The sequence below is a fragment of the Lissotriton helveticus genome, chromosome 10 (assembly GCF_964261635.1).
Source record: "Lissotriton helveticus chromosome 10, aLisHel1.1, whole genome shotgun sequence".
Classification (NCBI taxonomy): Eukaryota; Metazoa; Chordata; class Amphibia; order Caudata; family Salamandridae; genus Lissotriton; species Lissotriton helveticus.
The window spans coordinates 343,123,058-343,195,146 of record NC_136071.1 but is presented as its reverse complement, the minus strand read 5'-3'; positions in this window follow the sequence as shown (position 1 = coordinate 343,195,146).

Sequence of the window (72,089 nt, the reverse complement as noted above, 5' to 3'; positions counted from 1 at the left end):
TATGCACTCTCCACTCCCTCTGCACTCTCCACTCTCCACTCCCTCTGCACTCTCCACTCTCCACTCTCCACTCTCCACTCCCTCTGCACTCTCCACTCTCCACTCCCTCTGCACTCTCCACTCCCTCTGCACTCTCCACTCTCCACTCTCCACTCCCTCTGCACTCTCCACTCTCCACTCTCCACTCCCTCTGCACTCTCCACTCTCCACTCTCCACTCCCTCTGCACTCTCCACTCCCTCTGCACTCTCCACTCCCTCTGCACTCTCCACTCCCTCTGCACTCTCCACTCCCTCTGCACTCTCCACTCCCTCTGCACTCTCCACTCCCTCTGCACTCTCCACTCTCCACTCCCTCTGCACTCTCCACTCTCCACTCTCCACTCCCTCTGCACTCTCCACTCTCCACTCTCCACTCCCTCTGCACTCTCCACTCTCCACTCCCTCTGCACTCTCCACTCTCCACTCTCCACTCCCTCTGCACTCTCCACTCTCCACTCCCTCTGCACTCTCCACTCTCCACTCCCTCTGCACTCTCCACTCTCCACTCTCCACTCCCTCTGCACTCTCCACTCTCCACTCTCCACTCCCTCTGCACTCTCCACTCTCCACTCCCTCTGCACTCTCCACTCTCCACTCTCCACTCCCTCTGCACTCTCCACTCCCTCTGCACTCTCCACTCCCTCTGCACTCTCCACTCCCTCTGCACTCTCCACTCCCTCTGCACTCTCCACTCCCTCTGCACTCTCCACTCCCTCTGCACTCTCCACTCCCTCTGCACTCTCCACTCTCCACTCCCTCTGCACTCTCCACTCTCCACTCCCTCTGCACTCTCCACTCTCCACTCCCTCTGCACTCTCCACTCTCCACTCCCTCTGCACTCTCCACTCTCCACTCCCTCTGCACTCTCCACTCTCCACTCCCTCTGCACTCTCCACTCTCCACTCCCTCTGCACTCTCCACTCTCCACTCTCCACTCCCTCTGCACTCTCCACTCTCCACTCCCTCTGCACTCTCCACTCTCCACTCCCTCTGCACTCTCCACTCTCCACTCCCTCTGCACTCTCCACTCTCTCTGCACTCTCCACTCTCCACTCCCTATGCACTTTCCACTCTCCACTCCCTATGCACTTTCCACTCTGCACTCCCTATGCACTCTCCACTCCCTCTGCACTCTCCACTCTCCACTCCCTCTGCACTCTCCACTCTCCACTCCCTCTGCACTCTCCACTCTCCACTCCCTCTGCACTCTCCACTCCCTCTGCACTCTCCACTCTCCACTCCCTCTGCACTCTCCACTCTCCACTCTCCACTCTCCACTCCCTCTGCACTCTCCACTCTCCACTCTCCACTCCCTCTGCACTCTCCACTCTCCACTCTCCACTCCCTCTGCACTCTCCACTCTCTCTGCACTCTCCACTCTCCACTCCCTATGCACTCTCCACTCCCTCTGCACTCTCCACTCCCTCTGCACTCTCCACTCTCCACTCACTCTCCACTCCCTCTGCACTCTCCACTCCCTATGCACTCTCCACTCTCCACTCACTCTCCACTCCCTATGCACTCTCCACTCCCTATGCACTCTCCACTCCCTCTGCACTCTCCACTCTCCACTCCCTCTGCACTCTCCACTCTCCACTCCCTATGCACTCTCCACTCCCTATGCACTCTCCACTCCCTATGCACTCTCCACTCCCTCTGCACTCTCCACTCTCCACTCCCTCTGCACTCTCCACTCTCCACTCCCTATGCACTCTCCACTCCCTCTGCACTCTCCACTCTCCACTCCCTCTGCACTCTCCACTCTGCACTCCCTATGCACTCTCCACTCCCTCTGCACTCTCCACTCTGCACTCCCTATGCACTCTCCACTCCCTCTGCACTCTCCACTCTCCACTCCCTATGCACTCTCCACTCCCTCTGCACTCTCCACTCTCCACTCCCTCTGCACTCTCCACTCTCCACTCTCCACTCTCCACTCCCTCTGCACTCTCCACTCTCTCTGCACTTTCCACTCTCCACTCCCTATGCACTCTCCACTCCCTCTGCACTCTCCACTCCCTCTGCACTCTCCACTCCCTCTGCACTCTCCACTCCCTCTGCACTCTCCACTCCCTCTGCACTCTCCACTCCCTCTGCACTCTCCACTCCCTCTGCACTCTCCACTCTCCACTCCCTCTGCACTCTCCACTCTCCACTCCCTCTGCACTCTCCACTCTCCACTCCCTCTGCACTCTCCACTCTCCACTCCCTCTGCACTCTCCACTCTCCACTCCCTCTGCACTCTCCACTCTCCACTCCCTCTGCACTCTCCACTCTCCACTCCCTCTGCACTCTCCACTCTCCACTCCCTCTGCACTCTCCACTCTCCACTCTCCACTCCCTCTGCACTCTCCACTCTCCACTCCCTCTGCACTCTCCACTCTCCACTCTCCACTCCCTCTGCACTCTCCACTCTCCACTCTCCACTCCCTCTCCACTCTCCACTCTCCACTCCCTCTGCACTCTCCACTCTCCACTCCCTCTGCACTCTCCACTCTCCACTCTCCACTCCCTATGCACTTTCCACTCTCCACTCCCTATGCACTCTCCACTCCCTCTGCACTCTCCACTCTCCACTCTCCACTCCCTCTGCACTCTCCACTCTCCACTCTCCACTCCCTCTGCACTCTCCACTCTCCACTCTCCACTCCCTCTGCACTCTCCACTCTCCACTCTCCACTCCCTCTGCACTCTCCACTCTCCACTCTCCACTCTCCACTCCCTCTGCACTCTCCACTCTCCACTCTCCACTCTCCACTCCCTCTGCACTCTCCACTCTCTCTGCACTCTCCACTCTCCACTCTGCACTCCCTATGCACTCTGCACTCCCTATGCACTCTGCACTCCCTATGCACTCTGCACTCCCTATGCACTCTGCACTCCCTATGCACTCTGCACTCTCCACTCCCTATGCACTCTGCACTCTCCACTCCCTATGCACTCTGCACTCTCCACTCCCTATGCACTCTCCACTCCCTATGCACTCTGCACTCCCTATGCACTCTGCACTCCCTATGCACTCTGCACTCCCTATGCACTCTGCACTCCCTATGCACTCTGCACTCCCTATGCACTCTGCACTCCCTATGCACTCTGCACTCCCTATGCACTCTGCACTCCCTATGCACTCTGCACTCCCTATGCACTCTGCACTCTCCACTCCCTATGCACTCTCCACTCCCTATGCACTCTCCACTCCCTATGCACTCTCCACTCTCCACTCCCTATGCACTCTCCACTCCCTATGCACTCTCCACTCTGCACTCTCTATGCACTCTCCACTCTCTATGCACTCTCCACTCCCTATGCACTCTCCACTCCCTATGCACTCTCCACTCCCTATGCACTCTCCACTCCCTATGCACTCTCCACTCCCTATGCACTCTCCACTCCCTATGCACTCTCCACTCTCCACTCCCTCTGCACTCTCCACTCTCCACTCCCTCTGCACTCTCCACCCTCTGCACTCTCCACTCTCCACTCCCTCTGCACTCTCCACTCTCCACTCCCTCTGCACTCTCCACTCCCTATGCACTCTCCACTCCCTATGCACTCTCCACTCCCTATGCACTCTCCACTCCCTATGCACTCTCCACTCCCTATGCACTCTCCACTCCCTATGCACTCTCCACTCCCTATGCACTCTCCACTCCCTATGCACTCTCCACTCCCTCTGCACTCTCCACTCCCTCTGCACTCTCCACTCCCTCTGCACTCTCCACTCCCTCTGCACTCTCCACTCCCTCTGCACTCTCCACTCCCTATGCACTCTCCACTCCCTATGCACTCTCCACTCCCTATGCACTCTCCACTCCCTCTGCACTCTCCACTCCCTCTGCACTCTCCACTCCCTCTGCACTCTCCACTCCCTATCCACTCCCTCTGCACTCTCCACTCCCTCTGCACTCTCCACTCCCTATGCACTCTCCACTCCCTATGCACTCCCTACTCTCCACTCCCTATGCACTCTCCACTCCCTATGCACTCTCCACTCTCCACTCACTCTCCACTCCCTATGCACTCTCCACTCCCTATGCACTCTCCACTCCCTATGCACTCTCCACTCCCTATGCACTCTCCACTCTCCACTCCCTATGCACTCTCCACTCCCTATGCACTCTCCACTCCCTATGCACTCTCCACTCTCCACTCCCTATGCACTCTCCACTCTCCACTCCCTCTGCACTCTCCACTCTCCACTCCCTATGCACTCTCCACTCCCTCTGCACTCTCCACTCTCCACTCCCTCTGCACTCTCCACTCCCTATGCACTCTCCACTCCCTATGCACTCTCCACTCCCTATGCACTCTCCACTCCCTATGCACTCTCCACTCCCTATGCACTCTCCACTCCCTATGCACTCTCCACTCCCTATGCACTCCCTACTCTCCACTCCCTATGCACTCTCCACTCCCTATGCACTCTCCACTCTCCACTCACTCTCCACTCCCTATGCACTCTCCACTCCCTATGCACTCTCCACTCTCCACTCCCTCTGCACTCTCCACTCTCCACTCCCTATGCACTCTCCACTCCCTATGCACTCTCCACTCCCTATGCACTCTCCACTCCCTATGCACTCTCCACTCCCTATGCACTCTCCACTCCCTATGCACTCTCCACTCCCTATGCACTCTCCACTCCCTATGCACTCTCCACTCCCTCTGCACTCTCCACTCCCTCTGCACTCTCCACTCCCTCTGCACTCTCCACTCCCTCTGCACTCTCCACTCCCTCTGCACTCTCCACTCACTCTGCACTCTCCACTCCCTCTGCACTCTCCACTCCCTCTGCACTCTCCACTCCCTCTGCACTCTCCACTCTCCACTCCCTCTGCACTCTCCACTCTCCACTCCCTCTGCACTCTCCACTCTCCACTCCCTCTGCACTCTCCACTCTCCACTCCCTCTGCACTCTCCACTCCCTATGCACTCTCCACTCCCTCTGCACTCTCCACTCCCTCTGCACTCTCCACTCCCTCTGCACTCTCCACTCCCTATCCACTCCCTCTGCACTCTCCACTCCCTCTGCACTCTCCACTCCCTCTGCACTCTCCACTCCCTATGCACTCCCTACTCTCCACTCCCTATGCACTCTCCACTCCCTATGCACTCTCCACTCTCCACTCCCTATGCACTCTCCACTCCCTATGCACTCTCCACTCCCTCTGCACTCTCCACTCTCCACTCCCTCTGCACTCTCCACTGTCCACTCCCTATGCACTCTCCACTCCCTCTGCACTCTCCACTCTCCACTCCCTCTGCACTCTCCACTCTCCACTCCCTCTGCACTCTCCACTCTCCACTCCCTATGCACTCTCCACTCCCTATGCACTCTCCACTCCCTATGCACTCTCCACTCCCTATCCACTCCCTATGCACTCTCCACTCCCTATGTACTCTCCACTCCCTATGCACTCTCCACTCCCTATGCACTCCCTACTCTCCACTCCCTATGCACTCTCCACTCCCTATGCACTCTCCACTCTCCACTCACTCTCCACTCCCTATGCACTCTCCACTCTCCACTCACTCTCCACTCCCTATGCACTCTCCACTCCCTCTGCACTCTCCACTCTCCACTCCCTCTGCACTCTCCACTCTCCACTCCCTCTGCACTCTCCACTCTCCACTCCCTCTGCACTCTCCACTCTCCACTCCCTATGCACTCTCCACTCCCAATGCACTCTCCACTCCCTATGCACTCTCCACTCCCTCTGCACTCTCCACTCCCTCTGCACTCTCCACTCCCTCTGCACTCTCCACTCCCTCTGCACTCTCCACTCCCTCTGCACTCTCCACTCCCTCTGCACTCTCCACTCTCCACTCCCTCTGCACTCTCCACTCTCCACTCCCTCTGCACTCTCCACTCTCCACTCCCTCTGCACTCTCCACTCTCCACTCCCTCTGCACTCTCCACTCTCCACTCCCTCTGCACTCTCCACTCCCTCTGCACTCTCCATTCCCTCTGCACTCTCCACTCTCCACTCCCTCTGCACTCTCCACTCCCTCTGCACTCTCCACTCCCTCTGCACTCTCCACTCTCTCTGCACTTTCCACTCTCCACTCTCTCTGCACTTTCCACTCTCCACTCTCTCTGCACTTTCCACTCTCCACTCCCTCTGCACTCTCCACTCTCCACTCCCTCTGCACTCTCCACTCTCCATTCCCTCTGCACTCTCCACTCTCCACTCCCTCTGCACTCTCCACTCCCTCTGCACTCTCCATTCCCTCTGCACTCTCCACTCTCCACTCCCTCTGCACTCTCCACTCCCTCTGCACTCTCCACTCCCTCTGCACTCTCCACTCCCTCTGCACTCTCCACTCCCTCTGCACTCTCAACTCCCTCTGCACTCTCCACTCCCTCTGCACTCTCCACTCCCTCTGCACTCTCCACTCCCTCTGCACTCTCCACTCTCCACTCCCTCTGCACTCTCCACTCTCCACTCCCTCTGCACTCTCCACTCTCCACTCCCTCTGCACTCTCCACTCTCCACTCCCTCTGCACTCTCCACTCTCCACTCCCTCTGCACTCTCCACTCTCCACTCCCTCTGCACTCTCCACTCTCCACTCCCTATGCACTCTCCACTCCCTATGCACTCTCCACTCCCTATGCACTCTCCACTCCCTATGCACTCTCCACTCCCTATGCACTCTCCACTCCCTATGCACTCTCCACTCCCTCTGCACTCTCCACTCCCTCTGCACTCTCCACTCCCTCTGCACTCTCCACTCCCTCTGCACTCTCCACTCCCTCTGCACTCTCCACTCCCACTGCACTCTCCACTCCCTCTGCACTCTCCACTCCCTCTGCACTCTCCACTCCCTCTGCACTCTCCACTCCCTCTGCACTCTCCACTCCCTCTGCACTCTCCACTCTCCACTCCCTCTGCACTCTCCACTCTCCACTCTCCACTCCCTCTGCACTCTCCACTCTCCACTCCCTCTGCACTCTCCACTCTCCACTCCCTCTGCACTCTCCACTCTCCACTCCCTCTGCACTCTCCACTCTCCACTCCCTCTGCACTCTCCACTCTCCACTCTCCACTCCCTCTGCACTCTCCACTCTCCACTCCCTCTGCACTCTCCACTCTCCACTCTCCACTCTCCACTCCCTCTGCACTCTCCACTCTCCACTCCCTCTGCACTCTCCACTCTCCACTCTCCACTCCCTCTGCACTCTCCACTCTCCACTCTCCACTCCCTCTGCACTCTCCACTCTCCACTCTCCACTCCCTCTGCACTCTCCACTCTCTCTGCACTTTCCACTCTCCACTCTCTCTGCACTTTCCACTCTCCACTCTCTCTGCACTTTCCACTCTCCACTCCCTATGCACTCTCCACTCCCTATGCACTCTCCACTCCCTATGCACTCTCCACTCCCTATGCACTCTCCACTCCCTATGCACTCTCCACTCCCTATGCACTCTCCACTCCCTATGCACTCTCCACTCCCTATGCACTCTCCACTCCCTATGCACTCTCCACTCCCTATGCACTCTCCACTCCCTATGCACTCTCCACTCCCTATGCACTCTCCACTCCCTATGCACTCTCCACTCCCTATGCACTCTCCACTCCCTATGCACTCTCCACTCCCTATGCACTCTGCACTCCCTATGCACTCTGCACTCCCTATGCACTCTGCACTCCCTATGCACTCTGCACTCCCTATGCACTCTGCACTCTGCACTCCCTATGCACTCTGCACTCCCTATGCACTCTGCACTCCCTATGCACTCTGCACTCCCTATGCACTCTGCACTCCCTATGCACTCTGCACTCCCTATGCACTCTGCACTCCCTATGCACTCTGCACTCTCCACTCCCTATGCACTCTCCACTCCCTATGCACTCTCCACTCCCTATGCACTCTCCACTCCCTATGCACTCTCCACTCCCTATGCACTCTCCACTCCCTATGCACTCTCCACTCTGCACTCTCTATGCACTCTGCACTCTCTATGCACTCTCCACTCCCTATGCACTCTCCACTCCCTATGCACTCTCCACTCCCTATGCACTCTCCACTCCCTATGCACTCTCCACTCCCTATCCACTCCCTATGCACTCTCCACTCCCTATGCACTCTCCACTCCCTATGCACTCTCCACTCCCTATGCACTCCCTACTCTCCACTCCCTATGCACTCTCCACTCTCCACTCACTCTCCACTCCCTATGCACTCTCCACTCCCTATGCACTCTCCACTCCCTATGCACTCTCCACTCCCTCTGCACTCTCCACTCCCTCTGCACTCTCCACTCCCTATGCACTCTCCACTCCCTATGCACTTTCCACTCTCCACTCCCTATGCACTCTCCACTCCCTATGCACTCTCCACTCCCTATGCACTCTCCACTCCCTATGCACTCTCCACTCCCTATGCACTCTCCACTCCCTATGCACTCTCCACTCTCCACTCCTTATGCACTCTCCACTCTCCACTCCCTATGCACTCTCCACTCCCTATGCACTCTCCACTCCCTCTGCACTCTCCACTCTCTATGCACTCTCCATTCTCCACTCCCTATGCACTCTCCACTCTCTATGCACTCTCCACTCTCCACTCCCTATGCACTCTCCACTCCCTATGCACTCTCCACTCCCTATGCACTCCCTACTCTCCACTCCCTATGCACTCTCCACTCCCTATGCACTCTCCACTCACTCTCCACTCCCTATGCACTCTCCACTCCCTATGCACTCTCCACTCCCTATGCACTCTCCACTCTCCACTCCCTATGCACTCTCCACTCCCTCTGCACTCTCCACTCCCTATGCACTCTCCACTCCCTATGCACTCTCCACTCCCCACTCACTCTCCACTCCCTATGCACTCTCCACTCCCTATGCACTCTCCACTCCCTATGCACTCTCCACTCTCCACTCTCCACTCCCTCTGCACTCTCCACTCCCTCTGCACTCTCCACTCCCTATGCACTCTGCACTCTCCACTCCCTATGCACTCTCCACTCCCTATGCACTCTCCACTCCCTATGCACTCTCCATTCCCTATGCACTCTCCATTCCCTATGCACTCTCCACTCTCCACTCCTTATGCACTCTCCACTCTCCACTCCCTATGCACTCTCCACTCCCTATGCACTCTCCACTCCCTCTGCACTCTCCACTCTCTATGCACTCTCCACTCTCCACTCCCTATGCACTCTCCACTCTCTATGCACTCTCCACTCTCCACTCCCTATGCACTCTCCACTCTCTATGCACTCTCCACTCTCCACTCCCTATGCACTCTCCACTCCCTATGCACTATGCACTCTCCACTCTCCACTCCCTATGCACTATGCACTCTCCACTCTCCACTCCCTATGCACTATGCACTCTCCACTCTCCACTCCCTATGCACTATGCACTCTCCACTCCCTATGCACTATGCACTCTCCACTCCCTATGCACTCTCCACTCCCTATGCACTCTCCACTCCCTATGCACTCTCCACTCCCTATGCACTCTCCACTCCCTATGCACTCTCCACTCCCTATGCACTCTCCACTCTCCACTCCCTATGCACTCTCCACTCTCCACTCCCTATGCACTTTCCACTCTGCACTCCCTATGCACTCTCCACTCTCCACTCCCTATGCACTTTCCACTCTGCACTCCCTATGCACTTTCCACTCTGCACTCCCTATGCACTCTCCACTCCCTCTGCACTCTCCACTCTCCACTCCCTATGCACTCTCCACTCTCCACTCCCTATGCACTCTCCACTCTCCACTCCCTATGCACTTTCCACTCTGCACTCCCTATGCACTCTCCACTCCCTATGCACTCTCCACTCCCTATGCACTCTCCACTCCCTATGCACTCTCCACTCCCTATGCACTCTCCACTCCCTATGCACTCTCCACTCTCCACTCCCTATGCACTCTCCACTCTCCACTCCCTATGCACTCTCCACTCCCTATGCACTCTCCACTCCCTATGCACTCTCCACTCCCTATGCACTCTCCACTCCCTATGCACTCTCCACTCCCTATGCACTCTCCACTCCCTATGCACTCTCCACTCCCTATGCACTCTGCACTCCCTATGCACTCTGCACTCCCTATGCACTCTGCACTCCCTATGCACTCTCCACTCCCTATGCACTCTCCACTCCCTATGCACTCTCCACTCCCTATGCACTCTCCACTCCCTATGCACTCTCCACTCCCTATGCACTCTCCACTCCCTATGCACTCTCCACTCCCTATGCACTCTCCACTCCCTATGCACTCTCCACTCTCTATGCACTCTGCACTCTCTATGCACTCTCCACTCCCTATGCACTCTCCACTCCCTATGCACTCTCCACTCCCTACTCTCCACTCCCTATGCACTCTCCACTCCCTATGCACTCTCCACTCCCCACTCCCTATCCACTCCCTATGCACTCTCCACTCTGCACTCCCTATGCACTCTCCACTCTGCACTCCCTATGCACTCTCCACTCTGCACTCCCTATGCACTCTCCACTCCCTATGCACTCTCCACTCTCCACTCCCTATGCCCTCTCCACTCTCCACTCCCTATGCACTCTCCACTCTCCACTCCCTATGCACTCTCCACTCTCCACTCCCTATGCACTCTCCACTCTCCACGCACTCTCCACTCTCCACTCCCTATACACTCTCCACTCCCTATGCACTCCCTATGCACTTCCCACTCTCCACTCCCTATGCACTCTGCACCCCCTATGCACTCTCCACTCTGCACTCCCTGTGCACTCTCCACTCTGCACCCCCTGTGCACTCTCCACTCTGCACTCCCTGTGCACTCTCCACTCTGCACTCTCCACTCCCTATGCACTCTCCACTCTCCACTCCCTAAGCACTCTCCACTCTGCACTCCCTATGCACTCTCCACTCCCTATGCACTCTCCACTCCCTATGCACTCTCCACTCCCTATGCACTCTCCACTCCCTATGCACTCTCCACTCCCTATGCACTTTCCACTCTCCACTCCCTATGCACTTTCCACTCTCCACTCCCTATGCACTCTGCACTCCATTTGCCCTATGCACTCTGCACTCCATATGCACTCTCCACTCTCCACTCCCTATGCACTCTCCACTCCCTCTGCACTCTCCACTCCCTCTGCACTCTCCACTCCCTCTGCACTCTCCACTCCCTCTGCACTCTCCACTCCCTCTGCACTCTCCACTCCCTCTGCACTCTCCACTCCCTCTGCACTCTCCACTCCCTCTGCACTCTCCACTCTCCACTCCCTCTGCACTCTCCACTCCCTCTGCACTCTCCACTCTCCACTCCCTCTGCACTCTCCACTCCCTCTGCACTCTCCACTCCCTCTGCACTCTCCACTCTCCACTCCCTCTGCACTCTCCACTCCCTCTGCACTCTCCACTCTCCACTCCCTCTCCACTCCCTCTGCACTCTCCACTCTCCACTCCCTCTCCACTCCCTCTGCACTCTCCACTCCCTATGCACTCTCCACTCCCTATGCACTCTCCACTCCCTATGCACTCTCCACTCTCTATGCACTCTCCACTCCCTATGCACTCCCTGTGCACTCTCCACTCCCTATGCACTCTGCACTCCCTATGCACTCTCCACTCTGCACTCCCTATGCACTCTGCACTCCCTATGCACTTTCCACTCTCCACTCCCTATGCACTCTGCACTCCCTATGCACTTTCCACTCTCCACTCCCTATGCACTCTGCACTCCATTTGCCCTATGCACTCCATATGCACTCTCCACTCTCCACTCCCTATGCACTCTCCACTCTCTATGCACTCTGCACTCCCTCTGCACTCTCCACTCCCTCTGCACTCTCCACTCCCTCTGCACTCTCCACTCCCTCTGCACTCTCCACTCCCTCTGCACTCTCCACTCCCTCTGCACTCTCCACTCCCTCTGCACTCTCCACTCCCTCTGCACTCTCCACTCCCTCTGCACTCTCCACTCCCTATGCACTCTCCACTCCCTATGCACTCTCCACTCCCTATGCACTCTCCACTCTCCACTCTCCACTCCCTATGCACTCTCCACTCCCTATGCACTCTCCACTCTCTATGCACTCTGCACTCCCTATGCATTCCCTGTGCACTCTCCACTCCCTATGCACTCTGCACTCCCTATGCACTCTCCACTCCATATGCACTCTCCACTCCCTATGCACTCTCCACTCCCTATGCACTCTCCACTCCCTATGCACTCTCCACTCCCTATGCACTCTCCACTCCCTATGCACTCTCCACTCCCTATGCACTCTCCACTCCCTATGCACTCTCCACTCCCTATGCACTCTCCACTCCCTATGCACTCTCCACTCCCTACACTCTCTATGCACTCTGCACTCTCTATGCACTCTCCACTCCCTATGCACTCTCCACTCCCTATGCACTCTCCACTCCCTATGCACTCTCCACTCCCTATGCACTCTCCACTCCCTATGCACTATGCACTCTCCACTCCCTATGCACTATGCACTCTCCACTCCCTATGCACTATGCACTCTCCACTCCCTATGCACTATGCACTCTCCACTCTCCACTCCCTATGCACTATGCACTCTCCACTCTCCACTCCCTATGCACTCTCCACTCCCTATGCACTCTCCACTCCCTATGCACTCTCCACTCCCTATGCACTCTCCACTCCCTATGCACTCTCCACTCCCTATGCACTCTCCACTCCCTATGCACTCTCCACTCCCTATGCACTCTCCACTCTCCACTCCCTATGCACTCTCCACTCTCCACTCCCTATGCACTCTCCACTCTCCACTCCCTATGCACTCTCCACTCCCTATGCACTCTCCACTCCCTATGCACTCTCCACTCCCTATGCACTCTCCACTCCCTATGCACTCTCCACTCTGCACTCCCTATGCACTCTCCACTCCCTATGCACTCTCCACTCTCTATGCACTCTGCACTCCCTGTGCACTCCCTGTGCACTCTCCACTCTGCACTCCCTAAGCACTCTGCACTCCCTATGCACTCCCTGTGCACTCTCCACTCTGCACTCCCTATGCACTCTGCACTCCCTATGCACTCTCCACTCTGCACTCCCTATGCACTCTGCACTCCCTATGCACTCTCCACTCCCTATGCACTCTCCACTCCCTATGCACTCCCCACTCCCTATGCACTCTCCACTCCCTATGCACTCCCTATGCACTCTCCACTCTGCACTCCCTATGCACTCCCTATGCACTTTCCACTCTCCACTCTCTATGCACTCTCTATGCACTCCCTATGCACTCCCTGTGCACTCTCCACTCTGCACTCTCCACTCCCTATGCACTCTCCACTCTGCACTCCCTATGCACTCTCCACTCTGCACTCCCTATGCACTCTCCACTCCCTCTGCACTCTCCACTCCCTATGCACTTACCACTCTCCACTCCCTCTCCACTCTCCACTCCCTATGCACTTTCCACTCTCCACTCCCTATGCACTTTCCACTCTCCACTCCCTATGCACTTTCCACTCTCCACTCCCTATGCACTTTCCACTCTCCACTCCCTATGCACTCTCCACTCCCTATGCACTCTCCACTCTCCACTCCCTATGCACTCTCCACTCTCCACTCCCTATGCACTCTCCACTCTCCACTCCCTATGCACTCTCCACTCTCCACTCCCTATGCACTCTCCACTCCCTATGCACTCTCCACTCCCTATGCACTCTCCACTCCCTATGCACTCTCTATGCACTCCCTATGCACTCTCCACTCCCTATGCACTCTCCACTCCCTATGCACTCTCCACTCCCTATGCACTCTCCACTCCCTATGCACTCTCCACTCCCTATGCACTCTCCACTCCCTATGCACTCTGCACTCTCCACTCCCTATGCACTCTCCACTATGCACTCTCCATGCACTCTGCACTCCCTATGCACTCTCCACTCCCTATGCACTCTCCACTCCCTATGCACTCTCCACTCCCTATGCACTCTCCACTCCCTATGCACTCTCCACTCCCTATGCACTCTCTACTCTCCACTCCCTATGCACTCTCCACTCTCCACTCCCTATGCACTCTCCACTCCCTATGCACTCCCTACTCTCCACTCCCTATGCACTCTCCACTCTCCACTCCCTATGCACTCTCCACTCTCCACTCCCTATGCACTCTCCACTCTCCACTCCCTATGCACTCTCCACTCCCTATGCACTCTCCACTCCCTATGCACTCTCCACTCCCTATGCACACTCCACTCCCTATGCACTCTCCACTCCCTATGCACTCTCCACTCCCTATGCACTCTCCACTCCCTATGCACTCTCCACTCCCTATGCACTCTCCACTCCCTATGCACTCTCCACTCTCCACTCCCTATGCACTCTCCACTCCCTATGCACTCTCCACTCCCTATGCACTCTCCACTCCCTATGCACTTCCCACTCTCCACTCCCTATGCACTCTGCACTCCCTATGCACTCTCCACTCTGCACTCCCTATGCACTCTCCACTCTCTATGCACTCTCCACTCTCTATGCACTCTCCACTCTCTATGCACTCTGCACTCCCTGTGCACTCTCCACTCTGCACTCCCTATGCACTCTCCACTCCCTATGCACTCTCCACTCCCTATGCACTCTCCACTCCCTATGCACTCTCCACTCCCTATGCACTCTCCACTCTCCACTCCCTATGCACTCTCCACTCCCTATGCACTTTCCACTCTCCACTCCCTATGCACTTTCCACTCTGCACTCCCTATGCACTCTCCACTCCCTCTGCACTCTCCACTCTCCACTCCCTCTGCACTCTCCACTCTCCACTCCCTCTGCACTCTCCACTCTCTCTGCACTCTCCACTCTGCACTCCCTATGCACTCTGCACTCCCTATGCACTCTGCACTCCCTATGCACTCTGCACTCCCTATGCACTCTGCACTCCCTATGCACTCTGCACTCCCTATGCACTCTGCACTCCCTATGCACTCTGCACTCTCCACTCCCTATGCACTCTGCACTCCCTATGCACTCTGCACTCCCTATGCACTCTGCACTCCCTATGCACTCTGCACTCCCTATGCACTCTGCACTCTCTATGCACTCTGCACTCTCTATGCACTCTGCACTCTCTATGCACTCTCCACTCCCTATGCACTCTCCACTCCACTCTCCACTCCCTATGCACTCTCCACTCCCTATGCACTCTCCACTCCCTCTGCACTCTCCACTCCCTCTGCACTCTCCACTCTCCACTCCCTCTGCACTCTCCACTCCCTCTGCACTCTCCACTCTCCACTCCCTCTGCACTCTCCACTCTCCACTCCCTATGCACTCTCCACTCCCTATGCACTCTCCACTCCCTATGCACTCTCCACTCCCTATGCACTCTCCACTCCCTATGCACTCTCCACTCCCTATGCACTCTCCACTCCCTATGCACTCTCCACTCCCTATGCACTCTCCACTCCCTCTGCACTCTCCACTCCCCCTGCACTCTCCACTCCCTCTGCACTCTCCACTCCCTCTGCACTCTCCACTCCCTCTGCACTCTCCACTCCCTCTGCACTCTCCACTCCCTCTGCACTCTCCACTCCCTCTGCACTCTCCACTCCCTCTGCACTCTCCACTCCCTCTGCACTCTCCACTCCCTATCCACTCCCTCTGCACTCTCCACTCCCTCTGCACTCTCCACTCCCTATGCACTCTCCACTCCCTATGCACTCCCTACTCTCCACTCCCTATGCACTCTCCACTCCCTATGCACTCTCCACTCTCCACTCACTCTCCACTCCCTATGCACTCTCCACTCCCTATGCACTCTCCACTCCCTATGCACTCTCCACTCTCCACTCCCTCTGCACTCTCCACTCCCTATGCACTCTCCACTCCCTATGCACTCTCCACTCTCCACTCCCTCTGCACTCTCCACTCTCCACTCCCTCTGCACTCTCCACTCTCCACTCCCTATGCACTCTCCACTCCCTCTGCACTCTCCACTCTCCACTCCCTCTGCACTCTCCACTCTCCACTCCCTCTGCACTCTCCACTCTCCACTCCCTATGCACTCTCCACTCCCTATGCACTCTCCACTCCCTATGCACTCTCCACTCCCTATCCACTCCCTATGCACTCTCCACTCCCTATGCACTCTCCACTCCCTATGCACTCTCCACTCCCTATGCACTCCCTACTCTCCACTCCCTATGCACTCTCCACTCCCTATGCACTCTCCACTCCCTATGCACTCTCCACTCCCTATGCACTCTCCACTCCCTATGCACTCTCCACTCCCTATGCACTCTCTACTCTCCACTCCCTATGCACTCTCCACTCTCCACTCCCTATGCACTCTCCACTCCCTATGCACTCTCCACTCTCCACTCCCTATGCACTCTCCACTCTCCACTCCCTATGCACTCTCCACTCTCCACTCCCTATGCACTCTCCACTCCCTATGCACTCTCCACTCCCTATGCACTATGCACTCTCCACTCCCTATGCACTATGCACTCTCCACTCCCTATGCACTATGCACTCTCCACTCCCTATGCACTCTCCACTCCCTATGCACTCTCCACTCCCTGTGCACTCTCCACTCCCTATGCACTCTCCACTCCCTCTGCACTCTCCACTCTCCACTCCCTCTGCACTCTCCACTCTCCACTCCCTATGCACTCTCCACTCTCCACTCCCTATGCACTCTCCACTCCCTGTGCACTCTCCACTCCCTATGCACTCTCCACTCCCTATGCACTCTCCACTCCCTCTGCACTCTCCACTCCCTCTGCACTCTCCACTCCCTATGCACTCTCCACTCCCTCTGCACTCTCCACTCCCTCTGCACTCTCCACTCTCCACTCCCTCTGCACTCTCCACTCTCCACTCTCCACTCCCTCTGCACTCTCCACTCTCCACTCCCTCTGCACTCTCCACTCTCCACTCCCTCTGCACTCTCCACTCTCCACTCCCTCTGCACTCTCCACTCTCCACTCCCTCTGCACTCTCCACTCTCCACTCCCTCTGCACTCTCCACTCCCTCTGCACTCTCCACTCTCCACTCTCCACTCCCTCTGCACTCTCCACTCTCCACTCCCTCTGCACTCTCCACTCTCCACTCTCCACTCCCTCTGCACTCTCCACTCTCCACTCTCCACTCCCTCTGCACTCTCCACTCTCTCTGCACTCTCCACTCTCCACTCCCTATGCATTTTCCACTCTCCACTCCCTATGCACTTTCCACTCTGCACTCCCTATGCACTCTCCACTCCCTCTGCACTCTCCACTCTCCACTCCCTCTGCACTCTCCACTCTCCACTCTCCACTCTCCACTCTCCACTCCCTCTGCACTCTCCACTCCCTCTGCACTCTCCACTCTCCACTCTCCACTCCCTCTGCACTCTCCACTCTCCACTCCCTCTGCACTCTCCACTCTCCACTCCCTCTGCACTCTCCACTCTCCACTCTCCACTCCCTCTGCACTCTCCACTCCCTCTGCACTCTCCACTCCCTCTGCACTCTCCACTCCCTCTGCACTCTCCACTCCCTCTGCACTCTCCACTCCCTATGCACTCTCCACTCCCTCTGCACTCTCCACTCTCCACTCCCTCTGCACTCTCCACTCTCCACTCTCCACTCCCTCTGCACTCTCCACTCTCCACTCTCCACTCCCTCTGCACTCTCCACTCTCCACTCCCTCTGCACTCTCCACTCTCCACTCTCCACTCCCTCTGCACTCTCCACTCTCCACTCCCTCTGCACTCTCCACTCTCCACTCCCTCTGCACTCTCCACTCTCCACTCTCCACTCCCTCTGCACTCTCCACTCTCCACTCTCCACTCCCTCTGCACTCTCCACTCTCCACTCCCTCTGCACTCTCCACTCTCCACTCTCCACTCCCTCTGCACTCTCCACTCCCTCTGCACTCTCCACTCCCTCTGCACTCTCCACTCCCTCTGCACTCTCCACTCCCTCTGCACTCTCCACTCCCTCTGCACTCTCCACTCTCCACTCCCTCTGCACTCTCCACTCTCCACTCTCCACTCCCTCTGCACTCTCCACTCTCCACTCTCCACTCCCTCTGCACTCTCCACTCTCCACTCCCTCTGCACTCTCCACTCTCCACTCCCTCTGCACTCTCCACTCTCCACTCCCTCTGCACTCTCCACTCTCCACTCTCCACTCCCTCTGCACTCTCCACTCTCCACTCCCTCTGCACTCTCCACTCTCCACTCCCTCTGCACTCTCCACTCTCCACTCCCTCTGCACTCTCCACTCTCTCTGCACTCTCCACTCTCCACTCCCTATGCACTTTCCACTCTCCACTCCCTATGCACTTTCCACTCTGCACTCCCTATGCACTCTCCACTCCCTCTGCACTCTCCACTCTCCACTCCCTCTGCACTCTCCACTCTCCACTCCCTCTGCACTCTCCACTCTCCACTCCCTCTGCACTCTCCACTCTCCACTCTCCACTCTCCACTCCCTCTGCACTCTCCACTCTCCACTCTCCACTCCCTCTGCACTCTCCACTCTCCACTCTCCACTCCCTCTGCACTCTCCACTCTCCACTCCCTCTGCACTCTCCACTCTCCACTCCCTATGCACTCTCCACTCCCTATGCACTCTCCACTCCCTATGCACTCTCCACTCCCTATCCACTCCCTATGCACTCTCCACTCCCTATGCACTCTCCACTCCCTATCCACTCCCTATGCACTCTCCACTCCCTATGCACTCTCCACTCACTCTCCACTCCCTATGCACTCCCTACTCTCCACTCCCTATGCACTCTCCACTCCCTATGCACTCTCCACTCACTCTCCACTCCCTATGCACTCTCCACTCCCTCTGCACTCTCCACTCTCCACTCCCTCTGCACTCTCCACTCTCCACTCCCTATGCACTCTCCACTCTCCACTCCCTATGCACTCTCCACTCCCTGTGCACTCTCCACTCCCTATGCACTCTCCACTCCCTATGCACTCTCCACTCCCTCTGCACTCTCCACTCCCTCTGCACTCTCCACTCCCTCTGCACTCTCCACTCCCTCTGCACTCTCCACTCCCTCTGCACTCTCCACTCCCTCTGCACTCTCCACTCTCCACTCCCTCTGCACTCTCCACTCTCCACTCTCCACTCCCTCTGCACTCTCCACTCTCCACTCCCTCTGCACTCTCCACTCTCCACTCCCTCTGCACTCTCCACTCTCCACTCCCTCTGCACTCTCCACTCTCCACTCCCTCTGCACTCTCCACTCTCCACTCCCTCTGCACTCTCCACTCCCTCTGCACTCTCCACTCTCCACTCTCCACTCCCTCTGCACTCTCCACTCTCCACTCCCTCTGCACTCTCCACTCTCCACTCTCCACTCCCTCTGCACTCTCCACTCTCTCTGCACTCTCCACTCTCCACTCCCTATGCACTTTCCACTCTCCACTCCCTATGCACTTTCCACTCTGCACTCCCTATGCACTCTCCACTCCCTCTGCACTCTCCACTCTCCACTCCCTCTGCACTCTCCACTCTCCACTCTCCACTCTCCACTCCCTCTGCACTCTCCACTCTCTCTGCACTCTCCACTCTCCACTCTCCACTCTCTCTGCACTCTCCACTCTCCACTCTCCACTCTCCACTCCCTCTGCACTCTCCACTCTCCACTCCCTCTGCACTCTCCACTCTCCACTCCCTCTGCACTCTCCACTCCCTCTGCACTCTCCACTCTCCACTCTCCACTCCCTCTGCACTCTCCACTCCCTCTGCACTCTCCACTCCCTCTGCACTCTCCACTCCCTCTGCACTCTCCACTCCCTCTGCACTCTCCACTCCCTCTGCACTCTCCACTCCCTATGCACTCTCCACTCCCTCTGCACTCTCCACTCTCCACTCCCTCTGCACTCTCCACTCTCCACTCTCCACTCCCTCTGCACTCTCCACTCTCCACTCTCCACTCCCTCTGCACTCTCCACTCTCCACTCCCTCTGCACTCTCCACTCTCCACTCTCCACTCCCTCTGCACTCTCCACTCTCCACTCCCTCTGCACTCTCCACTCTCCACTCCCTCTGCACTCTCCACTCTCCACTCTCCACTCCCTCTGCACTCTCCACTCTCCACTCTCCACTCCCTCTGCACTCTCCACTCTCCACTCCCTCTGCACTCTCCACTCTCCACTCCCTCTCCACTCTCCACTCCCTCTGCACTCTCCACTCTCCACTCTCCACTCCCTCTGCACTCTCCACTCCCTCTGCACTCTCCACTCCCTCTGCACTCTCCACTCCCTCTGCACTCTCCACTCCCTCTGCACTCTCCACTCTCCACTCCCTCTGCACTCTCCACTCTCCACTCCCTCTGCACTCTCCACTCTCCACTCCCTCTGCACTCTCCACTCTCCACTCCCTCTGCACTCTCCACTCTCCACTCCCTCTGCACTCTCCACTCTCCACTCCCTCTGCACTCTCCACTCTCCACTCTCCACTCCCTCTGCACTCTCCACTCTCCACTCCCTCTGCACTCTCCACTCTCCACTCCCTCTGCACTCTCCACTCTCCACTCCCTCTGCACTCTCCACTCTCTCTGCACTCTCCACTCTCCACTCCCTATGCACTTTCCACTCTCCACTCCCTATGCACTTTCCACTCTGCACTCCCTATGCACTCTCCACTCCCTCTGCACTCTCCACTCTCCACTCCCTCTGCACTCTCCACTCTCCACTCCCTCTGCACTCTCCACTCTCCACTCCCTCTGCACTCTCCACTCCCTCTGCACTCTCCACTCTCCACTCCCTCTGCACTCTCCACTCTCCACTCTCCACTCCCTCTGCACTCTCCACTCTCCACTCTCCACTCCCTCTGCACTCTCCACTCTCCACTCTCCACTCTCCACTCCCTCTGCACTCTCCACTCTCTCTGCACTCTCCACTCTCCACTCCCTATGCACTCTCCACTCCCTCTGCACTCTCCACTCCCTCTGCACTCTCCACTCCCTCTGCACTCTCCACTCTCCACTCACTCTCCACTCCCTCTGCACTCTCCACTCCCTATGCACTCTCCACTCTCCACTCACTCTCCACTCCCTATGCACTCTCCACTCCCTATGCACTCTCCACTCCCTCTGCACTCTCCACTCTCCACTCCCTCTGCACTCTCCACTCTCCACTCCCTATGCACTCTCCACTCCCTATGCACTCTCCACTCCCTATGCACTCTCCACTCCCTCTGCACTCTCCACTCTCCACTCCCTCTGCACTCTCCACTCTCCACTCCCTATGCACTCTCCACTCCCTCTGCACTCTCCACTCTCCACTCCCTCTGCACTCTCCACTCTGCACTCTGCACTCCCTATGCACTCTCCACTCCCTCTGCACTCTCCACTCTGCACTCCCTATGCACTCTCCACTCCCTCTGCACTCTCCACTCTCCACTCCCTATGCACTCTCCACTCCCTCTGCACTCTCCACTCTCCACTCTCCACTCCCTCTGCACTCTCCACTCTCCACTCTCCACTCTCCACTCTCCACTCCCTCTGCACTCTCCACTCTCCACTCTCCACTCCCTCTGCACTCTCCACTCTCCACTCTCCACTCTCCACTCCCTCTGCACTCTCCACTCTCTCTGCACTTTCCACTCTCCACTCCCTCTGCACTCTCCACTCCCTCTGCACTCTCCACTCCCTCTGCACTCTCCACTCCCTCTGCACTCTCCACTCCCTCTGCACTCTCCACTCCCTCTGCACTCTCCACTCTCCACTCCCTCTGCACTCTCCACTCTCCACTCCCTCTGCACTCTCCACTCTCCACTCCCTCTGCACTCTCCACTCTCCACTCCCTCTGCACTCTCCACTCTCCACTCCCTCTGCACTCTCCACTCTCCACTCCCTCTGCACTCTCCACTCTCCACTCCCTCTGCACTCTCCACTCTCCACTCTCCACTCCCTCTGCACTCTCCACTCTCCACTCTCCACTCCCTCTGCACTCTCCACTCTCCACTCTCCACTCCCTCTCCACTCTCCACTCTCCACTCCCTCTGCACTCTCCACTCTCCACTCCCTCTGCACTCTCCACTCTCCACTCCCTCTGCACTCTCCACTCTCCACTCTCCACTCCCTATGCACTTTCCACTCTCCACTCCCTATGCACTCTCCACTCCCTCTGCACTCTCCACTCTCCACTCTCCACTCCCTCTGCACTCTCCACTCTCCACTCTCCACTCCCTCTGCACTCTCCACTCTCCACTCTCCACTCCCTCTGCACTCTCCACTCTCCACTCTCCACTCCCTCTGCACTCTCCACTCTCCACTCTCCACTCTCCACTCCCTCTGCACTCTCCACTCTCTCTGCACTCTCCACTCTCCACTCTGCACTCCCTATGCACTCTGCACTCCCTATGCACTCTGCACTCCCTATGCACTCTGCACTCCCTATGCACTCTGCACTCCCTATGCACTCTGCACTCTCCACTCCCTATGCACTTTGCACTCTCCACTCCCTATGCACTCTGCACTCTCCACTCCCTATGCACTCTCCACTCCCTATGCACTCTGCACTCCCTATGCACTCTGCACTCCCTATGCACTCTGCACTCCCTATGCACTCTGCACTCCCTATGCACTCTGCACTCCCTATGCACTCTGCACTCCCTATGCACTCTGCACTCCCTATGCACTCTGCACTCTCCACTCCCTATGCACTCTCCACTCCCTATGCACTCTCCACTCCCTATGCACTCTCCACTCTCCACTCCCTATGCACTCTCCACTCTCCACTCCCTATGCACTCTCCACTCCCTATGCACTCTCCACTCTGCACTCTCTATGCACTCTCCACTCTCTATGCACTCTCCACTCCCTATGCACTCTCCACTCCCTATGCACTCTCCACTCCCTATGCACTCTCCACTCCCTATGCACTCTCCACTCCCTATGCACTCTCCACTCCCTATGCACTCTCCACTCTCCACTCCCTCTGCACTCTCCACTCTCCACTCCCTCTCCACTCTCCACCCTCTGCACTCTCCACTCTCCACCCTCTGCACTCTCCACTCTCCACTCCCTCTGCACTCTCCACTCTCCACTCCCTCTGCACTCTCCACTCCCTATGCACTCTCCACTCCCTATGCACTCTCCACTCCCTATGCACTCTCCACTCCCTATGCACTCTCCACTCCCTATGCACTCTCCACTCCCTATGCACTCTCCACTCCCTATGCACTCTCCACTCCCTCTGCACTCTCCACTCCCTCTGCACTCTCCACTCCCTCTGCACTCTCCACTCCCTCTGCACTCTCCACTCCCTATGCACTCTCCACTCCCTATGCACTCTCCACTCCCTATGCACTCTCCACTCCCTCTGCACTCTCCACTCCCTCTGCACTCTCCACTCCCTCTGCACTCTCCACTCCCTCTGCACTCTCCACTCCCTATCCACTCCCTCTGCACTCTCCACTCCCTCTGCACTCTCCACTCCCTATGCACTCTCCACTCCCTATGCACTCCCTACTCTCCACTCCCTTTGCACTCTCCACTCCCTATGCACTCTCCACTCTCCACTCACTCTCCACTCCCTATGCACTCTCCACTCCCTATGCACTCTCCACTCCCTCTGCACTCTCCACTCTCCACTCCCTATGCACTCTCCACTCCCTATGCACTCTCCACTCCCTATGCACTCTCCACTCTCCACTCCCTATGCACTCTCCACTCTCCACTCCCTCTGCACTCTCCACTCTCCACTCCCTATGCACTCTCCACTCCCTCTGCACTCTCCACTCTCCACTCCCTCTGCACTCTCCACTCTCCACTCCCTCTGCACTCTCCACTCTCCACTCCCTATGCACTCTCCACTCCCTATGCACTCTCCACTCCCTATGCACTCTCCACTCCCTATGCACTCTCCACTCCCTATGCACTCTCCACTCCCTATGCACTCTCCACTCCCTATGCACTCCCTACTCTCCACTCCCTATGCACTCTCCACTCCCTATGCACTCTCCACTCCCTCTGCACTCTCCACTCCCTCTGCACTCTCCACTCCCTCTGCACTCTCCACTCCCTATCCACTCCCTCTGCACTCTCCACTCCCTCTGCACTCTCCACTCCCTCTGCACTCTCCACTCCCTATGCACTCCCTACTCTCCACTCCCTATGCACTCTCCACTCCCTATGCACTCTCCACTCTCCACTCCCTATGCACTCTCCACTCCCTATGCACTCTCCACTCCCTCTGCACTCTCCACTCTCCACTCCCTCTGCACTCTCCACTGTCCACTCCCTATGCACTCTCCACTCCCTCTGCACTCTCCACTCTCCACTCCCTCTGCACTCTCCACTCTCCACTCCCTCTGCACTCTCCACTCCCTATGCACTCTCCACTCCCTATGCACTCTCCACTCCCTATGCACTCTCCACTCCCTATGCACTCTCCACTCCCTATGCACTCTCCACTCCCTATGCACTCTCCACTCCCTCTGCACTCTCCACTCCCTCTGCACTCTCCACTCCCTCTGCACTCTCCACTCCCTCTGCACTCTCCACTCCCTCTGCACTCTCCACTCCCTCTGCACTCTCCACTCCCTCTGCACTCTCCACTCCCTCTGCACTCTCCACTCCCTCTGCACTCTCCACTCTCCACTCCCTCTGCACTCTCCACTCTCCACTCCCTCTGCACTCTCCACTCTCCACTCCCTCTGCACTCTCCACTCCCTATGCACTCTCCACTCCCTATGCACTCTCCACTCCCTCTGCACTCTCCACTCCCTCTGCACTCTCCACTCCCTATCCACTCCCTCTGCACTCTCCACTCCCTCTGCACTCTCCACTCCCTCTGCACTCTCCACTCCCTATGCACTCCCTACTCTCCACTCCCTATGCACTCTCCACTCCCTATGCACTCTCCACTCTCCACTCCCTATGCACTCTCCACTCCCTATGCACTCTCCACTCCCTCTGCACTCTCCACTCTCCACTCCCTCTGCACTCTCCACTGTCCACTCCCTATGCACTCTCCACTCCCTCTGCACTCTCCACTCTCCACTCCCTCTGCACTCTCCACTCTCCACTCCCTCTGCACTCTCCACTCCCTATGCACTCTCCACTCCCTATGCACTCTCCACTCCCTATGCACTCTCCACTCCCTATCCACTCCCTATGCACTCTCCACTCCCTATGCACTCTCCACTCCCTATGCACTCTCCACTCCCTATGCACTCCCTACTCTCCACTCCCTATGCACTCTCCACTCCCTATGCACTCTCCACTCTCCACTCACTCTCCACTCCCTATGCACTCTCCACTCTCCACTCACTCTCCACTCCCTATGCACTCTCCACTCCCTCTGCACTCTCCACTCTCCACTCCCTCTGCACTCTCCACTCCCTCTGCACTCTCCACTCTCCACTCCCTCTGCACTCTCCACTCTCCACTCCCTATGCACTCTCCACTCCCTATGCACTCTCCACTCCCTATGCACTCTCCACTCCCTCTGCACTCTCCACTCCCTCTGCACTCTCCACTCCCTCTGCACTCTCCACTCCCTCTGCACTCTCCACTCCCTCTGCACTCTCCACTCCCTCTGCACTCTCCACTCCCTCTGCACTCTCCACTCTCCACTCCCTCTGCACTCTCCACTCTCCACTCCCTCTGCACTCTCCACTCTCCACTCTCCACTCCCTCTGCACTCTCCACTCTCCATTCCCTCTGCACTCTCCACTCTCCACTCCCTCTGCACTCTCCACTCCCTCTGCACTCTCCACTCCCTCTGCACTCTCCACTCCCTCTGCACTCTCCACTCCCTCTGCACTCTCCACTCCCTCTGCACTCTCCACTCCCTCTGCACTCTCCACTCTCCACTCCCTCTGCACTCTCCACTCTCCACTCCCTCTGCACTCTCCACTCTCCACTCCCTCTGCACTCTCCACTCTCCACTCCCTCTGCACTCTCCACTCTCCACTCCCTCTGCACTCTCCACTCTCCACTCCCTATGCACTCTCCACTCTCCACTCCCTATGCACTCTCCACTCCCTATGCACTCTCCACTCCCTATGCACTCTCCACTCCCTCTGCACTCTCCACTCCCTCTGCACTCTCCACTCCCTCTGCACTCTCCACTCCCTCTGCACTCTCCACTCCCTCTGCACTCTCCACTCCCACTGCACTCTCCACTCCCACTGCACTCTCCACTCCCTCTGCACTCTCCACTCCCTCTGCACTCTCCACTCCCTCTGCACTCTCCACTCCCTCTGCACTCTCCACTCCCTCTGCACTCTCCACTCCCTCTGCACTCTCCACTCTCCACTCCCTCTGCACTCTCCACTCTCCACTCCCTCTGCACTCTCCACTCTCCACTCCCTCTGCACTCTCCACTCTCCACTCCCTCTGCACTCTCCACTCTCCACTCCCTCTGCACTCTCCACTCTCCACTCCCTCTGCACTCTCCACTCTCCACTCTCCACTCCCTCTGCACTCTCCACTCTCCACTCCCTCTGCACTCTCCACTCTCCACTCTCCACTCCCTCTGCACTCTCCACTCTCCACTCTCCACTCCCTCTGCACTCTCCACTCTCTCTGCACTTTCCACTCTCCACTCTCTCTGCACTTTCCACTCTCCACTCTCTCTGCACTTTCCACTCTCCACTCCCTCTGCACTCTCCACTCTCCACTCCCTCTGCACTCTCCACTCTCCATTCCCTCTGCACTCTCCACTCTCCACTCCCTCTGCACTCTCCACTCCCTCTGCACTCTCCATTCCCTCTGCACTCTCCACTCTCCATTCCCTCTGCACTCTCCACTCTCCACTCCCTCTGCACTCTCCACTCCCTCTGCACTCTCCACTCCCTCTGCACTCTCCACTCCCTCTGCACTCTCCACTCTCCACTCCCTATGCACTCTCCACTCCCTATGCACTCTCCACTCCCTATGCACTCTCCACTCCCTATGCACTCTCCACTCCCTATGCACTCTCCACTCCCTATGCACTCTCCACTCCCTCTGCACTCTCCACTCCCTCTGCACTCTCCACTCCCTCTGCACTCTCCACTCCCTCTGCACTCTCCACTCCCTCTGCACTCTCCACTCCCTCTGCACTCTCCACTCCCTCTGCACTCTCCACTCCCTCTGCACTCTCCACTCCCTCTGCACTCTCCACTCTCCACTCCCTCTGCACTCTCCACTCTCCACTCCCTCTGCACTCTCCACTCTCCACTCCCTCTGCACTCTCCACTCTCCACTCCCTCTGCACTCTCCACTCCCTATGCACTCTCCACTCCCTCTGCACTCTCCACTCCCTCTGCACTCTCCACTCCCTCTGCACTCTCCACTCCCTCTGCACTCTCCACTCCCTATCCACTCCCTCTGCACTCTCCACTCCCTCTGCACTCTCCACTCCCTCTGCACTCTCCACTCCCTATGCACTCCCTACTCTCCACTCCCTATGCACTCTCCACTCCCTATGCACTCTCCACTCTCCACTCCCTATGCACTCTCCACTCCCTATGCACTCTCCACTCCCTCTGCACTCTCCACTCTCCACTCCCTCTGCACTCTCCACTGTCCACTCCCTATGCACTCTCCACTCCCTCTGCACTCTCCACTCTCCACTCCCTCTGCACTCTCCACTCTCCACTCCCTCTGCACTCTCCACTCCCTATGCACTCTCCACTCCCTATGCACTCTCCACTCCCTATGCACTCTCCACTCCCTATCCACTCCCTATGCACTCTCCACTCCCTATGCACTCTCCACTCCCTATGCACTCTCCACTCCCTATGCACTCCCTACTCTCCACTCCCTATGCACTCTCCACTCCCTATGCACTCTCCACTCTCCACTCACTCTCCACTCCCTATGCACTCTCCACTCCCTCTGCACTCTCCACTCTCCACTCACTCTCCACTCCCTATGCACTCTCCACTCCCTCTGCACTCTCCACTCTCCACTCCCTCTGCACTCTCCACTCTCCACTCCCTCTGCACTCTCCACTCTCCACTCCCTCTGCACTCTCCACTCTCCACTCCCTATGCACTCTCCACTCCCTATGCACTCTCCACTCCCTATGCACTCTCCACTCCCTCTGCACTCTCCACTCCCTCTGCACTCTCCACTCCCTCTGCACTCTCCACTCCCTCTGCACTCTCCACTCCCTCTGCACTCTCCACTCCCTCTGCACTCTCCACTCTCCACTCCCTCTGCACTCTCCACTCTCCACTCCCTCTGCACTCTCCACTCTCCACTCCCTCTGCACTCTCCACTCTCCATTCCCTCTGCACTCTCCACTCTCCACTCCCTCTGCACTCTCCACTCCCTCTGCACTCTCCACTCCCTCTGCACTCTCCACTCCCTCTGCACTCTCCACTCCCTCTGCACTCTCCACTCCCTCTGCACTCTCCACTCCCTCTGCACTCTCCACTCCCTCTGCACTCTCCACTCTCCACTCCCTCTGCACTCTCCACTCTCCACTCCCTCTGCACTCTCCACTCTCCACTCCCTCTGCACTCTCCACTCTCCACTCCCTCTGCACTCTCCACTCTCCACTCCCTCTGCACTCTCCACTCTCCACTCCCTATGCACTCTCCACTCCCTATGCACTCTCCACTCCCTATGCACTCTCCACTCCCTCTGCACTCTCCACTCCCTCTGCACTCTCCACTCCCTCTGCACTCTCCACTCCCTCTGCACTCTCCACTCCCACTGCACTCTCCACTCCCACTGCACTCTCCACTCCCTCTGCACTCTCCACTCCCTCTGCACTCTCCACTCCCTCTGCACTCTCCACTCCCTCTGCACTCTCCACTCCCTCTGCACTCTCCACTCTCCACTCCCTCTGCACTCTCCACTCTCCACTCCCTCTGCACTCTCCACTCTCCACTCCCTCTGCACTCTCCACTCTCCACTCCCTCTGCACTCTCCACTCTCCACTCCCTCTGCACTCTCCACTCTCCACTCCCTCTGCACTCTCCACTCTCCACTCCCTCTGCACTCTCCACTCTCCACTCTCCACTCCCTCTGCACTCTCCACTCTCCACTCCCTCTGCACTCTCCACTCTCCACTCTCCACTCCCTCTGCACTCTCCACTCTCCACTCTCCACTCCCTCTGCACTCTCCACTCTCCACTCTCCACTCCCTCTGCACTCTCCACTCTCTCTGCACTTTCCACTCTCCACTCTCTCTGCACTTTCCACTCTCCACTCTCTCTGCACTTTCCACTCTCCACTCCCTCTGCACTCTCCACTCTCCACTCCCTCTGCACTCTCCACTCTCCATTCCCTCTGCACTCTCCACTCTCCACTCCCTCTGCACTCTCCACTCCCTCTGCACTCTCCATTCCCTCTGCACTCTCCACTCTCCACTCCCTCTGCACTCTCCACTCCCTCTGCACTCTCCACTCCCTCTGCACTCTCCACTCCCTCTGCACTCTCCACTCCCTCTGCACTCTCCACTCCCTCTGCACTCTCCACTCCCTCTGCACTCTCCACTCTCCACTCCCTCTGCACTCTCCACTCTCCACTCCCTCTGCACTCTCCACTCTCCACTCCCTCTGCACTCTCCACTCTCCACTCCCTCTGCACTCTCCACTCTCCACTCCCTATGCACTCTCCACTCTCCACTCCCTATGCACTCTCCACTCTCCACTCCCTATGCACTCTCCACTCCCTATGCACTCTCCACTCCCTATGCACTCTCCACTCCCTATGCACTCTCCACTCCCTCTGCACTCTCCACTCCCTCTGCACTCTCCACTCCCTCTGCACTCTCCACTCCCTCTGCACTCTCCACTCCCTCTGCACTCTCCACTCCCTCTGCACTCTCCACTCCCTCTGCACTCTCCACTCCCTCTGCACTCTCCACTCCCTCTGCACTCTCCACTCCCTCTGCACTCTCCACTCTCCACTCCCTCTGCACTCTCCACTCTCCACTCTCCACTCCCTCTGCACTCTCCACTCTCCACTCCCTCTGCACTCTCCACTCTCCACTCTCCACTCCCTCTGCACTCTCCACTCTCCACTCCCTCTGCACTCTCCACTCTCCACTCCCTCTGCACTCTCCACTCTCCACTCCCTCTGCACTCTCCACTCTCCACTCCCTCTGCACTCTCCACTCTCCACTCTCCACTCCCTCTGCACTCTCCACTCTCCACTCTCCACTCCCTCTGCACTCTCCACTCTCCACTCCCTCTGCACTCTCCACTCTCCACTCTCCACTCCCTCTGCACTCTCCACTCTCCACTCTCCACTCCCTCTGCACTCTCCACTCTCCACTCTCCACTCCCTCTGCACTCTCCACTCTCCACTCTCCACTCCCTCTGCACTCTCCACTCTCCACTCTCCACTCCCTCTGCACTCTCCACTCTCTCTGCACTTTCCACTCTCCACTCTCTCTGCACTTTCCACTCTCCACTCTCTCTGCACTTTCCACTCTCCACTCCCTATGCACTCTCCACTCCCTATGCACTCTCCACTCCCTATGCACTCTCCACTCCCTATGCACTCTCCACTCCCTATGCACTCTCCACTCCCTATGCACTCTCCACTCCCTATGCACTCTCCACTCCCTATGCACTCTCCACTCCCTATGCACTCTCCACTCCCTATGCACTCTCCACTCCCTATGCACTCTCCACTCCCTATGCACTCTGCACTCTGCACTCCCTATGCACTCTGCACTCCCTATGCACTCTGCACTCCCTATGCACTCTGCACTCCCTATGCACTCTGCACTCCCTATGCACTCTGCACTCCCTATGCACTCTGCACTCCCTATGCACTCTGCACTCTCCACTCCCTATGCACTCTCCACTCCCTATGCACTCTCCACTCCCTATGCACTCTCCACTCCCTATGCACTCTCCACTCCCTATGCACTCTCCACTCCCTATGCACTCTCCACTCCCTATGCACTCTCCACTCTGCACTCTCTATGCACTCTGCACTCTCTATGCACTCTCCACTCCCTATGCACTCTCCACTCCCTATGCACTCTCCACTCCCTATGCACTCTCCACTCCCTATGCACTCTCCACTCCCTATCCACTCCCTATGCACTCTCCACTCCCTATGCACTCTCCACTCCCTATGCACTCTCCACTCCCTATGCACTCCCTACTCTCCACTCCCTATGCACTCTCCACTCCCTATGCACTCTCCACTCTCCACTCACTCTCCACTCCCTATGCACTCTCCACTCCCTATGCACTCTCCACTCCCTATGCACTCTCCACTCCCTATGCACTCTCCACTCCCTCTGCACTCTCCACTCCCTCTGCACTCTCCACTCCCTATGCACTCTCCACTCCCTATGCACTCTCCACTCTCCACTCCCTATGCACTCTCCACTCCCTATGCACTCTCCACTCCCTATGCACTCTCCACTCCCTATGCACTCTCCACTCCCTATGCACTCTCCACTCCCTATGCACTCTCCACTCTCCACTCCTTATGCACTCTCCACTCTCCACTCCCTATGCACTCTCCACTCCCTATGCACTCTCCACTCCCTCTGCACTCTCCACTCTCTATGCACTCTCCATTCTCCACTCCCTATGCACTCTCCACTCTCTATGCACTCTCCACTCTCCACTCCCTATGCACTCTCCACTCCCTATGCACTCTCCACTCCCTATGCACTCCCTACTCTCCACTCCCTATGCACTCTCCACTCCCTATGCACTCTCCACTCACTCTCCACTCCCTATGCACTCTCCACTCCCTATGCACTCTCCACTCCCTATGCACTCTCCACTCTCCACTCCCTATGCACTCTCCACTCCCTCTGCACTCTCCACTCCCTATGCACTCTCCACTCCCTCTGCACTCTCCACTCCCCACTCACTCTCCACTCCCTATGCACTCTCCACTCCCTATGCACTCTCCACTCCCTATGCACTCTCCACTCTCCACTCTCCACTCCCTCTGCACTCTCCACTCCCTCTGCACTCTCCACTCCCTATGCACTCTGCACTCTCCACTCCCTATGCACTCTCCACTCCCTATGCACTCTCCACTCCCTATGCACTCTCCATTCCCTATGCACTCTCCATTCCCTATGCACTCTCCACTCTCCACTCCTTATGCACTCTCCACTCTCCACTCCCTATGCACTCTCCACTCCCTATGCACTCTCCACTCCCTCTGCACTCTCCACTCTCTATGCACTCTCCACTCTCCACTCCCTATGCACTCTCCACTCTCTATGCACTCTCCACTCTCCACTCCCTATGCACTCTCCACTCCCTATGCACTATGCACTCTCCACTCTCCACTCCCTATGCACTATGCACTCTCCACTCTCCACTCCCTATGCACTATGCACTCTCCACTCCCTATGCACTATGCACTCTCCACTCCCTATGCACTCTCCACTCCCTATGCACTCTCCACTCCCTATGCACTCTCCACTCCCTATGCACTCTCCACTCCCTATGCACTCTCCACTCCCTATGCACTCTCCACTCCCTATGCACTCTCCACTCCCTATGCACTCTCCACTCTCCACTCCCTATGCACTTTCCACTCTGCACTCCCTATGCACTTTCCACTCTGCACTCCCTATGCACTCTCCACTCCCTCTGCACTCTCCACTCTCCACTCCCTATGCACTCTCCACTCTCCACTCCCTATGCACTCTCCACTCTCCACTCCCTATGCACTTTCCACTCTGCACTCCCTATGCACTCTCCACTCCCTATGCACTCTCCACTCCCTATGCACTCTCCACTCCCTATGCACTCTCCACTCCCTATGCACTCTCCACTCCCTATGCACTCTCCACTCTCCACTCCCTATGCACTCTCCACTCTCCACTCCCTATGCACTCTCCACTCCCTATGCACTCTCCACTCCCTATGCACTCTCCACTCCCTATGCACTCTCCACTCCCTATGCACTCTCCACTCCCTATGCACTCTCCACTCCCTATGCACTCTCCACTCCCTATGCACTCTCCACTCCCTATGCACTCTGCACTCCCTATGCACTCTGCACTCCCTATGCACTCTGCACTCCCTATGCACTCTCCACTCCCTATGCACTCTCCACTCCCTATGCACTCTCCACTCCCTATGCACTCTCCACTCCCTATGCACTCTCCACTCCCTATGCACTCTCCACTCCCTATGCACTCTCCACTCCCTATGCACTCTCCACTCTCTATGCACTCTGCACTCTCTATGCACTCTCCACTCCCTATGCACTCTCCACTCCCTATGCACTCTCCACTCCCTACTCTCCACTCCCTATGCACTCTCCACTCCCTATGCACTCTCCACTCCCCACTCCCTATCCACTCCCTATGCACTCTCCACTCTGCACTCCCTATGCACTCTCCACTCTGCACTCCCTATGCACTCTCCACTCTGCACTCCCTATGCACTCTCCACTCCCTATGCACTCTCCACTCTCCACTCCCTATGCCCTCTCCACTCTCCACTCCCTATGCACTCTCCACTCTCCACTCCCTATGCACTCTCCACTCTCCACTCCCTATGCACTCTCCACTCTCCACGCACTCTCCACTCTCCACTCCCTATACACTCTCCACTCTGCACTCCCTGTGCACTCTCCACTCTGCACCCCCTGTGCACTCTCCACTCTGCACTCCCTGTGCACTCTCCACTCTGCACTCTCCACTCCCTATGCACTCTCCACTCTCCACTCCCTAAGCACTCTCCACTCTGCACTCCCTATGCACTCTCCACTCCCTATGCACTCTCCACTCCCTATGCACTCTCCACTCCCTATGCACTCTCCACTCCCTATGCACTTTCCACTCTCCACTCCCTATGCACTTTCCACTCTCCACTCCCTATGCACTCTGCACTCCATTTGCCCTATGCACTCTGCACTCCATATGCACTCTCCACTCTCCACTCCCTATGCACTCTCCACTCCCTCTGCACTCTCCACTCCCTCTGCACTCTCCACTCCCTCTGCACTCTCCACTCCCTCTGCACTCTCCACTCCCTCTGCACTCTCCACTCCCTCTGCACTCTCCACTCCCTCTGCACTCTCCACTCCCTCTGCACTCTCCACTCCCTCTGCACTCTCCACTCTCCACTCCCTCTGCACTCTCCACTCCCTCTGCACTCTCCACTCCCTCTGCACTCTCCACTCTCCACTCCCTCTGCACTCTCCACTCCCTCTGCACTCTCCACTCTCCACTCCCTCTCCACTCCCTCTGCACTCTCCACTCTCCACTCCCTCTCCACTCCCTCTGCACTCTCCACTCCCTATGCACTCTCCACTCCCTATGCACTCTCCACTCCCTATGCACTCTCCACTCTCTATGCACTCTCCACTCCCTATGCACTCCCTGTGCACTCTCCACTCCCTATGCACTCTGCACTCCCTATGCACTCTCCACTCTGCACTCCCTATGCACTCTGCACTCCCTATGCACTTTCCACTCTCCACTCCCTATGCACTCTGCACTCCCTATGCACTTTCCACTCTCCACTCCCTATGCACTCTGCACTCCATTTGCCCTATGCACTCCATATGCACTCTCCACTCTCCACTCCCTATGCACTCTCCACTCTCTATGCACTCTGCACTCCCTCTGCACTCTCCACTCCCTCTGCACTCTCCACTCCCTCTGCACTCTCCACTCCCTCTGCACTCTCCACTCCCTCTGCACTCTCCACTCCCTCTGCACTCTCCACTCCCTCTGCACTCTCCACTCCCTCTGCACTCTCCACTCCCTCTGCACTCTCCACTCCCTATGCACTCTCCACTCCCTATGCACTCTCCACTCTCCACTCTCCACTCCCTATGCACTCTCCACTCCCTATGCACTCTCCACTCTCTATGCACTCTGCACTCCCTATGCATTCCCTGTGCACTCTCCACTCCCTATGCACTCTGCACTCCCTATGCACTCTCCACTCCATATGCACTCTCCACTCCCTATGCACTCTCCACTCCCTATGCACTCTCCACTCCCTATGCACTCTCCACTCCCTATGCACTCTCCACTCCCTATGCACTCTCCACTCCCTATGCACTCTCCACTCCCTATGCACTCTCCACTCCCTATGCACTCTCCACTCCCTATGCACTCTCCACTCCCTATGCACTCTCCACTCCCTACACTCTCTATGCACTCTGCACTCTCTATGCACTCTCCACTCCCTATGCACTCTCCACTCCCTATGCACTCTCCACTCCCTATGCACTCTCCACTCCCTATGCACTCTCCACTCCCTATGCACTCTCCACTCCCTATGCACTATGCACTCTCCACTCCCTATGCACTATGCACTCTCCACTCCCTATGCACTATGCACTCTCCACTCTCCACTCCCTATGCACTATGCACTCTCCACTCTCCACTCCCTATGCACTCTCCACTCCCTATGCACTCTCCACTCCCTATGCACTCTCCACTCCCTATGCACTCTCCACTCCCTATGCACTCTCCACTCCCTATGCACTCTCCACTCCCTATGCACTCTCCACTCCCTATGCACTCTCCACTCTCCACTCCCTATGCACTCTCCACTCTCCACTCCCTATGCACTCTCCACTCTCCACTCCCTATGCACTCTCCACTCCCTATGCACTCTCCACTCCCTATGCACTCTCCACTCCCTATGCACTCTCCACTCCCTATGCACTCTCCACTCCCTATGCACTCCCTATGCACTCTCCACTCCCTATGCACTCTCCACTCTCTATGCACTCTGCACTCCCTGTGCACTCCCTGTGCACTCTCCACTCTGCACTCCCTATGCACTCTGCACTCCCTATGCACTCCCTGTGCACTCTCCACTCTGCACTCCCTATGCACTCTGCACTCCCTATGCACTCTCCACTCTGCACTCCCTATGCACTCTGCACTCCCTATGCACTCTCCACTCCCTATGCACTCTCCACTCCCTATGCACTCCCCACTCCCTATGCACTCTCCACTCCCTATGCACTCCCTATGCACTCTCCACTCTGCACTCCCTATGCACTCCCTATGCACTTTCCACTCTCCACTCTCTATGCACTCTCTATGCACTCCCTATGCACTCCCTGTGCACTCTCCACTCTGCACTCTCCACTCCCTATGCACTCTCCACTCTGCACTCCCTATGCACTCTCCACTCTGCACTCCCTATGCACTCTCCACTCCCTCTGCACTCTCCACTCCCTATGCACTTACCACTCTCCACTCCCTCTCCACTCTCCACTCCCTATGCACTTTCCACTCTCCACTCCCTATGCACTTTCCACTCTCCACTCCCTATGCACTTTCCACTCTCCACTCCCTATGCACTCTCCACTCCCTATGCACTCTCCACTCTCCACTCCCTATGCACTCTCCACTCTCCACTCCCTATGCACTCTCCACTCTCCACTCCCTATGCACTCTCCACTCTCCACTCCCTATGCACTCTCCACTCTCCACTCCCTATGCACTCTCCACTCCCTATGCACTCTCCACTCCCTATGCACTCTCCACTCCCTATGCACTCTCTATGCACTCCCTATGCACTCTCCACTCCCTATGCACTCTCCACTCCCTATGCACTCTCCACTCCCTATGCACTCTCCACTCCCTATGCACTCTCCACTCCCTATGCACTCTCCACTCCCTATGCACTCTGCACTCTCCACTCCCTATGCACTCTCCACTATGCACTCTCCATGCACTCTGCACTCCCTATGCACTCTCCACTCCCTATGCACTCTCCACTCCCTATGCACTCTCCACTCCCTATGCACTCTCCACTCCCTATGCACTCTCCACTCCCTATGCACTCTCTACTCTCCACTCCCTATGCACTCTCCACTCTCCACTCCCTATGCACTCTCCACTCCCTATGCACTCCCTACTCTCCACTCCCTATGCACTCTCCACTCTCCACTCCCTATGCACTCTCCACTCTCCACTCCCTATGCACTCTCCACTCTCCACTCCCTATGCACTCTCCACTCCCTATGCACTCTCCACTCCCTATGCACTCTCCACTCCCTATGCACTCTCCACTCCCTATGTACTCCACTCCCTATGCACTCTCCACTCCCTATGCACTCTCCACTCCCTATGCACTCTCCACTCCCTATGCACTCTCCACTCCCTATGCACTCTCCACTCCCTATGCACTCTCCACTCTCCACTCCCTATGCACTCTCCACTCTCCACTCCCTATGCACTCTCCACTCCCTATGCACTCTCCACTCCCTATGCACTTCCCACTCTCCACTCCCTATGCACTCTGCACTCCCTATGCACTCTCCACTCTGCACTCCCTATGCACTCTCCACTCTCTATGCACTCTCCACTCTCTATGCACTCTCCACTCTCTATGCACTCTGCACTCCCTGTGCACTCTCCACTCTGCACTCCCTATGCACTCTCCACTCCCTATGCACTCTCCACTCCCTATGCACTCTCCACTCCCTATGCACTCTCCACTCCCTATGCACTCTCCACTCTCCACTCCCTATGCACTCTCCACTCCCTATGCACTTTCCACTCTGCACTCCCTATGCACTCTCCACTCTGCACTCCCTATGCACTCTCCACTCTCCACTCCCTATGCACTCTCCACTCTGCACTCCCTATGCACTCTCCACTCTGCACTCCCTATGCACTCTCCACTCTGCACTCCCTATGCACTCTCCACTCTGCACTCCCTATGCACTCTCCACTCTCCACTCCTGTTGGACAGGCCCCACGAAGGGCTCGCTCCCTCCCCGCATGACAGGGCCCAGACACCGGCATTCCGGGGGCTACCCGCAGAAGCAACCCGCAACCCGTACCCTCCGGGACGCCTGCTCCCGGATGTCTCTGTGTCACGGGCCCGGGCCCCCGGCAGCCCCAGTGCCCGGCCCAGCCGCCATCATGGACACTGCACCACGCGGCCGCGTGGCCTCAGCTCGACCCCAACCCTGGACCTGGCCAGGCCCCGCCATCCCGGCACCACCATCCACCCAGGAGGTGAACGGACCACTTGGCAGGCTAATGGGGGAAAGAAGTGTCGATGGCTCTCCCCCCGCCAGGTGCCGATCGCCCCCAGCCTCCCCGGGTGCTGGCTCCACCCCCCTGCTGGGTGTCTGGACTCCCTCATCCCGGACCTCCCGACCTCCCAGTGCGAGGATCCGGACATCAAAGGGCGCCAGACCTATAACTGAGGCAGCCCCAGAGCGGGAGGGGAGTTGTATCCTGGAGTCGAGAGACACCGAGAAGAACTCATCCTTGACGGACTGCTGGCGCTGCCGCAGCCCTGCCTTGTGAACTATCATCCTGCCTGCTGGCGCTGCCGCGGCCTTCTGCAACCTTCATCCTCGTGGGACCTGCTGGCGCTGCCGCGGCCCGTTGTAACCGTCATCCTCGTTGGGACCTGCTGGCGCTGCCGCGGCCCGTTGTAACCGTCAACCTCGTTGGGACCTGCTGGCGCTGCCGCGGCCCGTTGCCATCTACGACCTCTTCGGGACCTGCTGGCGCTGCCGCGGTCCGACCCGTCCGAACACCGAGCTCGAGGATTGTGAGCTACCACCGTTCACCTCAGTACCAGTCGGTACCAAAACTGTCCCGCTACCCCCTTTCCCTACTAGAGACTAGAATTGAGAGGATCATTGTGTCCTGACCCCCTTGTGTCGTACTACCTTACTTCCAGAACTGCCTATAAAAGGTGTTAATCCGATCTTTGTGTGGTGTCCATCTGTGGGGGGGAAGTTACTTGTCTGTACGATCGCTGGAGACGGCCCTCACCGGAGGCCTCTCCCCTTGTGCTCGGCCGACCCTCCAGGCCGCCGTCTAACATTGGTGGCCAGCGGCGCGATCCGAACCAACGCGTAACCGTACAGAGAGTAACTCACCCGACGACTAATCCACAATGACGACCAGAGAGAGCGGATCTGCAGAGAAATTCCAGATGGAAAAACTGGAAGAGTACAACCACCGAGAGCTAAAACAATTTTGCATGGAACTAGGCATTGCCACCACCGGTCTGAGCACGAAAGAGGACTTCAAACATGCCCTAGAATCCTGGGCAGAGACAAATATCGCCGGACCCCGGGACCCCGAAGCCCCGGAGACAAACACCACTCTGACGGAAGAAAGGAGAACGGATCTCTCCCGGGAAGAGATCCGAGAACGAGAGAAAAATAGACTACACGAGTTAGAGTTGGCACGGCTCAAATTAGACGGAGAATTGAAACTGGCAGAACAAAAGATGAACTTAGAACACTTACGGCTCCAAGAAGAGCGAGAGGAAAAGCAGAGACAGAGAGAACTCGAAGAAAAAAGACTGGCATACGAACACGAGTGCAAGCTGGCGGAGATAGAAATGCGCAAACAGAACAAAGACCTAGGGGTGCCCGAGCAACCGCGCCCCCCAGGGACTACCGAACAGAAGGTCCACATCCCCAAAGATGTGGTCCGTGAATATTATCGGAACGACGACATACAGCAGTGGTTCAAGGCCTACGAGATCGCCATGACTGCCCACCGGATCGCTCGAAGTGACTGGGGAGCCGGTCTATGGGGGAGATTCGTCAATGAAGGCCGGGATGCCCTGCTGCAGCTTCCGGACCATCAAATGACGTCCTATGAACACATGAAGGCCGCCCTCCTCAGTCGATATGGGCTAACGCCCGAGATGTACCGCCAGAGGTTCCGCAACTGCACCCGGATCCCGGGTACAACCTGGATAGAATATGTGAACTATTTCAGCCGAGCCTTCGAGGGATGGATCAAGGGTAGCAATGTAACAACCTACGAGCAGCTCTTCAACCTCATTGTGTGGGAGCACCTCTCCAACAACTGCTTCGTCGAGCTCAGGCAGCACCTCCTCGACAGCAAATTGACTGACCCACGGCAGCTCGCCGCCGAGGCTGACCGATGGGAGAGCACCCGAGTGACCCAGAGTGGGCCAAACGAGCAGAACCGAACCAACCAAGGTCATCATCGTCGAGGAGGAGGACAGGGCCGGGGCAGAGACGCCGTCCCGGCCGCTCCCGCAAACAACGTGTGGAAAATTAGTACGATTTTGGTAAACATTATCTGCGCCATCTTGCCTTTTCCCGGATGCCACACTTTTGTCGTGCGCACCCGCCATTTTAGGTGCCTCGATCAGAACCACCCTCTACACGCCGCTGGCCCCCAGCTTAGCCCTTCGCCCTCGCACAGCCCGCGCGCTAACAACCCCCGCTCTCACATGCCTTGGGTCATAAACCCCTCTCTAGCACAGCTCTGCCTCAAAGCCTCATCCTGTTCCCAGCGCGACCCCTCCCTTCATTCTTTTCATAGTCCCCGGCCCTTTGATGCAAAACCCCTTTTCCTGCGCCCGTTTGTCTTCCTCGTTCCCAGGCCAACACCTAGCTCTGCCGATACTATTCCTTGCCCCTCCCCGTACAGTAGAAAGCTTCCCTCATCAAAGGACCCCCGAGTTGATCAAAGCCCCCACCCCGTGAGATCCGATCGACCCCCCACATTCCATGAATCGACGGAATGTCCAGCTGCGCGATAATCATCACCTGTTGCGACCGGGGTGGGGGACTTCTACTGTAAATGTGTGTGGGAACGGGCCCGAAGGGGAGATTCCGCGAATGTCTTTCCGTACATCAAAGCATTGCCATGAATATGTAATCTATAATAAAGCAATAAAACCTGTATATAAGAGGCCAGGCCTCAGAGATGCAGTTAGAGCACCTCATGACGATACCTGCTGTCTAACTGACGTGTTCTCCTCCAGAGAGAATAAACCTTGTTTCCTGCTTTCCCGTCTCCAGCGCCTGCCTCTTCATTGATTAATAATTAGTGGGTTACAGAGGCGATACCGCCGGGCACAGATATCGATTGCCCCTGACCTTAGTTTCTACAATTGGCGTCCCAAGCGTGGGGCCCATCAGCGACTCGTGGATCCAGTGGGAGAGGTCCTGACGACAGAGTGAACGACTGCAACGATCGGGAGAGCTCTTGCCCAATAGACCCTCGTCTGGCAGCCGATCATCCGAACTTCACTAGTTCCGAACAGACCTCTCTCGAGTGATCTACGGTCCTGACTGGGAACCATTAGGAGTGCTGCGAGGAATACGAAAAAAGAGGACGATCGGGCGCTGGATTCGGAAGACAAGAAACTGTCCATACGGTCCGGGTAAGGTCGTGTAAACACGACAAACTGCAAAATAATTGACCGATTGTTCAGAAAATACTAGTATTACTCTTTGTTAACTTATTTGGAGATTCACTGTCTGCACGCGGAGAAACAGTAGGCTCTTTCCCTTTTGCAAACAGTGAAGGATAGGTAACGCAGCCGTCGTGCCTATTTTTCTCCCCCACCGAATCCTATTATTTATTAACGGTTTTCGGGAGATTCCCTCTCCCACACTGATTAACTGGGTTCTTTGACCCCGAACTACTGTTCACGGATTGTTTTCTGGAGATTCTCTGTCTGCAAACAAGAAATAACAGATTCCTCTTTACGGATAGTGAAAGGGTAGAGGACGCAGACTTTTGCGCCCTACTTATTCTCCCCACTGACTTTATTTTATTTTTTTATTGGTTGTTTTTTGTTATTGGTTCATGAGGTATTCACTGCCTGCAAACAACGTAGAATAGACATATTCTGTCTAGTCTTTGCACACAGTGATAAGATAGGCAGTGCTGACTTTTTGTCCCTCGTTGCGAGCCGTCATGTCTGTCTTCTCCCCACTGATTGATAGCTGGTTCAGCCCGGACCGTTTATTAGAGGTGGATCATCTAGCTCCGCTGGAAGGCACCCCTAATAAGGACATGTTCATAAACTATGGATTAGTTACCATAGCCTATAATAAATTGTGGCACAGGTATACCAAAGAAAGTCAAGACAAACAGTGGCCACTGGTAGGATCCTTCGATCTTGATAAAATAGAAACGTTACAAATAGCCCTTCGTAATAATAAGACAACGCCTATTATGCTCAACAGTCTCGGTATGTGGCGAAAAGAGGCAATGCAACGAAAGAGAAGAGACGAGGACAGAGCAGGTAGAGGAATATATCAACAGGACAACCCCTGGACACCACGACCCGAAAGTTATCCCCCGACACTACGCACAGGACGGCCAGACTTAGGGCAAGACCAATATGCTTTTTGTAAATGTATCGGACACTGGAAAGCCCAATGTCCGACTTTACTGAGCGAGAGTAGGAACAGAGGACCGACAGGAATAGCAGCCCGGAAGAAAGGGAAAAAGCGCGAGACAGAAGAATCAGACTGACATGGTCAGGCCAGATAGAACCACCACGTTTGATTATGCCCGATGGCACAGATTTCGCCAGACTGATTTCAGCGACATGTTCGAGTTTTCATAGATCGAACAATGTTAAGACGGGAACCCAGTCTAGCTCTAAATTAACAGACGGAGAAGGATAATTATGGCCAATAACTGTTTTATATTTGTCTTGGGTCTTTGTATGTCATACTTGTACTGTCTCCCCGTCTGAGTTTGTGTGTACGTAATGTATGAATCTGCGTCATCCCTCTGCATGTGCTTCCGTGTTACATAAACTCTGTTAACAGAAATTTTAGCATGAAACAACCTGGAAAGAAAGGAATGGGAAACGAAATCAGTAAGCCACTGATGAACACGAACTTTTATTTAACATAACAGGCAAGAACAATAACGTTAGAAACAAGAACGGTAAACTGTAGAAAATAAAAGTCAGCAGAACCCCCCCCCCATTCTGGAACCTTCCAAAGTAGGGCAGGGTTACGGCTACGCCCAACCGGCGGCAACCCATATAAGGCGGGCCCTGCTGCCAACACTCGGTCAGGAAATCTTAACATATGGGGGAGCCGAATGAGAGGCAGGGGCCAGCGGAGTCCGGCCGCAGCGGCCCTGGATAGCTGCAGGTAGTCCCGCCACATGTCCTCCCGGTCCGGCCACCAATGGCCAGGGACCGGGGCCAACTGAGTCCGGCTGCAGCCGATAGCCTAAGGAAGCCCGGCCCAGAGAAGGACGAGACACCTCTTCCTTTTCTCCTCCGTTGTGGCAGCAGCAACACGCCAGGCGCCACTTCTGTCATGAACAATGGCCGCGGCAACTCTGGACGGCGGGATGTCCTGTTCGTACCTCCACGGAAATTAGTCCAAGTTGGGCTGGGAGGGAGAGGCGACGCGGACGAGCCTCTCCCACCTCCATGGATAGGAGGTCTCCCAGCCCCCGGCCCAGCGCCGAACTCCCCCAGCCAGGCGGTGGTGCCAATACCTGCGTAGCACCGAACATACCATGGTGGCGCCCCAGTACTTGCGCAGCACCGAACATGCAACGGTGCCCATATTTTCGGAGCACCGAATATGCAATGGCTGCACCGATACTTGTGCAGCACCGAATGTGCGCCGCAGGCGGCCATACTTCCACAGCACTGGGCATGGGCCTTGTGGAGCACAGGGTGTGGAGAGACCATCGTGCATGCCCATGAAAGAGAGCGGCCTGGAGTGCACCGGGAGAAGGAGACGGCGCGAACGAGTCTCCCTCGCCCCCCAGGTGGGGGCATCACAGCTTCACCCCAGCCGAACGTCCCGCTTCCACAACACAGAGTTCCATTCCCTATTTGTCCTCAGAAAGGTCTCTTCCACTCTTGCAGACTCGACGAGAGGGGACTGCTGCAGGGCCTCAAAATGGCGTCTGGGCCCGCTGAAAGGCGGGTCTCGGCCGCTAGAGTAACTTTGAACGGCAATGTAACTCGATCGCTCGCCCACCGGAGCACGAGCCCCCACCTCCGACAGCATCTCCACAGCCTTGAAGATTCTACGAAAGTCCCAGGAGCCCTCGGCCCCTGCAGGCTTCCGGTAAGGGACAACTGCCTTGATCGCTAAACGAAATAAGCATGGCATAGCCACTCCTTCTGTTAGCGTGAATTCTTGAACTGCCGAAAAGGACTCTGGTCCAACTGCCAGTTGTAGGAAACATTTCCTTCTCTGATGCTACTTCCGGACTAACCCGGCCCCGCCCAAAATGGCGCCGGTATCAATAGGAACTTACGAACACCTCGTGGTGTTCCTTCGCACTAATACAAACTTGATGTTCCAAGACATATATATGATCCTTTTGAACACTTAACAGGAAAGAAGGAGAGCTCACTCGACGAACATGTAAAAGGATCCCGTTAAAAATGTTGGTTACAAAATGTACGATGTATTATATTTTTTATTTATAATTGATGTATAACCTCGCTTATGACGCACGCACACGGTATGCATATAGGAAATCTGATTGCAGCTAGTCTGACTATGCTTCTAAATTATGAAATAAATGCCCCCGATCCCCCCAACCAATTGATGGACGTTTTAGTTACCTACGAATGACTGAATAAATGTTTCTAAATGTTTTTTTATTGCTGCAAAACAACACCCCCACTGTACGCACTTTCGCCATTGCCGTGTCCGGCCAAATACGACTCCACCCTCATAATCTACGTACTGAAATGATTTTGCAAAAATAAAGGTTTTCGAAACTATGAATGGGTATTGCATGCTTTATTTAAAATGTGGGATCGGCGGGAGAGTTTTTGTGCACCCTACTTTGTTCTCTCTTTAAGGTTATTAGAAGGTGGTTGCCCAGCCTCGAATGAAGGATCGGATCTAAGACACGATACTCTGCCTTCGGACACGCGACTGACCCATGAACTCGCGCATGGAGGAAGACCTCGACTTCTGAGGATGGGTAAAACGAAACGGTATAAATGATGGAATGTAAAAGATGGGTAAAATGAAACGATGTAAATGTTATAAAATACAACGCTCAAAGGTACTAGGGAACAGAGTTGATCGAAGAACTAGTAAACCTTAGAACACCACTGCGTTGAAAGAGATTTAAGGACCCCGATAGCTAGATACACCTACCAACTAGATACCTCGCACTAGGTGCCTTTGGTTTTCTTTTTTAACGTTTTCCTACACCCGACCTATAAGGGCACACTGCCCCCCCCCCCGACTCCAGAAACCATACCCCAGGGATTCTACCCCGAGGAGGAAAGACGAGTATGAGGTAGGTAAAGGACTCTTGAATCCATGTATTTTGATATATGCGAATGTTGTCCCCCTCCCTTCCCCTCTTTTCCCTCCCTCTACAGGGTACATCGGAGATCACAACCGAGGTATGGCAAAGATCTGAAGCCCCGCCACGTCTGATACGCGAAGCGAACTAACGCCGCAAGGTGGCGCCTAAGCACACCCACAAACTACTCATGTAGCGAACGAGCCAATAAATCGTATGATCTGATGGAAAATGATCACCCTTAATCCATGCTGCGCGAATGAACACATGTCACGTATGTCTGAAACTATGAGAGAATGTGTGTGTGTGACCGAAGCGTTGACTCAGCTGGTCAAAGGACCGAGAATGCAAGAAGTGCGACACCGTGGTGCCCTTTTCCCTTTTTCTCCAAGCATGGCCTAATGTTTGCCCGTCCTGAACCGCATGCATTCAAAATACTAACACCGACCCACAATGTCTTGTGTCGAGTAATGCGCTGAATGGCTTATCTTGATACACGGCCGCTCCCTATGTTGCACGTGTACTATCTAGCCTATTGTTGCACTCTCTCTCTCTCCCTCTCCCTCTCTCTCTCTCTCTCACTCTCTCCTCCACACTCTCACTCTCCCGAACGACTAGCGCCGAAATTGGCAAACCACCACCCCTAGCATACCACCCAATTGGCTCCAAATACCGCCGGTATTTGCACAGAAATTGTCTTTAATAAAATCACCCTGACGCCGTGTCACTACCTCTCCTTTCTGCTAAAGTTGATGAAACCGAGATTTGGCCATAAGGGAAAGGACAGGTAAGACGACTGAGGTTCCCTAATCCGACCCGAAATAAGGGAACTACATGTCAGCGGCTCCTATGTTATTAAAAGGATGCCTCAGATAAACGCGACCTTCCCCTTCCCGAATTGTCGAAATACCCAAACAGAATGATCGAAACATCCTCATGTTCCAGGAACGCCCCCTGTTTCGTATCAGCTGCCCCAGACGAGAGTTATAAAACTGTCCCTCACCCCCGGTCATAAGAGATGGGTCTACTCACGCCCTTACCACAGTTTTCTATGTCCCTAGTTGTTTCCCATAAAACCCCTGTCTTTTCTAATTGAATAATCAGGCCGTAAGAGGCTACGTAGGAACCAGAATGGTGTTTTACAAGGTTAAAGACTAGACCAAAGTGAAGAAATCATTGCAATGAACCCTGTTAAAAGCGAAAATGTTTAGTTGAAAGGCAGGATGCATTGATAGAATAGAGATGTTTAGCCTATGTTCGTCCCTCAGCAAAATACCTATTTAGTACCATGTTGATAGCTCACAGTACCCTTTGTAAATATAAAACCCTAGGGAACGGTATAGCTTTATAAGGCTCGTATCACGAAGGTGGGTCTCCATCAGAGGAACTGTTGTAACTGTAATACAATAAAAGGTACCAGATCCCACACCACGACCAACAAACACCTAAAGGAATAATTGTGAAGGGAAGTCATAGTAAATCCAGCAGGTCCATCTTCAATCATTTATATGTTAGTTGTGAACCCTAATATAACGGACGTTTTCATTTTTGCCTGGAGCTGGGAGAGAAATAGACTTATGTGATTACCTTCCTCTGCCAATTCTCTAAAGACTGTCTTTTCAAACTCATTTAAGGGTACGGTTGACGGAAGAAAGAAGGACCGGATGTGGGAGCACGAGGCCTGACTACAGACTATGGAACACCTGCGACTTTGGCCAAGGCGAGACCGCGACAGTAAGGAGCTGCAGGACAAGGCACTGTTTTCGACAAAATGAGAAGAAAGGGCCGACCTGACGCCCCTGCTCGATGTCCAGTGTTTGCCGACAAGTCCCCGCTCTCTGAACTCGGTCATGAGCCCGCCTATCTGAAATTTTCCGTACCCCTAGTCTGTTCCCGATCTGGCCCTGCTCCATCCCCCTTTTTCTCCGACCTACCCTAGAGGACTGCTCACACGCACCCTTCTTCCATCTGAACTTTTTGACAATCACCTCAAAGGACACAGGGCGAAAAGGACCTTTCTGACCAGGAATGCGAGGGAAAGGTCGTGCCCTGCAACGCGGGACTTAGAATAGAGCTGGACCCGTAGCTCCACCGCCGGTGCTCCACAGCGCCAACAAAAGACGACAAAGAATACTGAGAACTCATTAACTTCGAACATTTGACACCCTCAATCATCGTTTCTGCTACGCCTCATTTCTCTCCCAGCCACCATTGTATTGATTATGCTCCAATCCAAATCTGATCAGAACTTGTATATGTAATAGCCTATCAGTTCACATTATGAAATGTACTCACTGCTCTCGCTACAGAATCGTTTTTGTATTGCATTACTATGGCTTCCCTGCGAGTGGGAACCCGCCGCCATGACCCTGGCCTGCCTAGGGGGAAGAGACCTGATCCCGCGGGCTCCCCTACCAGCCAACACCAGGAAATACAGTCAGTGGGTGAACATAAATGGGCGTAAGGCCGAAGCCCTGCGTGACACAGGGGCCAGTGTGACGGCCGTCCGTTGTCACCTGGTGACCCCAGAACAAATCCTGCCAAACGTTCTTTGCCCCGTCCGATCGGCCGACAATTCGGAGAGCCTGTGTCGGATGGCCTGCGTCCCCTTCGAATGGGGAGGAGTGTCCGGTATGCTAAGAGTGACTGTCCGCGACGATGCCCCCGTGGACTGCCTCCTGGGGAACGATCTCGAGAGTTCCCCGTGGGCAGCCGTTGAAAGAAGAGAGCACCTGGGGATGTTGGGCCTCCCGGGCTGGGCGTGTGTAACAACCCGGTCCATGGCCGCCGACACCATCCCTGGATCTGAAGAACCCGAATGGCCAGCACCGCCTCCCCCGATCGCTCCAGAGGGAAGCTCCATCCCTACCGACCCCCCGGAACAAACCCAGGGAGAGGCCGCTCAGCCCCAAGACCTTCCCGACCTGGCTCAGTGGCGTCAGGAAGGGGGGCCCACCCAAGAACAATTCCGGCAAGAGCAAAAGACATGTTCCTCCCTCGAGGGACTGCGACAGCAAGCGCTCGCCCAGAGCGCAGGAGACACCGCAGGAGCCCACTGGATCTATTGGGACAATGACTTACTGTACAGCGAACAAAGAATAGCGGAGCTGGGGGCCAGTCGAGTGCTGGTGGTGCCCCTCTGCTTCAGAGACTTCCTTTTGAACTTGGCCCATGATGTCCCCCTGGCTGGACACTTGGGGCAAGACAAAACATACAACCACCTGGTGACTCACTTTTACTGGCCGAAAATGAGAAAGGACGTCTCCAACCACTGCCGGTCCTGCCCGACCTGCCAGGCCAGCGGGAAGAGCGGCCGCAAACTCAAGGCACCCCTGCAACCATTCCCCGTTGTGACCACCCGTTCGAAAGGGTGGGGATAGACATTGTGGGGCCCCTGGACCCCCGAACAGCACAAGGGCATCGATTCATCCTGGTCCTGGTGGACCACGCAACCCGCTATCCTGAGGCGGTTCCCCTTCGAACTGTAACCGCACCGGTGGTGGGTCGAGCCTTAATGGGAATCTTCTCTCGGGTGGGCTTCCCCAGGGAAGTCGTCAGCGACAGGGGCACGAACTTTATTTCAAAATATATGAAATCCTTATGGCAACAGTGCGGAGTCACCTACCGATTCACAACCCCCTATCACCCGCAAGGAAACGGACTGGTCGAGCGATTCAACCGCACTCTCAAGGGGATGATCATGGGGCTGGGGGAACCCCTACGCCGCCAGTGGGACGTGCTACTACCGTGCCTCCTCTTCGCCTACCGAGAAGTACCCCAGAAGTCCCTCGGCTTCAGCCCCTTCGAACTCCTGTACGAACACCCTGTTCGCAGGCCCCTCAGCCTAGTTAAAGAAGAGTGGGAAATGGCCCCCCTGAAGACCCCTCCAGACGTCTACAAGTACCTCCTGACCCTCCGTAATCAGACCAGGCGATTCAGAGAGATCGCCAAAGCCAATCTTGAAGCCAGTCAGGAGGACATGAAGACGTGGTACGATCAACATGCCTTCTCCATCGAATTCGAGCCTGGCCAGCAGGTATGGGTGATGTCCCCCATCGAACCTTGTGCCTTACAGGACAAGTGGACGGGGCCCTTCAAGGTGATCGAGCGTAAGAGCCCCGTCACCTACCTCATCGACATGGAATCCCCCCGGAACCCCCTCCGGGTCCTCCACGCCAACAGACTCAAACCCCACTTCGTGCGCTCGGAGCTCAGCCTGCTGATGGCTACAGACAGTGGGGCGGAAGAGGACTCCGAGCCCCTCCCTGACCTACTGGGGACCGGGGAAAAAGATGGTTCGGTGGACGGGGTCCAACTCTCCGAAGCTCTGACCCCGGAGCAGCGCCAAGACTGTCGGGCCCTCCTGCTGCCATTTGCAAACCTATTCTCCCTCACACCCGGGGTCACCCCCTGGTGCCTGCACGACGTGGACACTGGCGACAGTCCTCCTATCCGACACCGGCCGTACCGAGTACCAGATCGGGTACGCACCTGCATCCAAGAAGAAGTCTCCAAGATGCTCGCACTCGGAGTGATCGAACCCTCGGACAGCCCCTGGGCCAGCCCGGTGGTACTGGTCCCCAAAGCTGCGGCCCCGGGCACCACACCCGAGCTCCGGTTCTGCGTCGACTATCGGGGTCTGAACGCTGTCACCCGAACCGACGCTCACCCCATCCCCCGAGCCGACGAACTAGTTGACCGCATGGGGGCGGCCCGCTACCTAAGCATCTTCGACCTGACGGCGGGCTACTGGCAGATCGGCCTCACCCCCAGGGCACAAGAACGATCCGCTTTCTCCACCCCGGATGGACACTACCATTTCAGAGTGATGCCATTCGGCATGAAAAATGCTCCAGCCACGTTTCAACGACTTGTGAAACAGGTATTGGCGGGCCTCGAAGAGTTCAGCGCCGCATACCTGGACGACATCGCGGTGTATAGCCGCCACTGGTCAGACCACCTCCGCCACCTCCAAGGGGTCCTGCAGGCCCTCCAACGGGCCGGCCTCACCATCAAGGCCAGCAAGTGCCAAATCGGCCAGGGGTCCGTGACCTACCTCGGACACCAAGTGGGGAGCGGTCTGGTGGCCCCCCTCCAGCTCAAGATCGCTGCCATCCAGTCCTGGCGCCCCCCCGTAACCCAAACCGAGGCCTGAGCCTTCCTGGGGCTCACCGGGTACTATCGGCGGTTCGTAAAGGACTATGGTAGCATTGTGAGGCCCCTCACGGAACTCACATCCAAGACCAACCCAAGAACCGTCAACTGGACTCCTGACTGTCAAGCGGCCTTCGAGAGGCTGAAGGCCGCCATGTTCACCGCTCCTGTGCTCCAGGCCCCCGACTACAGCCGAGAGTTCATCGTCCAGACTGATGCATCAGACCATGGCATCGGGGCCGTCCTCTCCCAACTGAACCCCGAGGGAGTCGACCAGCCAGTGGCCTTCATCAGCAGACGCCTACTGCCCCGAGAACAGCGCTGGAGCACAATTGAGCGAGAGGCCTTCGCAGTAGTATGGGCCCTCAAGAAGCTCCGGCCTTACCTCTTCGGAACCCACTTCCGGGTACAAACAGATCATCAGCCCCTGCAATGGTTAATGCAAATGCGGGGGGAGAACCCCAAACTATTGCGATGGTCCATCTCCCTGCAGGGGATGGACTTCACTGTGGAGCATCGCCCTGGCCAAGACCACGCAAACGCGGATGGCCTGTCCCGCTTTTTCCGCCTCGACGAGGAGAGTCCCCAAGAGAATGGGTGACTCTCCCCGCCTTCAGCTGGGGGGGGACGCATGTTGGACAGGCCCCACGAAGGGCTCGCTCCCTCCCCGCATGACAGGGCCCAGACACCGGCTCTCCGGGGGCTACCCGCAGAAGCAACCCGCAACCCGTCCCCTCCGGGACGCCTGCTCCCGGATGTCTTCGTGTCACGGGCCCGGGCCCCCGTCAGCCCCAGTGCCTGGCCCAGCCGCCATCTTGGACACTGCACCACGCGGCCGCGTGGCCTCAGCTCGACCCCAACCCTGGACCTGGCCAGGCCCCGCCATCCCGGCACCACCATCCACCCAGGAGGTGAACGGACCACTTGGCAGGCTAATGGGAGAAAGAAGTGTCGATGGCTCTCCCCCCGCCAGGTGCCGATCGCCCCCAGCCTCCCCGGGTGCTGGCTCCACCCCCCTGCTGGGTGTCTGGACTCCCTCATCCCGGACCTCCCGACCTCCCAGTGCGAGGATCCGGACATCAAAGGGCGCCAGACCTATAACTGAGGCAGCCCCAGAGCGGGAGAGGAGTTGTATCCTGGAGTCAAGAGACACCGAGAAGAACTCATCCTTGACGGACTGCTGGCGCTGCCGCAGCCCTGCCTTGTGAACTATCATCCTGCCTGCTGGCGCTGCCGCGGCCTTCTGCAACCTTCATCCTCGTGGGACCTGCTGGCGCTGCGCGGCCCGTTGTAACCGTCATCCTCGTTGGGACCTGCTGGTGCTGCCGCGGCCCGTTGTAACCGTCAACCTCGTTGGGACCTGCTGGCGCTGCCGCGGCCCGTTGCCATCTACGACCTCTTCGGGACCTGCTGGCGCTGCCGCGGTCCGACCCGTCCGAACACCGAGCTCGAGGATTGTGAGCTACCACCGTTCACCTCAGTACCAGTCGGTACCAAGACTGTCCCGCTACCCCCTTTCCCTACTAGAGACTAGAATTGAGAGGATCATCGTGTCCTGACCCCCTTGTATTGTACTACCTTACTTCCAGAACTGCCTATAAAAGGTGTTAATCTGATCTTCGTGTGGGTCCATCTGTGGGGGGGAAGTTACTTGTCTGTACGATCGCTGGAGACGGCCCTCACCGGAGGCCTCTCCCCTTGTGCTCGGCCGACCCTCCAGGTCGCCGTCTAACAACTCCCTATGCACTCTCCACTCTCCACTCCCTATGCACTCTCCACTCTCTATGCACTTTGCACTCCCTATGCACTCTGCACTCCCTATGCACTCTCCACTCCCTATGCACTCTCCACTCTGCACTCCCTATGCACTCTCCACTCCCTATGCACTCTCCACTCCCTATGCACTCTCCACTCCCTCTGCACTCTCCACTCCCTCTGCACTCTCCACTCCCTCTGCACTCTCCACTCCCTATGCACTCTGCACTCTCCACTCCCTATGCACTCTGCACTCTCCACTCCCTATGCACTCTCCACTCCCTATGCACTCTGCACTCTCCACTCACTATGCGCACTCCACTCCCTATGCACTCTCCACTGCCTATGCACTCTCCACTCTCCACTCCCTATGCACTCTCCACTTCCTATGCACTCTCCACTCTGCACTCCCTATGCACTCTGCACTCCCTATGCACTCTCCACTCTCTATGCACTCTCCACTCCCTATGCACTCTCCACTCCCTATGCACTCTCCACTCTCTATGCACTCTCCACTCTCTATGCACTCTCCACTCCCTATGCACTCTCCACTCCCTATGCACTCTCCACTCCCTATGCACTCTCCACTCTCCACTCCCTATGCACTCTCCACTCTCCACTCCCTATGCACTCTCCACTCCCTATGCACTCTCCACTCCCTATGCACTCTCCACTCCCTATGCACTCTCCACTCTGCACTCCCTATGCACTCTCCACTCCCTATGCACTCTCCACTCCCTATGCACTCTCCACTCCCTATGCACTCTCCACTCCCTATGCACTCTCCACTCTGCACTCTGCACTCCCTATGCACTCTGCACTCCCTATGCACTCTCTATGCACTCTGCACTCCCTGTGCACTCTCCTCTCCCTATGCACTCTGCACTCCCTATGCACTCTGCACTCCCTATGCACTCTCCACTCTGCACTCCCTATGCACTCTCCACTCCCTATGCACTCTCCACTCCCTATGCACTCTCCACTCCCTATGCACTCTCCACTCCCTATGCACTCCCCACTCCCTATGCACTCCCCACTCCCTATGCACTCCCCACTCCCTATTGTTGGACAGGCCTCGTAGCCGGGCCATCACCCCCTACGCACAACAGGGCCCGGACCCCGACTCTCCCTGAATCCCCAGCAAGAGCCACCCCGGCAAGCCCCCGAGGTAATCCACAACCCGGCCACGCCGGGACTCCAGCTCCTGAACCCTCCCGTACCGGCTGGCCGGGTCCCCGTCAGCCCCATGGCCCCGGCCCGGCAGCCATCTTTGGACACTACAACACGAGGCCACGTGGCCTCGACTCGACCCCAACCCTGGGCCTGGCCCGACCCAGACATCGAGGCACCAACCTCCACACAGGAGGTAAAGAGACCACTTGGCAGGTCAATGAAAGAAGAAGGCGTCAACGGCTCTCCTCCGCCGGGTGTCGATCACCCCCGGCCTCCCTGGGCGCTGGCTCCAACCCCCTGCTGGGTGTCGGGGCCCCCTCATTCCGGACCTCCCGACCTCAAGGCGCGAGGGTCCGGACATCAAAGGGATCCAGACCTATAACTGGGGAAGCCCCAGACCAGGAGGGCAGTTGTATCCTGGAGTCGAGAGACACCGAGAAGAACTCATCCTTGGCGGACTGCTGGCGCTGCCGCAGCCCTGCTCTGTGAACCCTTCGTCTTGGCCTGCTGGCGCTGCCGCGGCCCTCTGCAACGTGAACCATCATCTCGGCCTGCTGGCGCTGCCGCGGCCCTCTGCAACGTGAACCATCATCTCGGCCTGCTGGCGCTGCCGCGGCCCTCTGCAACGTGAGCCATCATCTCGGCCTGCTGGCGCTGCCGCGGCCCTCTGCAACGTGAGCCATCATCTTGGCCTGCTGGCGCTGCCGCGGCCCTCTGCAACGTGAACCACCACCTTGGCCTGCTGGCGCTGCCGCGGCCCTCTGTAACTTGAACCCTCATCTTGGCCTGCCGGCGCTGCCGCGGCCCTACGCCAATTGAACCATCGCCTCGGCCTGCTGGCGCTGCCGCGGCCCGACCCCACAGACTCCTAAGCTCGAGGATTGTGAGCTTCCCTCCTGCCACCTCCTGTACCGATCCGGTACCAAGACTGTCCCGCTACCCCCTTTCCCTACAGAGACTAGAATTGAGAGGACCCTCGAGTCCTAAATCTCCTGTACCGCTGATAACCTTGCCGCAAGAACCCTATATAAAGAGTGTTGATCTCATCCTTGTGTGGTGTCTATCTGTGGGGAGGGAAGTGACTTGCCTGTACGATCGCCGGAGACGGCCCTCATCGGAGGCCTCTCCCCCAGTATTCGGCCGACCCTCTGGGTCCCCGTCTAACATTGGTGGCCAGCGGCGCGATCCGAACCTACGCATAATCGTACAGAGGGTCACTCGCCCCACGACACACAACCACCATGACAACAAAAGAGAGCGGAGCAACAGAAAAATTCCAGATGGAAAAGCTGGAAGAATACAACCACAGAGAACTGAAACAATTTTGCATAGAATTAGGCATTTCAACCACAGGACTGAGCACGAAAGAGGACTTCAAACGAGCCCTGGAATCTTGGGCGGAGACGGGTACGACCGTACCCCAAACACGAAGCCACGAGACACCCGAAACAAGCCCCACGCCGACGGAAGAAAGAAGGTCGGGTCTCTCCCCAGAAGAGGTCCGGGAACGGGAAAAAAGCAGGCTCCATGAATTAGAACTGGCACGACTGCGCTTAGATGGAGAGCTCAAATTGGCGGAACAAAAAATAACGTTGGAACACTTACGGCTCCGAGAGGAGCGAGAAGAGAAACAAAGGCAGAGAGAGCTAGAAGAGAAGAAGCTAACCTACGAACATGAGCGCAACCTCAAAGAACTAGAGATTCGGAAGCAGAACAAGGAACTCGGGGTCCCCGAGCGCACGAACACTCCTGCCCCTACAGACCCCAAGGTCCACATACCCAAAGATGTCGTTAGAGAGTACTACAAGAACGATGACATCCAGCAATGGTTCAAAGCGTACGAGGTAGCCATGACCTCCCACCGGATTCCCCGGAGCGACTGGGGAGCCGGGTTATGGGGGAGGTTTGTCAACGAAGGGCGAGACGCCCTGCTGCAACTCCCGGACCATCTGATGACATCCTACGACCACATGAAAGCCGCCCTCCTCACTCGATACGGACTCACACCCGAGATGTACCGCCAGCGGTTCCGCGACTGCAAACGGATCCCGGGTACAACTTGGGTGGAGTACGTGAACTTCTTTAGCCGGGCCTTCGAGGGGTGGATCAAGGGCAGCAACGTGACCACCTACGAACAGCTCTTTGACCTTGTTGTGTGGGAGCACCTTTCTAACAACTGCTTCATCGAACTCAGGCAGCACCTCCTGGACAGTAAACTAACGGAACCTCGGCAACTCGCCGCCGAAGCTGACCGATGGGAAAGCACCCGAGTTGGCCGAAACGGACCTAGCGAAGCGCACAGAACTGCCCAAGGGCCCCATCGCCCCCGTGGGGGAGGAGGCCAGGGTCGGGGTAGGGACACCGGCCCGGTGACTCCCGCCAGCAACACCCCGCCCCCGGCAGGCCGGGGAAACCCCCCGATGCGACCCGGCTTCCGAGCCAACATCACTTGCCACCGATGCCAGCGACCCGGCCACTACGCAAATGATCCCAATTGCCCAAAGAACCCGAACCCTTTACCCCGCCAGGTCGCTGCTGCAGCCCTGGGGGAAGAGCAACCCCCAGAAGACCAAGAAGAGTACGAAACCGACCAGCCTGAGTGGGAACCGGCCGCCATGTCCCTGGTTTGCTTAGGGGAACGAGACCTGATCCCTCGGGCCCCCCTTCCCGCCAACACGCAGAAGTACAGCCAGTGGGTGAACATTAATGGCCGCCGGGCTGAAGCCCTCCGCGATACCGGGGCCAGTGTGACCGCCGTCCGCTGTCATCTGGTGGCCCCGGACCAGATCTTGCCGAATATTCTTTGCCCTGTCCGGTCGGCCGACAACTCAGAAAGTCTATGTCAAATGGCCTACGTCCCCTTCGAATGGGGCGGAGTATCAGGGATGCTGAAAGTGACTGTCCGCGATGATGCCCCCGTGGATTGCCTCCTGGGGAACGATCTCGAAAGCTCTCCCTGGGCAGCAGTCGAACGGAGAGAGCACCTGGGGATGCTGGGCCTCCCCGAATGGGTCTGTGCCACGACCCGGTCCATGACCGCCCGTGCCGTCCCCAGTCCAGAAGAACCCGAGTGGCTGGAGCCTCCTCCCGCGATTGTCCCAGAGGAGGCCACCCCAGAAGCAAGTCCCCCGGCCCAAACCAAAGAAGGACCCGGTCGGCTCCCGGACCTCCCCGACCTGGCCCAGTGGCGTCAAGAGGGGGGTCCCACCCAGGAACAGTTCCAACAAGAACAAATAACCTGTCCCTCCCTCGAGGGACTCCGGCAGCAAGCCCTTGCCCAGAGCGCAGGGGACACCTCGGGGGCCCACTGGATCTACTGGGACAATGACCTGCTCTACAGTGAGCAAAGGATTGCAGAACTGGGGGCCAGTCGGGTGCTGGTGGTGCCCCTCCGCTTCAGAGATTTCCTCTTGAACTTAGCCCACGATATACCCCTTGCTGGACACCTGGGACAGGACAAAACGTACGACCGCCTGGTGACCCACTTTTACTGGCCCCGCATGCGAAAAGATGTCACCAACCACTGCAAGGCCTGCCCCACCTGCCAGGCCAGCGGAAAAAGTGGCCGAAAAACCAAAGCACCCTTGCAGCCTTTTCCTGTCGTCACCACCCCGTTCGAACGGGTGGGAATAGACATTGTGGGGCCCCTGGACCCCCGAACCGCCCAAGGACACCGGTTCATCCTGGTCCTGGTGGACCACGCCACCCGCTATCCAGAGGCTATCCCTCTTCGAACCGTGACGGCGCCTGTGGTAGGCCGAGCCCTGATGGGGATCTTCTCCCGGGTGGGCTTTCCCCGGGAGGTCGTCAGCGACAGGGGCACGAACTTCATCTCGAAATACATGAAGTCTCTCTGGCAACAGTGCGGGGTCACCTACAAATTCACGACCCCCTATCACCCACAAGGAAATGGATTGGTCGAGCGGTTTAACCGCACTCTCAAAGGAATGATCATGGGCCTAGAAGAGCCCCTCCGTCGCCAGTGGGACGTGCTACTCCCGTGCCTCCTGTTCGCCTACCGAGAGGTCCCTCAAAAGTCCCTAGGCTTCAGCCCATTTGAACTCCTGTACGGGCACCCCGTCCGGGGTCCCCTCAGCCTAGTCAAAGAAGGTTGGGAGCGGCCCCCCCAGAAAACTCCCCCGGATGTATACAAATACCTCTTGGCCCTTCGCAACCAGACCCGGCGATTCAGGGAGATCGCCAAAGTCAACCTTGAAGCCAGTCAGGAAGACATGAAGAAATGGTATGATCAGCACGCCTCCTCCCTCGAGTTCGAGCCGGGACAGCAGGTCTGGGTGATGTCCCCGGTTGAACCCTGTGCCCTACAGGACAAATGGTCCGGACCCTTCAAGGTGATCGAACGCAAGGGGCCCGTCACCTACTTAATCGACATGGAAACTTCCCGGAACCCCCTACGGGTCCTCCACGCCAACAGACTCAAGCCCCATTTTGTACGCTCAGAACTCAGTCTCCTGATGGCTACCGATAATGGGACGGAAGAAGACTCCGAGCCCCTTCCAGACCTGCTGAGGACCCTCGAGCAGGATGGCTCCGTGGAAGGGGTCCGACTCTCCGAGGCCCTGTCCCCGGAGCAACGCCAAGACTGCCAAGCTCTCCTGACACGATTCGCATCCTTGTTCTCTCTCACCCCTGGGGTCACCCCCTGGTGCCTTCACGATGTGGACACCGGGGACAGCCCCCCTATTCGCCACAGGGCGTACCGCGTACCAGATCGGGTGCGCGCCTGCATCCAGACCGAGGTGTCCAAGATGCTGACACTGGGAGTGATCGAACCCTCGGACAGCCCCTGGGCCAGCCCCGTCGTCCTGGTCCCCAAGGCCGCCGCCCCGGGCGTTGCCCCTGAGCTCCGGTTCTGTGTGGACTACCAGGGACTGAATGCCGTTACCAGGACCGACGCTCACCCTATCCCCCGGGCAGATGAGCTAATTGACCGTATGGGGCCGCCCGCTACCTGAGCATCTTCGATTTAACAGCGGGCTACTGGCAAATCGGCCTCACCCCCAGGGCCCAAGAACGATCCGCCTTCTCTACCCCGGACGGTCACTACCACTTCAGGGTGATGCCATTTGGCATGAAAAACGCTCCGGCAACATTTCAACGACTCGTGAACCAGGTACTGGCGGGCCTCGAAGGATTCAGCGCCGCCTACCTGGACGACATCGCTGTGTACAGTCACCACTGGACCGACCACCTCCTCCACCTGCGGGAAGTTCTACACGCCCTCCAGCAGGCCGGGCTCACCCTCAAGGCCAGCAAATGTCAGGTGGGTCAAGGGTCCGTGACCTACCTAGGACACCAAGTGGGAAGCGGTCTGGTGGCCCCCCTCCAGCTCAAGATCGCTGCCATCCAGGCCTGGCAACCCCCTATGACTCAAACCGAGGTCCGGGCCTTCCTGGGGCTCACCGGGTACTACCGGCGGTTCGTGAAGGACTATGGCAGCATCGTGGGGCCCCTCACGGAGCTCACATCCAAGAAGAGCCCCAAAACGATCAACTGGACTCCGGACTGCCAATCGGCCTTCGAGAAACTGAAGGCCGCCATGTGCACTGCCCCCGTGCTCCAGGCTCCCGACTACGGCCGGGAATTCATCGTACAGACGGACGCCTCCGATCATGGTGTGGGGGCCGTCCTCTCCCAACTCAACACCGAGGGAGTCGATCAGCCAGTGGCATTCATCAGCCGACGCCTGCTGGCCCGGGAACAGCGCTGGAGCACCATCGAGAGGGAGGCCTTCGCCGTAGTGTGGGCCCTCAAGAAGCTCCGGCCCTTCCTCTTCGGCACCCCCTTTCGGGTGCAGACAGACCACCGACCCCTGCAATGGCTGATGCAGATGCGGGGGGAGAACCCGAAACTGTTGCGCTGGTCCATCTCCTTACAGGGGATGGACTTCACTGTGGAGCATCGTCCAGGCCAGGACCACGCCAACGCAGACGGCCTGTCACGCTTTTTCCGCCTCGGCGAGGAGAGTCCCCAAGAGGATGGCTGACTCTCCCTGCCTTCAGCTGGGGGGGACGCATGTTGGACAGGCCTCGTAGCCGGGCCGTCACCCCCTACGCACAACAGGGCCCGGACTCTCCCTGAATCCCCAGCAAGAGCCACCCCGGCAACCCCCCGAGGTAATCCACAACCCGGCCACGCCGGGACTCCAGCTCCTGAACCCTCCCGTACCGGCTGGCCGGGTCCCCGTCAGCCCCATGGGCCCGGCAGCCATCTTTGGACACTACAACACGAGGCCACGTGGCCTCGACTCGACCCCAACCCTGGGCCTGGCCCGACCCCGACATCGAGGTACCAACCTCCACACAGGAGGTAAAGAGACCACTTGGCAGGTCAATGAAAGAAGAAGGCGTCAACGGCTCTCCTCCGCCGGGTGTCGATCACCCCCGGCCTCCCTGGGCGCTGGCTCCAACCCCCTGCTGGGTGTCGGGGCCCCCTCATTCCGGACCTCCCGACCTCAAGGCGCGAGGGTCCGGACATCAAAGGGATCCAGACCTATAACTGGGGAAGCCCCAGACCAGGAGGGCAGTTGTATCCTGGAGTCGAGAGACACCGAGAAGAACTCATCCTTGGCGGACTGCTGGCGCTGCCGCAGCCCTGCTCTGTGAACCCTTCGTCTTGGCCTGCTGGCGCTGCCGCGGCCCTCTGCAACGTGAACCATCATCTCGGCCTGCTGGCGCTGCCGCGGCCCTCTGCAACGTGAACCATCATCTCGGCCTGCTGGCGCTGCCGCGGCCCTCTGCAACGTGAGCCATCATCTCGGCCTGCTGGCGCTGCCGCGGCCCTCTGCAACGTGAGCCATCATCTTGGCCTGCTGGCGCTGCCGCGGCCCTCTGCAACGTGAACCACCACCTTGGCCTGCTGGCGCTGCCGCGGCCCTCTGTAACTTGAACCCTCATCTTGGCGTGCCGGCGCTGCCGCGGCCCTACGCCAATTGAACCATCGCCTCGGCCTGCTGGCGCTGCCGCGGCCCGACCCCGCAGACTCCTAAGCTCGAGGATTGTGAGCTTCCCTCCTGCCACCTCCTGTACCGATCCGGTACCAAGACTGTCCCGCTACCCCCTTTCCCTACAGAGACTAGAATTGAGAGGACCCTCGAGTCCTAAATCTCCTGTACCGCTGATAACCTTGCCGCAAGAACCCTATATAAAGAGTGTTGATCTCATCCTTGTGTGGTGTCTATCTGTGGGGAGGGAAGTGACTTGCCTGTACGATCGCCGGAGACGGCCCTCATCGGAGGCCTCTCCCCCAGTATGCAGCCGACCCTCTGGGTCCCCGTCTAACATATATATATATATATATATATATACATATATATTCACTGAAAAAAACATAGGTTTCAGGAGTTATATAGTTAGGAATTAGATTTTAAAAAACCTTTGAAATTCACTCAAAAAACTATAAGTTTTAGTGGTGTTATAGTTAGCTGGACATTTTACTCATACAAAACCATTGAAATTGCTCCTATATAGTTAGTTGTACTAACTATATTTCGCGCACCCGCAATCCACTGCTGATGATGTCACATATTAGATCATTCATGACATGGTCAGTGACATCACTGATGACATCTCAAATGACATAACTGATGACATCACCGATGACATCATCCAGTGAATGTGGTTTGCTCCGTTATTTAAATATGCATTATATATATAGCATTTTGCATTGATGAATAAGTGGACTTATATAAATATATATTTGAATGGAGGATTAAGTAGCAGTGTAATTGACTGTTTACTTGACCAATTTATAATGTCTCACTAAATATAGTGGATAGTGACTAAACTGTGTGAATATCTGTATCACTTTGTCAGTTGTTGTGTAAACTGATTCTACAGTTGGTTACTAGCTATGTGAAAGTCTATATTAGTTATTGATTAGTTAACTGAGTATTTGTATGGGAGTGTGAAAGTGTGTGTGGTTCGGTGGGGGGGTGTGACTGTCCAAAGATGTGTGAATAGTTGATTCAGTAGATATATGAAGTTAAAACTACATGTTCTAACAGTTGTTTGGGTGAGTGGATATCTTTATGGGTGTGGTGATGAGCAAATATATTTCTCAATGGTACAGGTCCAACAAACTAGAAAAATAAAAGGCAGTGTATGTGTCAGTTGTTGTATATTAATAAGTATACATAAGACACAATGATTGTGTGAGTGACTGTATGGATAACTGTATACTTGTAATAATGATTTTATAATTCACTAAGTATGACTTACTGTCTAAATGAATAGAAGAAGTGGTGTTTGTATAAGTGTTTTGCTAAGTAAATATGTAAGTATGATCCATTGTTTGCAGAAGTGAGTAGGATGACTTCATATGTGAATAGGATGCGTGCTTTTGTTTAATGTCGATATAGATGTATAAGTATTTTTGATAGTGTTCTATTGTTCATTGACAGCATGTATGAGTGAATCTACAGGTAAGTGATTAGATGTGTGTATACATCTATGAATCACTGAGTGGATTTTTAGATACTTGTATTGCTGTGACAATGGATTTAAATATGATACTCCGTATTTTACAAAGAGTGATGAAAAATTGTAATAGTGTATGAAAAGGTGTATGTGATTGTCACGTGGATGATGTCATCAGTGATGTCATCAGTGATGACATTTGAGATGTCATCAGTGATGTCACTGACCATGTCATGAATGATCTAATATGTGACATCATCAGCAGTGGATTGCGGGTGCGCGAAATATAGTTAACACAACTAACTATATAGGAGCAATTTCAATGGTTTTGTATGAGTAAAATGTCCAGCTAACTATAACACCACTAAAACTTAGTTTTTTGAGTGAATTTCAAAGGTTTTTTAAAATCTAATTCCTAACTATATAAGGCCTGAAACCTATGTTTTTTTCAGTGAATTTGCAAGGTTTTTTAAATGCTAATTCCTAACTATATAAGGCCTGAAACCTATGGTTTTTTTCAGTGAATTTCAAAGGTTTTTTAAATGCTAATTCCTAACTATATAAGGCCTGAACCCTATGGTTTTTTCAGTGAATTTGCAAGTTTTTTTTAAATGCTACTTCCTAACTATATAAGGCCTGAAACCTATGGTTTTTTCAGTGAATTTCAAAGGTTTTTTAAATGCGAATTCCTAACTATATAAGGCCTGAAACCTATGGTTTTTTCAGTGAATTTCAAAGGTTTTTTCAATGCTAATTCCTAACTATATAAGGCCTGAAACCTATGGTTTTTTCAGTGAATTCGCAAGGTTTTTTAAATGCTAATTCTATTAGCGGATAACGTTTTTATATATTAAAACGTTTTTTAAATCTCAAATGCCTGCTTTGCTAACAGAGTTTTTAAGCACAGGCTCTTTTGTCTCTGGTGGCCATCTTGGGAGACTGCATATCAGAATTTTTTTAATGAAATATAAGAGGATTTGAGAAGTCACTCAAAATGTGCCCTAATTTTTCTTTCTTCAGCACTAATCATAATTTCTATGGCAAAATGAACCCCCTCATTTTGTTCCTTTGCAAAGTAAATGTTTTAAGTGTTAACACTTTATTCCAATCAAGATGACTTCAGGTGTGCCATACTTTTGTCATATGTAAGACTGTTAGCGCTCTAGTTGTTCTTTAGAACACTCTGGGACATTCTGTCATTGGGCTATAGTTGGGCTACATCTGGCTGATATTTGGGCTACATTTGTTTTTTTTGTCTTTGGTGGCCATCTTTGGGCTACATTGGCCTACATTTGGGCTCTAACATATATATATATATAGCCCAATGTAGCCCAATATATATTTTTTCAAAGTTAATTTTCGTAAAAACCACTGGAGCACATATCTTGAGACATAGCAAAGGCACATCGGGCTACCAGTCCCTACAATTTTGCCAAGTTTGGTGGAAAACCATTCAGCCGTTCGGGCTAAAAGTGAGTCCAACCGCCCTATGGAAATTAACATGGGGAAAACACGTTTTGGGACCCCCCTTTTATCTCGGCCCCCGCTTGACGAATACCCCCCAAACTTCCAGGGAAGAACCGGAGCGCCGCGAGGCAAAGTTAAGGACAATTTCAGGAAGATTCCTCAACCGGCGCCAAAGTTATTCCCAATAGAATGTTGCGATTTCCCTATGGAAAACAATCCTAACTATATATACCTACTGGCTATCGCCAGTAGGTAATGTATATATATATATATATATATATATATATATATATATAGCAAACCGAGAAAGTTCTCTGAGAACATATATATATATATATATATATGTTCTCAGAGAACTTTCTCGGTTTGCTAACCAGCAACAGTGACAGGCGCACATTTACACACACTATGGAACATCAGCCGGCCCAGAGTGGCACGCAGTACAATAGGCCTGACTTCCAGGGGCATCTCCTTCCAAATAGAAAAGGAGTATAGTACCATCTATGATAGACGACGCACAATGGGGAGAAGAACAAATCTATTTGGGTTAAGCAGTTTAATTCACCGCACTATACATACTGCACGAATGTTCACATGTTTTAAGTTCAATAGCAATGATTGCCAAATTACGAGCGCCTCCCTCCACATCAATGTGAACTGCTGTTGAATGTGCCCACAACACAAGCGTTCCAACGATAATAGACATGGAATTTGTTACAGTTACATTTACAATGATTAGTATAATTGTAAAATTCGTAATTCTATGCAACAAACAGCATTTTACTTTATTGCATTTTATTTTATTTCATTTTTTAAACAACAGAAGAAAGACTGTATGAACCATGACTCACCGTATGCAAACAGAGTGTACCTCTTCCATGGCATCTATGAGGGAGATCTCCATGGCAACCAACCCATGTCACGACCAAGCTTTTCACGTGCATATATATTGCACGCTCCATTCAGTGTTTAGATGTTGTGAACAAGGCGGTTTTGCCGCCGAAATGCGTCAAGCCACTCGTATGGAATAAAACACTTCTTTGATAAACCTGATCCCACAGTATCAGCACCTGATTTCGTATACAAGAATCCAGGATTGGAAGTTGTACAATGCGGACTATATAGATTTGGGAAATGTTGACGATTATTTAGGACAGATTGATCCGTACATTTGCCATCTTTGTCTCTACGGGTTATATGCCTTATGGGACCCATGTAGTGGTAATTTTATCTAAGGATGTTTTGTTCAAGAATAGACTTGGATTTGCATCAGTTTTTGTACTTGGTTTTGTCTTTCCAACTTTACGCTAAATGTGATTATTCATCTATTCTCTAATATGGATGACTCCTGGAAGCTCTTTTCTGGATTTCTTGGGACAGGTTCTTTTGAATACTTCCTTCCCGTGTAGGGAACTGTAGTTTACAGGACATTTGTAACTGCCTTTAGCCCTTCTAGCCCATAGGCTCTTGTCACCCTTTTGTGGTCATGTATTACTGTCTTACTGTTGACTGCGGTCTTCTGACAGTATTGTTCAGCTGCCCTTGGGGCATGGTTTTTTCCATGCCTGTAGGCCTGTTTTATTTTGATTGCCTGTGGTCGTTGCAACAATATTTATAAGTAGCTCATGCTCTTTTTCATCTAATTCCGACATACTTCTGGTCTATTGTTTATTTCGACCGGCTTGTTCTCTTTCAGAACTTTCTAGGATTAGTTTGCATACCCACCTATGGATTGGTATAGCTATGGTACTTAATTCAAAGGAATCGGAGTCTAGATGTCTCTACAGATTATCAAGTTACTTACCTTCAGTAACGGATTATCTGGTAGAGACAGCCTAGTCGCAGATTCCATAAAACCCTTCCCATTCCTCTCTGCTCAGTGAACGACCAGGAGTGTAAGGGTTTTATCCTTTTTCAGCACTGGTTTTATACACCAGTGTTCAAGGTTTCATGTACTTGTGTGATTCAATAAAACATTTGGTCTTACCTTATGGATCTTGACTTAATACCATACTATTCATTTCTGTTTTCTAGTTATTGTTTCAAAGATACATTGATCTTTTTTGGCACACTATTTCCACAGGTACTTTTTATAGTGGCTCCGCGTTGTCGTGGAAGGTTTCATAGAAGAAACTGACGTCTGTGCGCTGGAGGGGTCTTTTTGAGTCCACTGACTTCATACCTGGAGTCAACATCATCACAGAGTCATACGACGCCATGCCCCAGCACGCAGAGGTATTGCTGAAAAACTTCCAGATCCAGTCTGACACCTGGGGGGAATTCAAAAGTTAAGGAATCTGCGGTTAGACTATGTCCCTACCAGATAATGCGTTACTGACGGAAAGTAACTTGTTCTTTAAGTACCTTCCTTATGCCATGAAAGAACAGGAAGCTGCACCCTTTGCGAAAGTATCTTAAGTTGGAGTAAATAAGCACACTGATGATTAATTTACCTTGTGCTTCTCTAAGAACAAGGTGTCCATGCAACCAAATAATTCAGCTGACTTTGGTGGATGTATAACTTGCAACTAGATGATGCTCTTGCAGTCTTTCTTTCCAATTGACCCATGCTAACCGTGTGTTTCGCATTTTAAATAGTGAAATCACTTACCTCGTTTATTTGAGCATGGAAGAAAGCTAGTATGAGCAGAAACAGTTTCATGATTCCTTAGTCAAAAGGAGTGGGTGATCCTTTGCTTGGGTAATATTCCGCTACCATCATGTTATATCTGCATAGTTTAATCTAGTACGACTAGATACATATGATACAACAGTGCTTTAACTGATGATGACCCTGTGCGCACCTCACAGATTTGCACTTAAATCTCATGTCAAATTTAAAAATAATATCAAGTATAAGATGGTATAAGAACTAAATTAGATCTGCAATTGCCAAGCAAGGGAACTTAAAATACCACAAACACAATTATGTTACATTATGGTTTAGCCTGGAAAAAACTGTGATTACCCTAAAGAGTGAGTACCCAGATTTATTATATAATTGGAATGTACATGACCAAACAACTAGGTGATCCAATGACCCTCTACGAAAAATAATCTTATGAAGGAATTCAGTCATAATTTGGAATTCCAATAGAGATGATGGAGCAAGGTTGCGCATGTAAAGCGACTTGCTTGTACTCAACCCTCTTAAAATAACTCGTAATGTATTAACTAACATGTTTCGTCTTATTAATATTGCACCACACTTCTAACATCTAGGGGAAGCTTTTCTATGTGCTTTTTACTAATCGTAATCCGCTTGCATTAAAATGGCCGCTGCTACGCGGGATTCTTTTTCCATTACGCATGCGTCTGTCACACTCATGTGACATGACGTATTTCTCTGTTTGGAGGGAAACTTTTGCTTCTGCGCACTAGAACTAAAATAGCTGCTCTTTTTCTTACCGTGCAATAAGCTTGCATTGCTGCTTTTGCTAAACTGTTCGTTCTGCCTAATACCTAATGCAATAGTTAAATAAAAGTAATGGGAATAGAGTAGAGATAAGTAGTATACAGAACCTTCTTTTATTCTTTGTTCTGAAATTGTTGTTCTTTGACTTTATCACTAGCTTGTGTTGGGGCCTGGGATGTGTCTGTAACTCCATTTCGAATCCCACACTGCGCATGAGCCAGAAATTCAAGAATCCTCGAGTCATGGCATTAAATGGATGCCAAGTCCTGACTCGCTAGAAGATGCGTATGGGAAACCGAACTATTGACCCGCCAAAAGGAAGCAAAGTAAAACATTGTATTTGTTATTGATATATTCACTGCCGGGTGGAATAAAAATGCATGGGAAAGTAAATTGATGGGAAGGAACGTTAATTTGAATACAGAATGGAAGTTACCTCATATTAATATGGTGTGATGACCTATCCTCGTCTTTTTGTCCAATAAAAATTGGGGATTCACACATTTGCAACATTGGGGGGTGGTACACTGCCCTGGAAAATGGTATAACTAGGGTAGGCTTAGCTAGTTAGATTGTCCGACTTGTCCGAATAGCTGACCTGTCACTGACCCAACGCACTCAATAGGCGATCGAGAGCAGAGGTGCTGGCGGAGCACTCTGTCAGAAGAATCAATAACCCAATCGGGGTTCTAAGGGAGAAGATTTTTCGCTAACCCAATCTGGGTCCGACTGTTGGCTGCAGTGAGGGGTGTGACGCAGGTGTTGCACTTTAGCTGTGGGTGCCAGTCTTAGCCTGTGGTGGTCCTGTCCTGATCCAATTTGGTCCATACCTGTCCTGATTCTGGTCTGCACCTGTTCTGTCCTACTGGCACCTGCACTTTCGGGGTTCTGTCCGTTATCCCAGCCTGTGGCCAGGGTTGGTCTTCATACCATTCTAGGTAACTATAATATATGTGGGTATGTTATAGTACGTCTTCCTTTTCTCTCCCCTACCTATGTTTCAATACTAAAAATAAGTTTTTATTTCTCTACATATTGTTCTTATCATTATTCTCTTAATTGAAAAGACTAATCAATTATGTATGAACTCAGACAATGAAAAATTCTCTTAGATAAATTGTTTAAACCTTTCCCGAGTCTGTGGTTATTTTATGAGTGCAAAAGTTTAATTACTGCCTATTATGCGAACACCCTTGATCCTTTAGGACTCTAGGTACCGGTAACTAGGTTTGGTAAGTTAAATGGTATAGGTTCTGAATGGTTAAACAAATTGATTAAGCGTAGGTTACCTGTTCAAAGTGTGTATGTTATTTTTTTATGGGCCCAGGTGAGTATTGTAAAACGAGCAGGTGAGCCCGCGCTCTATCACAGAAGTTATTTTTGATGAACACAAAACTTCAAAATGACTGCTACATGGAGTTGAAATATAGCTATTTACCAGAATTCATAAACCATCAATGTTTTAATATTCGTATTACCACAACATTCCAGTTATACTGAATGGTAAATATGGCTCCCTTACAGCGGGTATGGCTTTTTGTGGAAAGTGATCTGCTGAGACAGGGTTGCAAAATGCAAAAATGTACTGGGAAAACTGATATTTATTAATTCATTATTCTACAGCGAGCAAAGACGAAACACTCTGCAGGCCGACTAAAATGACATCTTGAGGCATTTAATAAAATAAAGCTATAGAGAAACTATCACATCAGATATGTGTCATAATTGTGAGCACTGATTTATTAGAGAATATATTCATCTTGGAAAATGTGATTTACAAGTTGTACAATAATTACACAGAAATGTCAAACGGAAATTCTTCCACCCCTTGATGGCACAGTATGTAGAAAATATGTGCTCCAAGTGTTGGGGTATGAAAGTTGGTATCACTTGAGAAGTGAATGATGGAAAAGAAATTCAAATAGACTGGAAATTATGGAATGTTACATTAAAAAGTAATTAGATATTTGTAGGTGAAATCCAACTATAAAAAATGCACTGGAAATTAACACTTCCTGGCAAAACGGATTTGTAACAAACTGTCTTGGACTCAATGAAATCCTACAGTTGATATGAAAAAGCCGTCACTCTCAGCCCTACTGTCAGTCAAATATAACCACATATGACAAATCTGTACCCTGGCCTCCGATACATTATTGCATAACCAGTTACATCTTTCAAAGAAAATGGATCCTTTAATCATGGATCAAGACTTTGGAACAGGAGGAGGAGCTTCACGCGCATCCAAGATGGCCGCGTGAGCTAGGGGCTCCCGAGACCCTCGTACCCTCCCGCATATATCCTGCTACATATCCTGATTGCTGTGGATGTCACTGAGTGTATGAACCACGATAGAGATGAAAGCTGAAAACCGCGTCCCGATCGGACCCCGGGAACCAAAGTTGTGAGGTGGAGAAGTTTGCGGCCTTCGTCTCCCGGATGCCCGGTGCTTGGGTTGGCAGAGTCCCCGAGGTGTAATTGAACAACATCGGCATGGACCTGCGGAGGAGGCCGGCATAGTCTAGCTTTCACTTTTGTTTTTGACACTTGGACTGGTCTCGGAATCGGAAGACGCCTCATTGTGAGGACGGCCCCTACCCCTCTGAGCGCTTACTAGTATTCGACAACTATACAAATTATTTGATTTTCGCCTGAGGGGTTCGCCGCCCTTCGTTTGAGCCACTTTGTGTGCTGAACTGTGAGGTACGTCTTGTACTTTCCGGATCCTTTCTATATCCTGTTTGCCCGGAGACCGGTTCCCCCCTCTCCAGATCTGAGACTGTCCTGCAATGGCGAGCAAACCAGAGGGGGACCGGCAGAAGTTGAGAACCAACAGAAGGGGTGGATATACCCAGTCCAATGTCATGGATAGATATACCCAGGTCAAGGGATCGCCCGGTAGCCCGGGAAAGTCTCAAGATGCGACGAAGGATTCTGCATCTTCGAACACCGAACCGACATTGATGGACGTTATGGGTGCAATCGAGGGAGTCAGATCAACCCTTGGGCAACAGATTGAGGCCCTTGCACATAAATTGGACACTGTGTCTATAGATGTGAATTTAATTCGCACAGACCTTACAAAAACGAACGAAAAGGTCAAATCACTAGAAATTATATCGTCGAGTTTAACCGATGACGTCGTGGAGCTACAGACTGAATGTCGGAATCTGAGGGCCGTGAATGACACAGTTGTTCGTCGCCCGGAGGATTTTGAAGGGAGATCCCGAAGGAACAATGTCCGTATAATCGGAGTTCCGGAGAAAGCGGAAGATCAAGCTACCGACCTCTTTGTTGAAGACCTTATCGCTACACATCTGCAGCCCAAGGGACTCAGTCAATTTTTTACCATGGAGCGAGCTCATAGAGTCCCTGGGGGCAAACCGAAAGTGGGCGCCCCGCCAAGGCCTATCATAGCACGGATCTTTAACTTTTGAGACAGAGATGTCGTTCTTCAGGCTTCTCGTGCGAATGGACCCTTGCAGTTTGAGAACTCGTCTATCAGCTTTTTTCCGGACTTCACCCAAGCGGTTCAAAGGTAAAGACTCAGCTTCATGGGGGTGAAGAGACGACTTCGGGACATGGGACTTAAATACGCCATGCTTTTTCCATCGAAGCTGAGAATCGAACGTGATGACAGGACTTATTTCTTTAAAAAGCCCAACATGGTGGCCGACTGGTTGGACATGTTGCCGGCCCGGCAAGACCTGGAGGGACACTTTGGTGGTGCTGAGGGGAAACATCCTTTACAACGCAACTTATACCACGCAGTGCCTTTACGACGCAACTGTTACAACGCATGTCATTACATCGCATAGCGCTGGGGGGCGCTCTAGGATAGGGAATAGACTTAATTTACTATCCAACACCTTGCCTACTATCCACGGGGAATGGAGTTGGAATAGTAAATTAAACTATTCACTATCCAGCACCCCTTAACGCTATGCGTTGTAACAGAATGCGTTGTAAAAACTGCGATGTAAAGGCATGCGTGGTAAAAGCATGCGTTGTAACGTCGTACAACCGGTGCTGAGAGTGGACATATGGACCAGGATTAAGTCTTGCTTATCTGACTCCTGGGGTCGCCAGGGTATTTCCTATTGCTGTGGTTCTAATGATCTTGTGCAGCTCCATACAGCTGAACTGGGAGGGTTACTGAGTTATCGGAGGATCTCTCTCCTCCTCAGCTTTACTTTTTGTAGTTTAGTTTAGATGTGGGGGCGACAGGCACATTGCGAGTTGGGGTGGCTCTATAGTCGAAAGCAGGGGTGCAGGGTGGGGGGTATTGTACCGAATTGTTTGGGTAGGGGTGGTGGGGGTTGTTGGTTTTTTGTTTCCTCTTTCAACAAGGCGATATATTGCAAACGACTGACATTGAGGTGCTGGACTCGGAGGGGGGATGGTTCTTCTTTCTGTTTTATGATGGGGGTAGGGGGTTGAGGTTGATAAGCTGGAATGTCAATGGGTTAGGGGACAGGATTAAGCGCGGGGTGGTGTTGCAGCTTCTGAAGCGACACTCCCCGGACGTGGTTTTGTAACAGGAAACGCACTTGGTTGGGAATACACGTTACGCCATGAATCGAAAGGGATATCGTTTGGTTGCTCATGCTGGGTTTACATCCGGTTCCCGTGGGGTTGGAATCCTCCTTAAGAACTCTCTTCCTTTCGAAGTGGATTCAATGATCCTTTACTTGTGGCAGACCTCAGGCTCATCTAGCCTTCATCACCGGCGCATACTTTTCCCAGAAGCCCAGAAGCCCAAACCTCGCCGCACCCGCTCCGCGGGTGCCGCAGCGTGTGCACAGACTCAGGACACCGCGGGTAAGAGGCGCTAGCGGGGCTGCGAGCGTGCAGGGACTCCAGGAACCAGGAGTCCCTGCGAGACCGTTCTCCAGCTTCCGGTCCGCTCTCCCTGCTGGCCCTCCCCCGTCCATCGAGGAGTGAAAAGCAACCCTCGCCGCCTGCTCTTGGGAGTCCATTTTTTACTTGTGGCAGACCTCAGGCTCATCTAGCCTTCATCACCGGCGCATACTTTTCCCAGAAGCCCAAACCTCGCCGCACCCGCTCCGCGGGTGCCGCAGCGTGTGCACAGACTCAGGACACCGCGGGTAAGAGGCGCTAGCGGGGCTGCGAGCGTGCAGAGACTCCAGGAACCAGGAGTCCCTGCGAGACCGTTCTCCAGCTTCCGGTCCGCTCTCCCTGCTGGCCCTCCCCCGTCCATCGAGGAGTGAAAAGCAACCCTCGCCGCCTGCTCTTGGGAGTCCATTTTTTACTTGTGGCAGACCTCAGGCTCATCTAGCCTTCATCACCGGCGCATACTTTTCCCAGAAGCCCAGAAGCCCAAACCTCGCCACACCCGCTCCGCGGGTGCCGCAGCGTGTGCACAGACTCAGGACACCGCGGGTAAGAGGCGCTAGCGGGGCTGCGAGCGTGCAGGGACTCCAGGAACCAGGAGTCCCTGCGAGACCGTTCTCCAGCTTCCGGTCCGCTCTCCCTGCTGGCCCTCCCCCGTCCATCGAGGAGTGAAAAGCAACCCTCGCCGCCTGCTCTTGGGAGTCCATTTTTTACTTGTGGCAGACCTCAGGCTCATCTAGCCTTCATCACCGGCGCATACTTTTCCCAGAAGCCCAGAAGCCCAAACCTCGCCGCACCCGCTCCGCGGGTGCCGCAGCGTGTGCACAGACTCAGGACACCGCGGGTAAGAGGCGCTAGCGGGGCTGCGAGCGTGCAGGGACTCCAGGAACCAGGAGTCCCT